The 70,701-nt window shown below is 47.5% G+C and overlaps 1 protein-coding gene across 1 annotated transcript; it reads left to right on the top strand.

The window, feature by feature from the left end:
• The first annotated feature begins 40,363 nt into the window (after positions 1-40,363).
• On the top strand, positions 40,364-68,165 carry GARS1 (glycyl-tRNA synthetase 1). The gene is made up of 17 exons (XM_074574003.1): positions 40,364-40,604; positions 44,120-44,221; positions 47,109-47,211; positions 48,040-48,181; positions 49,171-49,259; positions 50,722-50,798; positions 52,544-52,689; positions 53,761-53,910; positions 55,522-55,684; positions 56,577-56,741; positions 59,383-59,491; positions 59,955-60,099; positions 61,285-61,370; positions 63,540-63,649; positions 65,040-65,133; positions 66,023-66,213; positions 67,819-68,165. Exons 1-17 carry the CDS (start codon positions 40,425-40,427, stop codon positions 67,942-67,944), a joined length of 2,178 nt encoding a protein of 725 aa, XP_074430104.1. The 5' UTR covers positions 40,364-40,424; the 3' UTR covers positions 67,945-68,165.
• Positions 68,166-70,701: the final 2,536 nt, after the last annotated feature.

Here is a 70,701-nt window from a genome sequence, read left to right as displayed (position 1 = left end):
TGTGTCTGTGTCACAAAAATAATTCCCGCCGTAGACGCCGCGTTAAAGCGCTGCTGGACGAGGAGTGGCACGGGGCACGAGGTGATGGTTTCTCGCCCCGTGCAGCCGAGGAACGCTGCTGCGGATGCTTGGACGCCCTCCTTAATGGTTTACATGCAGACAAACCTGAAGCCTTCCCGGAGAGAGAAGATGCAGGCTAAAAGGTCTTGCTTAAGGGCATCTTTGTCGTTAACCACCACCCAGATCACTGCAGAAGTTAATTATTTAGCTCCTCCGGCTTACCCTCAGGGTAGGGGACATTGCTATTAACCTGCACAGCAGAGGTGCGTGGGGGCTGCATGTCCAAACCCCACGGAGAGCCCAGATGGGCGCAGCTACGCGCAGGTGATGGATGGCCCTGTCTCCTCCGAAGAAGCATTTTCCTACGGCTAACGCAGCCCCGGGGGAACCCGACCTTCCATTGTCTGTCCGATGGTCCGATGACTGCTGTGGATCCTTGACCGCTGTTTAGCCTTTTCTTAAGATGAAACGCTGCCTTCCCGCTTTGTTAGCCGGAGGGCTGAGGGCCGGGGCGTGCACCAGCTCCGTTACCCATTGCTTTTGCAAAGGGGGAAAAAAAAAGGCTGGGGTTTTGAGCAACGGCACTTTTAATTTTGAGCCACAGCAGTTTTAAGTTAACGCATTTAATGGCATTTGGCTGTGGTTATCGCCTTTGACACCCGGTTATCCCCAGACCCGGGGCGTTCCTCGCGCAGCTGCACCGTGCGTGCAGCCTCCCCTGGATGGTCGGGTCCCAACAGCTGATGTAGCGAGAGCACCAAAGGGCAAAGAAAGTAAATGAATTAGGCAGTTAAACCTCCACCTCGATGATTTAGTGATAATTACATACTGAAAAGCAAAGCGAGCGGCTGTTTGCATAGCGACTGCAATATAACTACACTCTAATTACAGCTCTGTCACAGACGAAGCTGGCCATTTAGGAACCTCCTGCTCTACCTCTGTGTCTTCTGCAGCGTGCGTACTCCATCCCCAGATGGTGGAGCAGGGGAAGGTGAAATGTGGCAGCAGCAAATGGATGGACAAACCCTCCCCAGGGTGTGTAGGATGCATGACGGGGCTGTCAGAAGCACCTGAGCTGTACAAAGACCCTGCGCCAGTGTGACAGGACGCTGGAAGCACCCGTGAACCCACTGCTGGAGGAGAAGACCTGCATGGTGGTGTGAGGTTTCTCTTTTTTGTTTGAGTTTCAATGTGGCTGGAAAGCCAAAGAACCAGGCCAGGAATATACATGAGGAGCTGATTGAAAGCACATCGAGATGGGCCAGGGCATGTTCCAGCTTCGTTAGGGAGTATGTACTTAAGCCTGAAAAAAGATGGTACCTGCTGGTCAGGCAAACCCTACAGAGTAGGCTGGGGTGGATTTGCAATTATTAATTGACACAGAACTTTCCATGGGTGAGTTTGGCTCCATGGCTCATTTAGAGCTGAATAATCCTGTTATAGATATTTTTTTCTCCCACAAAGGGATGCATCTTCCTCTCCTGCCAAATGATCTGATTTCAGTGTCAACCTGAAAGTGTCCCACATATTCCTAAACTTTTCCTGGGGTCTTGATACAGGATGAAGCACCAAAGCGCTTAAGCAACAGCCTCCACTTGGCCTAAAGAGGGTTAAGACACAGTGGGGACAAGCAGCTGAACAACCCCTTCTATCAGTCTTGATCACCTTGGAGAATTCATAACCAGTAGTAGGTGATAAAGCTCGGGGATTTTAGGGGTTACAACTTTAATAAAGCAAAAGTGAGAAGCCATGCAGGCTTGCAGGCATCTCGTGCCCTCTCGGACCACTTGAGGAACCAGAGATGTCCCCCCAGCGGGGACGATGCTGGGTCAGGGGAGGAGCCACATGGGAGCAGAAGCTGGAGGACTGGGGGACCCAGGACATCTCCAAGTACAGTGTATTTGGGGACAGTTGGATGAGGCCTTTAATTGCGCAGGCTCTGGAGTCCTGGTTGCAATTCATCACAAACCCGGCACAGATTTTGAAAATAGGGCAGATGAATCATGCCCTAAAAGTGCCTGTTTCTGCTGACTACAAAGGGAGCCTGGGGTGCTGGAAATGTCTGTATTGTGGATATATGAAGTCAGGTGAGAGAAATCCCACATCTCCCACTGCTTCCTCTCTGTTTCTTACCTGGAACAGTCACTTTTCAAGATAAAAGACCGTCCCAGGCTCCAGGACTACTTAATCCTGTGCTGAGCTGCTTAAATAAATGACAGCGGTCAGCTGGGTAGAAGTTCCTGCAGACTTGTTTGCAAAGTCAAAGTCAATTTCGAAGCAAGGCTGTTTTACTTTCAGTGCAGAGGACAAGAATTCAGCAGAAATTTCAGAGCTAAATTAAAGGTTTTTAGTGCAGCCATCAGGAAAACGAGTGATGCAATCGGCCCACTCTTCCTCGTCTTGCTTATTCTGAGATTAAATTCAAACTATTGTATTCCACCCTGATAGTTTGCGCTTCCCACAAGTTCTTGTGCTGACTACATGTATTTTTCTGATGAGAATTATTGTGGGGGGTAATGGGAGGAATTTCATTTCTTATCTCTCCTCCACCCCAAATAATCAAGTCCTGCCCCTTCCCAGGAGCAAGCAACGCATCTGAAGGTTTTCCATCAAACTGAACCTCGGGCAAATTGTTGATAAAAATGCGATGTTTAAATATTGCCAAATTGAACCCCAGGCAAGCTGTTCATAGAAATAATATGTTTAAATGCCATCATTAGGTTTCATTGTTATCAACCTGCTAAGAATAGCAGCATCACTCACACTAAAATTTGTAAACTGAAGGAGACATGTATGAATTGGTTTCCTACATCTTCTATGCGACTGTATGGCTCAGACCTTATACTGAAATCAGTTAAAATTATGGTGGATAGTGGGTTGTTTTGATGTTTTGGTTTTTGGTTTGTTGGTTTTTGGTATTTTTTTTCATGGATAAGGGAGGAGTTTGAAAAAGGAATGAGGCGAAACTGCAAAAAAATCAGCAGCCAAGGCCGGTTTGACCACGCAGGCTTGACGGCAGCGCGAGTTGTGATGCATACACTTGTGCAGTAGGGAATGGACTGGAGCCATGACGGAGCATCTGTCAGATGATAACTTGCAGTCATTTGCAATCTGTGCTGGAGGCAGACCAAAGGCCTGAGCCAACGCCTCCAGTTATCCAGACCTTCTCTCTGGGTCTTAACTCCATCTTCTTTACATCCCATAGAATAAGACTCTTCTGCTGCTCTACTGTAGCACAGCAGTGACATCCAGGGGCCATTTCACTTGCTGTTGAGATCAGCCTACTGATATCCAAGAGCATATGTACCTAAGCCAAAACCCCACTGAAGTCGCTTGGAAAGATCCCCATCAATGTCAACAAGCTTTTGATCCATCTGTTTTACTCCATGTTTTTTAACAGTTAGCCAAAAAAAAAGAGCTTTTTTGCCCAATTACCTTGGTTGCTACCTTTTTGGCTGAGTAATCTAAGAAAAGTCTCCCTCACTCAGCCTTCTGTTCAACACACAAAGTGACTTTGTGTGCTGTGATTCACCCAGTCCCACCACATCTCCCCAGAACGATGACCTATAGCATTCGCGGTAGGTCCATCCACATCTCTGGATCATACCGATAGCGTAGCCTCAACCTTTTCCACCAAAAGCCAGTCCTATTTACTCTTCTAAACATGGGGTCAGCAAATTACCGCGTCAGAGACATGATCTTAGCCACCTTCATGAGTAGCCGGCACCAGAAATCTGCCAACCTTTAGCCACGTTGGATGATGGGTGGTTGTCTGGGCTTGGTGGGGGAAACGTGACCTCATTGAAACTGTTTCAGATCTTTCACCTGGATTTAATGTGAATTGCTCAGACTCCATCTCATTACAACTTGTTTTGATGTAGTTTCCAGCATTTGTACCTGCACCGGTATTGGTAACCTGGAGTAAAGTCACTTCTTCATTTTTTTCCTGGATATGTTTTTTTCACTCTAAAGCAGGTTTACAATGCCTGAAATCACTCTGGCAGGATTTCTCCAAACCTCTGCTGTTTCCTTAAGATCTTTTTCTGGACATGTGAGCATCAGGGCTAGACATAACTTTTCAGAAATGGTCTCACTAATGCTGCCTACAGAGATAATATTGCTTCAGCACTCCCACTTCATATTTGCTGGCTGTGCAGCCAAGGATTACTCCAACCTTCTTGGCTAAGGCGATGCTGGGAGTTCATACACGAGCAATTGTCTACCAGGACTGCTCGACTCGGTTCTGAGTCACCACTTTCCAGGATGTATCCCCCCATCTCCTAGGTGTGACCCACATCCCTTGCTCCAAAACATCTGACTTTTCCTGTGGACACACTTAAATAGGTTATCCAGAAGTTCCCTCTTCAGCCACCGACACCTGCCTGCGCAACCAGCCTGCACCCATTGCTACTAACCACCAATCTCATTTTCATATTTTCATACCATCTGCAAATTTTACCAGCTCTCTGGGGGGTTTTTTGCCACTCGTAAATAAGGGGCTGCTGCTTTGTGGTCATTGGATCATTCATTCTCCAGCTATTTGCTCTTCGCATTTTTCTTCCTCCCACTTTCTCTCAGCTTACATGTCACCACCCGTGCTTTTACTCCTTTTCGCTAACATCAGTCAGGTCTGCTTTTATTTTCTCAAGGTGGCTCGTTTGGTTCAAATCACTGGATGTGATGGCAGATGTTTGGGTTCAAGGGGAGGTGTAATGAAAGGGGATCACACTGAGAACATGCCCTGCACGTCTCTGCTCCGCGTAGACCAGACATGCACCGCGCGGCCCAACGCGACAGTCGTCCTGCATTGCAAATGAGAATATGAAAATATTCCTCAAAGCGGCATAAAGCTACAGGAGGCGGCTCTCCAAAAATCCCTTATTCTCAGCAAAAAAAAATAAAATAGTTTTCCCATGGTCCAGTAACTGTTTTGATAACCCTTTCCCTGGTGTACCAGAATACTAATAAATAGGTAGCAAAGGAAATATTTTGCTACAGGCTTAACTACAGCAAGGGCAAGCACTTTCTCCATTTTCATTTTTCACCTTTTCTCAGCTAACAGGCCTTTTTTCGGTTTTCACTTGGGTTTGACTCAAAGGCAGGCTGGAGAGCTGGAGTGAGTGCTCATGAGAAGGAAATGAAAGAGGAAGGGGAGGGTTTGCATTTGTATCCTTAGTTCCTGGTTGGGGTGTATTAGGCAGTGAGAGAAGGAACTAGGGGAAAAAAAAATAATTCTCTGTATAAATATAGAAGGTTGAGCAGCAGGTCGAGGGAGGTGATTCTGCCCCTCTGCTCTGCTCTGGTGAGACCCCACCTGGAGTACTGGGTCCAGCTCTGGAGCCCTCAGCACAAGAAGGACATGGACCTGTTGGAACGGGTCCAGTGGAGGGCCACGAGGATGCTCAGAGGGCTGGAGCACCTCTGCTGTGAGGACAGGCTGAGAGAGTTGGGGTTGTTCAGCCTGGAGAAGAGAAGGCTCCATGGAGACCTTCTAGTGCCTTCAGTACCTGAAGGGGGCCTACGGGAAGGATGGGGAGGGACTCTTGATCAGGGAGTGGAATGATAGGACACGGGGTAACGGTTTCAAACTGAAAGAGGAGAGATTTATATTAGATATTAGGAAGAAATTCTTTACTGTGAGGATGGTGAGACACTGGCCCAGGTTGCCCAGAGAAGCTGTGGATGCCCCATCCCTGGAGGTGTTCAAGGCCAGGCTGGATGGGGCTTTGAGCAGCCTGGTCTGGTGGGAGGTGTCCCTGCCCAGGGCAGGGGGGTTGGAACTAGATGATCTTTAGTGTCCCTTCCAACCCAACCCATTCTATGGTTCTATTCTATGATTCTATGAAATAATAGGTGGGTTGTACCCAGCTTGAATGAAATCAGGCAACAAGCAGCCTCTCAGCAGAGCCTTGTTAAATGCACAAGTAGGGGTTGGGGTTTTGGTTTTCATTCGTGAAAAAGTTATTTGTATTCCTTCAGTTTCAGGCTTCTTCCCCACAGTAGCAGAGAGGAGCATCACCTTTTAACGGCTGTAAAACCGTAATGTCTGTGCATGTTGCTCTTGTTCCCATCTTGCAGCTGGGGAGCTGAGACAGGGCAGGGAAAGTCCAGCGTCCTGCAGATGAGATGATGATCAGGAGCTGGTGGGGTGACCGCTGCACCGTCCTCCCTCTTTTCCTGGCTGACCCTGCAGCAGCACGGCAGGGGACTCGGCTGTCACGATGCCACCTCTCTTCATCGGAGACCGAACCAAGCATTTCAAAGGAGCAGCTTCTGTTTAAAAACAGCACTTCTCCCTGGATCTCTTACGTGAAGGATAAAAAGCTTTTCAAAATAGCCAGCATGATTATTCATGACTACTCATTTGCAGCAGGGCTTGTTTTCCATGGCAGCGCCGATGAGCTCACCTGAATAAAGATTTACGGGGGGGGGAACTGATGGCTGAAGGCTTTGCACAAGCAAAGGTGTTGGGCCCGCATGGTGCACCCTGCTTGACCGGAGACCCCATCCCCATCCCAACGCCGGTCCTGCCCCTGCCATGCCCTCACACGGCCCATGGTGAACTCAGCCCTGCTTGGTTTATTTAGGAGCATCCACATCAGGGAGGGGGTTGGGGACAAACTGGGTTTCCTAAGGAAGCTCTTGATGGATAGGGGTGATGGCGGGGGGCGATGATTCCTACCAAAACAACCTGAAGAGATATGCTCAAGGCTGGACGAGGAGGATGTGGCAGCGCTGGGGAGGGGGCCCAGATCGCTGTGGTCCCAGCCTGACCCCGGATCGTTCCCCAGCTGGCAGCCTGTCCTCTCCCCTCCTGCCACCGTTGTCCGTGTGCTCCAACCAGCAGCCTGCAGGGACTGGAATTTCCTGAATCCCGAGACCTCAACTGTGCTGCCTTAACACCCACTGAAGTCTCCTTTTCTTCCCCCATCCCCACCTTCCCACCCTCCGCCCCCCCATCCCCAGTTTTGTTTGTCTGTGGTTTCACACAGGGAAAAAACGAAGTAACCGGAGGTTTCCGGGAGACCATACTCCACACCGCCCATCAGAGAGCAGACAATAATATTTAGCTGCTTTGATCACTTTACTGTTGCAGTATATTTAGGTGACGAGCCGCAAACTCCAGCGCAGCAGCAGCGGCAGCAGCTTTGAGCAACGTGGTGCGTGCGGCGCAGCCCGAAACACAGGCAGGATTCATCAGCGCGGGTCGGGCTGTCTGCTGCGCGACGCAAACCCTCCTTTAATTTGTTTTCCAGAAAATTCATTTCGAGACGCGCTCGGCGAAGGGTTTGGCAGCAGCCGGAGGAAACGGGCCCCGGGGAGGACGTCAGCTGTCAGCCCGCAGCCCCCGCTGCCGAGCCCCGGGACGGCGGGATGCAGGGCTCGCAGGGCTGCCTTCCCCGCCTGGGGAAGAGCCTTTGGGTTGGATCCACACCCAGTCAATCCCGGTCAGCCGGTGCTGCAAGCTCCAGCACAGCGACCGTATTTATTTGTAGGCTTCCACAGCGCCCGGCGCAGAACAGTCTGCACCTGTGGACGAGACAGTAAAATGAGTGATAAATAATAAGCCAAGAAGGAGCCAGTGCAATTTAATCTGTATAAGTGAATACAGTTAACTGGGGAAGGATGCTCCGCCTGGCTGAGGACGTCCTTCCTTTCCTCCGTGGGTCCGAGGAAGCACATCCAGGCTAAAGCCTTGCAGCGTTTAGAGGACGCGGCACAGAGAGCCTCACCTGCTCTGTTGTGCTCCACTTCACTTTTTCAATTTATCTGTAAGAGATGGGGGGACTATGGCTGAGACAGGGAAGCACAAGGTGTGCCAGCGCAAGGTGTGCCAGCTGCAGCAGGAGAGGGACAAAGTGGCGAGTGGTCTGCTTGTCCTTGACCTTCCTTCCTTCCTTCCTTCCTTCCTTCCTTCCTTCCTTCCTTCCTTCCTTCCTTCCTTCCTTCCTTCCTCCCTGTCCTTGACCTACCTTCCTTCCTTCCTCCCTCCCTCCCTCCCTTCTTTCCTCGTTCCCTTCCTTCCTCCCTTCTTTCCTTCCCTCCCACTGCACAGAAGATCCCACTGACTTGCTCTGAGGTTCAAAGCCCTGTTACACCTTCTCCTCCTTCTCTTGGAAGACAAGGAAAGATGGGTTGTTCTTTCCCATGGACTCAGAGCTGCAAGGGACCTCCAAGGCCATCATGTCCATCTGTGGCTTCAAGCAAAACCTCGCCAGGACCAACCCTAAGAGATGTTGCTATAGATGAAGCAACATCTAGCACTTGCTCTGAGAGACCTCCACAGCCTCCTGGAAATGTGTCCTGGTGACTGCTCGCCCCTGTCCAGCAGGAAGCTTTGCCTGATGCATAGCCTAAATTTCTCTTGGTCCAATGTAGCCCCATACTTAGAATCGTAACCACAGACTGGTTTGCGTTGGAAGGCACCTTAAAGACCACCCAGTTCCAGCCCCCAGCCCTGGGCAGGGACACCTCCCACCAGACCAGGTTGCTCAAAGCCCCATCCAGCCTGGCCTTGAACACCTCCAGGGATGGGGCATCCACAGCTTCTCTGGGCAACCTGTGCCAGTGTCTCACCACCCTCACGATAAAGAATTTCTTCCTGATATCCAATCTAAATCTACCCTCTTCCAGTTTGAAGCCATTACCCCTCATCCTAGCACTACTTGCCCTGCCCTTCAGGGACGTGAAGAACTGACTGTCCCTTAGTCCCTTGGCAGCCTTTCAGAAGAAGACCTTGTCCCATATGCCGTGCCCCAAACAGGATGATGAAGTCCTGCATTTCCAAGTAGTGAACGTCCTCCCTGGAAAGGAGGTCCATGCATCTTTTCCTTACTTCTGCCATCCCATAAGTCTCACCAGGGCCACCAGGGGAGATGACTACTGGGGGTAAGGTCACTGGAAATCAGCTCTCTACCTTCTTACCTGGCTGCTGACCCCAAAGCCAAAATTGCGTGCTGTGCAGCAAACGTGTGTATAAGCGATGGCCTTACTGGCTTCAAGGGGATTAACTTAACATTTGTCTAAATGTTTTGCTGGAGGAGGTCAGAGGCGCCTGTAGTGGGGTCACTGCGAGACGTGGTAAGAGAGCACCTGGTGACTTTCCTAGGGTTTGGAGCGCGACAATGGCTGAGTGCAAACTCCCCTGCCAGCTACCTGTCTGCAGGTCACCTACTCCATAACTCACTGGAGTCATTTCTTCCAGCAAAGAAAAGCAAGCTGAAGAATTTGGTTGGCCAGATGGGAATTATTTTGGTTGGGGTTTTTTTTGTCCTTTTGGAAAAATAACAGCATAGCAATTCCTCTGCCTTGTCCTCTCCCGTGCTGTACTGGTAGCTGCACTGAAGCTGATTGATTAGTTCAATAACAGGCAGTTGATATGCAGCCATAAAATTATGCGGTTTTACTCATCAGCCTGATTGAACTCCTCTGCTGACTGTACAGGAGCAGAATGGCAGAGTTATAATAATGAGGGAAACAGCCAAGGGAAAAGCAAGCGCGGCGGTGTTACTGTTGTTGTTTTAAAGCTGAGGAAGAAAATGACTCCAGGGAGGAGCTTTTCCAAAATAAACACCAAAACACAGAGGGAAAATGTTAAGATGTAATTAGCACTGGTACAAGTGCCATTAAATGTCTGCCGGGGTTGGAGGCGGCAGCAGAGCTTCTTTTACACCCACCTGGTCTGTGCTGGCGTTTCGGGAGGTTGGGGCTGGCCCCGCTGCACACCTCCAGTCCCCACGTCCTCAGAGAGGGTGACAGGGGCTGAGTCCTTTGCAGGATGAATCAACTTGATGGGAAAAAGATGGGAATTCAGCCCTTGCTTTTATTTTTTTTTTTCTCTTTTTTTTTTTTTCCCCCGATGCTGGGCAAGAAGAGAAGGATAAGAGGATGGAGCTGGCAAAAACGTGTCTGGGAAGGGTTTGTCCCCTCCGAGCCCATGAAAATGGTGCCAGTGGAGGGAAGATGGCGTGGTGGAGGTGCGGGAAGCACCAGAGCTCTTGCAGCCTGGCCTGGCAAGGACATGACTCCTCGGTGATGTCCCTGCGGCCCTCGGTTCTGCTCTCTGTGTTTCTGGGCACTGCAGGAGCTGAAGTCAGCCCCTGTGCTGCGGGGTGTCAATCACGCTCTCCAAAGCTACCAAAGGGAATTGAAGGTTCCCGTTCAGCCATGAATCAATATGCAGGAGCAGGCAGCGGGGAGGGCGGGCAGGCAAGGGCTCGCTGATGAAAAGCCACACAGCCCCCATCCATGCATGGAGAATGGCATTTAAGACTTTATTTCCCAATAAAATATTTCCCAGTGCTCCAGCATGGCTTGCTCGGTTGACAGGCTCACTGTTTGTCCCGCACACATTCATTTTATTTATAAGGCTAATTTGTCTGCGAATAGGTCAGCCTGCTTCTGCCGCCTCTGATCCCCGTCGCTCTCACTGCTGTGAAATGTTTTAATTGAACCCAGCCATGTGCCGCGTCCCCAGCACGGGCATCAGGCAGAGGACTGGCTGCCTTGCCGCCACGTCCAGTTGCCATTCAGAAGGCCCAATCCAAAACTATCAGATTTTCCCTTTGGGACACATCTCCCTGAAGGAGGGGATGGAAGCAGAGGAGGGAACAAGCGCTGCTTGGCATTTATTTTCTCCCAGACAAGTGTTTGGCAGATGGTTGCACAACTTTCCTTGCCCTTCTCCCTGATTGCACCCCATCCAGGTTGTTCCTGGAAGCAACGCTCTTCCTTATTTGCTCCAAAGGGCTTTGGGTCAGGCCATGCGTGGCTTGTACGATGCCGTTGGAGATTACACACAGCTGCACTGACATCTGCAAGGGTGCTGCTTCTCCAGCTTGCCCTCCTCTGTGTATTATGGGTGCCCTCACCTGTGGTTCTTGGGTGGGCTTTCCTCCTGGGCTCCTCCTATGCCACCTCCTGTCTCCCATCTCCCTCTGACAGGAGTAACTGGCTTGCTGATGGTGTATGTTGGCTTGTCCAGATTATCTCTCCAAGAGCCACAGGTCAGGAAACTCCTCCACAGCCTCCAACAGTCAAGTGCTGACTGGCACAGTCACCCTGTTTGGCTGAGATAATTGTACCCCGAGGCCAGAGGGTACAGGTTAGAGTCACAGTGGGATCCCTGATGTCATCTCCAACAGACCCCAATGTCTATGTATGGGTCCCTGAATCCCGCCCGGGTCTCCAGTGGCCACCATGGGAAGGCAGACCCTGAGCTCGTGCACAGCCCTTCGGACTCTGTGGAGGCAGGACTCGGTTTTTGTCCTCGTGTAGGATTGACTCAGCCTGTGTCACTCCTGATGGACATTTCTGCTCCTTATCCATAGAAACCTCTGGTGATCGAGATCCAAGATTTTTCCTGCGGTGACTCCAGTGCTTCACCACCCTCAGTCAGAGGCGGGGTTCAGCTCATAGACATCTGGTATCACTTTGGGCACCCTGTTTTCTGCGATTCCATGAGATGCCTGTGAAACCACAGCCTAAGTAACCTCCCAGCAAGAGCACAGTTAGGATTCCAAAAGCTGGAGCCATGGTGAACTTTGTGTCCCTCGAGGCAATGCCCATAATAATCCGGCTGCTCCTGCGAGCATTTCAGTGCCAGCTGCAGCACACCTGTCCTGGGCATTTCGGAGTCTGCTGAAAGTTATGGAAGTCTTTCCATGTACAGCACAGGGATGGATCAGGCATCGGGAAGAGCATCCTCACACGATCCCAGGAAGCAGGAATCCTGGGCTGCAGAGTTTGGAGCTGGAAGCCCTGAACTCTGGTTTTGCACACTATTGTTGTGTGCCTGCTTCCTGCCTGGCAGCCTGAAGTTTTAATTATACTTAGCAAAGGAAGACGTGGAGTACAGACCTGAATTCAGAACACTGTTGGTGCTACGGCAACACCGCGCTCCGCTGCTAAGGAGCAGACCTGCACGCAGCTCCTTGTCCTCCGGGCGGGCGCAGCCTGTGGTGGAAGTGGTAAGCACACCGCCGTGGCGAAGACTTTGCTTTTATTCTTCTCCATCTAAAGTAAAAACAGACCCCGCACATCACCGACAAATTGTCTTTCTGCAAGTTAAAATGTTGGTAAAAGCTGTCTGGGTTTCTTTATGCAATATGCAAAGGTGGAAAACAAAAATTTCACTGCTCCTTCAGGCTTCCCTGCCCCCTCTTTTTCTGACAAAACCCCCATTACCAGGATGGAAAGCTTCAGTATTGAAATTTGCCATAACAGTTTTAAAAGTCAACAACCACCGCAAACCTTTCCAAATACTTTGGAGAAAAAAAAAAAAGAACAGTAAAACCTACCAAAGCTTTTTTCCCTCTCCTTATTTTGATTAGTTGCAAAGAAGAGCCCTTTCCAAGGTAAAGTGTGTCACGGGGAGAAAGCATAAGAGGAGGCAAAGGAAGAGGAAGGTACCACATGAACAGAGGTTGCAACAACAAACAATATTCTGACTCAAAGGATGATGTTGCAAACACATAGTGTATATACGGAAATATTTTTAAACCATTTTTAAACCAAAGCAGAAGTTGAGGAGAAGGTCTCCCAGGGCAGGAGGAGAAAGTCACGGAGTTTGAGTTAGGGGGCTAGGGAGAGTGAATGGTCCTCAGCCCCAAGAGGGAGCTTCAGGGCAGTATGGAAGGGGACGGGAGCAGAGGCAGTGAGGCTGGGAAAGCCACCAAATTGAGCAGGCTGGTGTGGGACATGGTAAGTCATTAATAGCCTGAGACACCTCGGACATGGATCTCATGCCCATACTCTTAATGTCTAACTTACAGCCATAGTCACTCAGTAAATGACTCTGTTTTCCCCTTATTCTTGGCTTTTGATTCTCCTTTAACCATGGCTAAAAGGAGATTATGCTTTCAGCTTGAGCAGCAGTGATTCCTCTCTTCATATGCAAGAATGGATCCTGTCTTGAAGTCACCCAAGCGTGCAGAACGTGCACAGCAGCTTGCAAGGGTCAGGGGCAGAGTCTGGCTGTATAACTAGGTACAGCCTGAAACAGCAGATACAAATTGTTAATAAAATCGACACGCATACAGCAGTTCTTGCCAACTGAGAGGAGGAAACCTCCCTAACACTGAGTGCCTCGTGGTTTCTTGCAGAAGATTTGGCTAGGGGATCTCCTGAGGACCCTTCCAATCTGATTTATTCTCTGACTCTAAGAGCACAAGTCAATGTGCTCACCGGGGTCCTTGGTTGCATGGTGTTACAGATGACAAAGATGTGGCAAGTGAAGATCGGAATGAACTCAGTCCGCTGTGAATGTCTTTCTCCAGATTTCTAATACAGCCCCAAGAATCCTACAGCAGGGTCTCAGTCCCCCTTACAGTACTGGGTTTTTACAGACTTTTCCAGCAGAATTTGGCTTCATTTTGGAGATGTCCCAGACCATCTCCATGGATTCTCTTTCCCTCCTTTCCCCAGAAAGTTACAATTGCTTGAGAAATGGAGACTTTACACCCAGTCGAGAGAGAGGCAGGTGCACAAGAGATCTCAGCCCTGCTGCATCCCTCTCAAGCTCTTTGCCATTTTCTTTTCCTTCACCGCCCACCTCTCCCCAGCCCTTTCCCAGAACTGCCTCTCCCTCTCCTTGCTGTAACACAAACACTGGCTGCCATCAAACCGGAGCCGGCAACTTCCCCCTGTGCTGCAAGGTCAGCCCTCCCTGCTGCTGCCCCGGCTCTTCCGTCCACAGCACATAGCCAGGTCCATGGAGGCACAGCCCTCATAGTCCTTATTTTTCACCTGGGAGAGAGAGGAGAGGAGGGCACTGGAGAGGAGAAAAGAAGAGAGAAGGAAAGGGAGAGAAGAGAAGAGAAGAGAAGAGAAGAGAAGAGAAGAGAAGAGAAGAGAAGAGAAGAGAAGAGAAGAGAAGAGAGGAGAGGAGAGGAGAGGAGAGGAGAGGAGAGGAGAGGAGAAGAGAAGAGAAGAGAAGAGAAGAGAAGAGAAGAGAAGAGAAGAGAAGAGAAGAGAAGAGAAGAGAAGAGAAGAGAAGAGAAGAGAAGAGAAGAGAAGAGAAGAGAAGAGAGAGAAAAAAGAAAAGAAAAGAAAAGAAAAGAAAAGAAAAGAAAAGAAAAGAAAAGAAAAGAAAAGAAAAGAAAAGAAAAGAAAAGAAAAGAAAAGAAAAGAAAAGAAAAGAAAAGAAAAGAAAAGAAAAGAGAGAAGAAAAGAGGAGAAAAGAAAAGGAAAAGAAAAGAAAAGAAAAGAAAAGAAAAGAAAAGAAAAGAAAAGAAAAGAAAAGAAAAGAAAAGAAAAGAAAAGAAAAGAAAAGAAAAGAAAAGAAAAGAAAAGAAAAGAAAAGAAAAGAAAAGAAAAGAAAAGAAAAGAAAAGAAAAGAAGAGAAAAGGAGAGAAAAGGAGAGAAAAGGAGAGAAAAGGAGAGAAAAGGAGAGAAAAGGAGAGAAAAGAAAAGAAGAGAAAAGAAGAGAAAAGAAAAGAAGAGAAAAGAAAAGAAGAGAAAAGAAAAGAAGAGAAAAGAAAAGAAGAGAAGAGAAAAGAAAATAAAAGAAAAGAAAAGAAAAGAAAAGAAAAGAAAAGAAAAGAAAAGAAAAGAAAAGAAAAGAAAAGAAAAGAAAAGAAAAGAAAAGAAAAGAACAAAGAAAAGGAGAAAGGGGAAAAAAAATCTGCCAGTGATTTTAAAACATATTTTATAGAAAGTAGAAGGAATGTGGTATGAAGCAAAATGCAGGTCTTAAATGTACTGCCCGTGCTTTCCCCTCCGCAGGGGTGGCTCTGTGGCTGCTGTGCGCTGCAGGACGGTCGCTGCCTTTGTTTCCTTCTGGCTGAGCGACCTCCCGGTCACTCCAAATGTCACAGCGGAGCCGCGGCTCCCCGTGGCAGCCCCTTCCGGACGGGGGGACACTCCGTCACCGGACGAGAAACTTGTCTTCAAACACCAGAGAACAAATCGGTGTCAGAAATGACAGAGCCACCGGGAACAAGAGAGAGAAGCAATGCAAATCTGGGGGCTGGGGCTCAGTGATCATACCCAATGCTGCAACAGCAGCCTCAATGGGCCAAAATGCCCCAAATTCCCCTCAAACGGCACCTTTGGAAATCAAGGGTTTTTTCATGTTGCTTCACAGTCAGACTTTGCACCCGATATACTGATAAAACCTTGAGCTGCACCAGCAACGCGTGGCAGAGAGCGGGGTCTCTCCCAGGCAGCGCTGCTTTATTTTGTGGTTGACATTTAGCTATCACCGAGATGGGCACATTAAAACCATGATAAGACAAATATTTGCTCAGCATGAAGAGCTGTCGATAGGTACATTGCCTGGCATTACCTCCAGCATGTCTCACGCAGCGTGAGCGGGGATGCACGGGCTGGAGCCAGGAAAATCCCAACCTCTGACCAGTCACAGGCTATTAAAGATACCGGTTGCCCCTCTGGGGACCTCCTCTTCTGGCTTAAAGCTCAATTTGCCATGGGAGCAAAAATATCAGGTACAGGATTCATCTAGCTAAATCTGTTGAAATCCTGATGGAGCAGTCGATGGAGGCCGGGACACATTCACCCCATCTTCCAGCAGAAATCCAAAATGGACCCGATGAGTTACGGTGCCTCCAAGGTGCCTCTTTCTTCGTGTCCTGCCAAGCTGTACACAAGGTTGGGTGTGCAGGAACATATAATGCTGCCCTTTAAAGTGCGTCCTAATCATTTCTCACCACCTCTATTGAAAAAAATCCTGCCTCCTTTCTGAGGCAAATTCACCTGGACCTCAGCTTTCCAGCTCTCTGCCATTGTCACATTTTTCTCCTCTAGATTAGGCAGCCCCGTATCCTCTACCCTCTCCTCGCCGAGGCAACCCTCATTATTTTGGTGACTCACCATTCCCAACTTCCCAGCGTTGTTTTTAACGGAACCTCGCAGTGCCTGTTTCATTAACACCTTACTTAGCAACCTTACTTCTGCATTCCTCTCGTACTGACTCAACCCTCCACCTCCAAGACGCAACCGGTCCTTTCTGACCCTCCTCTGGGGGATGTGCTGCTAGTCCACAGGGATCACTTTATCCTTTTGCACCATCACTGCTCTCCCCATGACCAGATGGGACCGTCTTCTCTTTGAATGTCACCAGCTAGTAAACACCGGTCCCAAGGCAACCATTAGTTTTTCGTCCAGTGTTGAATTCATCCACAGCCGCCATGCTGAGGTCCTCAACTGAGTGATTTCATTTCCGATGCATGATATTGCGTGCTCAGAAATGACCGGCCGTGTTTTTAGGAACACTAATGCTATTCCGCTATTACAGCACAGGTTTCTCGGGCTGAAATCTCTATTAACCAAACTCTTTTCATTTCTGCCTGTTAAAGGCTGGAGCTCTTCTCCACTTGAATTCAATGGCTCACAACGGATCCCTGCCACTACCGACTCTCGGGTAATGTTAGCTCAGAGATGCGAAGGCATGAAAGACTCTCTGGCTCTGAGCTATCAATAAATCTTAAATGGAATGTGGGTTTTTTATTAATGGGTGTCCTCTGCTCCCTTTCCTCCCTTCTGTCTTCCTCCACAAGTAACAGCCCATTACTGCAGCACTCCACTCGCCTGAATCCCTCGTTTGTCACCCCAGACTCCCCGCCATACTATATAAACTACTGAAAAAGCTCTCCTCCTTCTCTGCCGTGTCGCTTCAACCTGCGCTTGTCACACAAAATCTGGTTTTGTTTTGCATTTGCCTGCTTTACTCCTGCCCACTTCATTATCAGTTTAACACCTTTTTTCTTGCATTCTCTAGTCTCCAGCCAAAGAAAAAAACAAAAAAAAAAATCCCCTTCCTACCCAGGAGCTTGCTTTGTTATCTTCCCATCTTTGCCTTATTCCACAAAACCAAAACCTTCAGCTGCATATTGCAGAGGAGGCAGCTCACGCTGGTATTTTTTGCTGTCTTTCTCAATGTCAGAATAATCTCCCAGCTGCTCCCCCCTCCAAATTATTTCTTCTTCAGACGCATGGGTTTTCTGAAGTCTGTGCTGACCTGCGTAACTCCATGCGATGCTCCATCTGTTGTTGACTTCTCTGTGTTTACTTACTAAGGGGAAAACTGAAAACGTGACTTCAAGCTCTGGCCAGTGTCACTGTCATTCCACAAAAACAAGGTCTGCCATGGACTGAGCTCTGATTTTGATCTGCTCAAGCCTGCTCGGGTTCAGCCCCACAGATGCTGACTGAGGGAGGACCTGTGTAATGCTTCCTGTGCCGTGCTTCATCTCCAGTGGGGCAAACTCAACCCATGGAGAACCAAGGATGCGAGCCAGGAATGGACAACTCTGATGTGTTGTGCACAGCCACCAGCAGTGAGGTTAGGGCTCTTTAGCTCAGAGGGGTCCCCAGAGTAGCTGTTCTGCACCCCCCGCTCCACCGTGGGGTGCAAAGCACACCCCAGCATGGGCATCGTGGTGGTCACCCTCCCTAGGGACATCCACAGCAAAGGCAGCTCTACCAAACAAACCACACCCCGCTGGTTTGAGCTGGGACCAGTACATGAGAACCTGTCTTAATGGGAGTCAGACCCTGATATCTCAGCATAACAAAGACTCTGCATTCAGACACACAGGCTGAAGGTGTCTCTGGGTTTATACGTACATAACTCTCTCTCTGTTTCTGTCTCCATAAAGGCATACATGATGCCAACAGCTGGACCTCTAGTTCAAGTATATTTATACATACACGTATACGTGCATGGCCGGTGAGGTGTATTAAAAACAGTTTATTTCAGAAATAGCATCATTTTTCCTGGCGAAGGAGAACAGCTTCTCTTATTTTCTGTGCCACTTGTATTTTTGGTTTTAGCAAGGCAAAATGCCAAGGAGCGGCAGCGTGTTTACCTAAGAGCAGCTAAAAGAGCTGTGTAGCAATCAAGGTATCGAGTGGGTTGGGCTGAAAATAGATCGGCTTGGAAAGACTTTGATCAAAAATGTTCAGCAGGGGACTGGATGGCCGCGAGGAACGATAACAACCTCTTCGGGAATATACCCCCACCTTGCCTGAGCTAATTAAGTGCAATGCTTTTGTGCAGTGTGTCCATGGTCTGCCTCGCTGACTCCCTCTGCCATAGTTAACCCCATCTGTGGGACTCAATTGTCCTCTCCCATCCTTTGAGGTTTAACTTTCTAGGTCAACCCTGGGGTGAAGAGACACGTGGAGCATCCCCCTGCACAAACATTGAGCAAAGTGCACGCTTCTTCCTCCTGTCACTCCTGAACCTTGTCGTGAAATGGGATTCATTATTGGGAATGTGAACTTTTTTTTCTGGGAAAACCTCTTCTGAAAAGGTGTTTATGGCCTGACTGGGACATCACGGAGTCCTCCACTTCAACCTTCTGGGGCAATTATTTTTGTTTAAGCCCTTGAAGCTCTCCTGACCTCTTACTAAGAAGGACTCCAACCTAAAAAGGTTTTTCCTCTTCCTTTCCTTACGAGCAGACATGCTCTGCCCTCTGCCAAGCCTAACCTACCCATGTGATTACCAAACTATTTGCCTGCGGCTTCACATATCTCACTTTATACAATACCTTGTGCCAGCTCTCCTTTCTGGGCATGTCTACATAGCTATTTTGGCCCAGGGTCTAGGTCTGGCATGTCTCTTGGCATCCTGACAGCCATGACAGATTACAGAAGAAAGTGTTCGGGCCCTTTCGGTGGCTCCAGGAAAGCTCTCACCCTGCGATAGGAGAACAGGAGCAGAGCCCAGGCTCTGGCTTTGAAGGTGTGGGTATACGACGGGTCTAGTCACAGGCCCCGGGCTCAGGTCCAGACAAAAGGAACAACATCGTCATGTCTCTGTAGCGCTTTGTTTGGAAGTGTTTCCGGTCCTTAATTGCCTTATTTTGTGTCAAATGACTTCGGATATTGGACTATGAGGCTTTTCTCTTCGCAGTTTTCCAGCTGCAAACATCAGGGAGAACGGGTCACTGTGTAGGGCTGGGAGAAATTTGCCCACCAGCGCTCTCCCCATACTGCCAGCTGTGGAGCTTGTTACAGACTTGGATACCTGCTGTTATCATGAAAACCACAATTACTTCAGGACTTTGCATTTCCAAGGCTGCCAGACCCCTAGTTCTGTACACCATCAGTGGGAAGAAATAAAAGCACCATCTAAGGATTGTTTGGACAAGGTCCTGCAGCTCCCCACTGGCTGCAGAGCACGCCGGGTCCATCGCTGTTCTGGATGATACCGCTCGCACCCGTCCTCCAGCCCTGCTGATGTTTAAGGCTTTATCAGACTCCATAGGAAGTGTTTTTAATGTGGTCCAAGCCATTACCCGAGGTTTTCCAGCCTTCTGTGTCACATCTGGCACAACCAAGCTGAGGGTGTCAGGATTGCTAGCTCCAGGTCTCCTCTTCCATGACATACATCCCAGGTCCTCTGGTGACCAGGGTAGTATTTTAGTACTCTATAGGAGGCTTAGAAACCGAATTACTATTTGAATACAATGATACTGGCCATGCAATTCTCCTTACAGATCTTGAAAACTGCCTTGCTATCCACATCAGTCCTTTCCTGGATCAACCAACAGCACAAACCTCATTGACTCCTGTACGCACTGCTGCATGCCTACTGCTCTGAAAAAACATAGGGAGGAAAAAACCCAGGGAGGAAAAAACCCAATCATTGTCACTTTCAGGTTTTGAAAGAGGAAATAAGAGTGAAAAATTAAAAATGATAGACCTTTGCAGTGCCACTGTTTTCATCCTGGGCTCAAGATGCTGTGCTGGTTTCCTGCTCTCTAGTAAAGCTGAACAGCTTTCCCAACGCACAAGTGGTACGAGGACCAGCAGCTTGCCAGCTGGCTTCTCCTCATCAGAGAAACCTGCGGATGGCAGCAACTCCATGACATCTCCTGAGTGAGCCCAGAGGGGCTGGGTCATCAGCCTTGGGAAGCAGCGGGCTGCAGTTTTGTGGAGAACAAATAGCAATGAATTACGTGACTTTCCAGCGTCAATCTGAAGGTCCTTCCTGCCCGATGGAGGAGGCGGTAAAGGGACTTTTCTGTCCAGCAGCAGCTGTAGACAGGGCTGTGTTTTCTTTCTTGCACCCTTGAAGTGAATGTGAAAGGAAATGTCAGGCTTGGTAAGGAGACAAAGCATAGGTTTTTAGCTTATGTCTCAATATTTTGGGGGCTGTCTTTTAAGATGCTCCTTACACCGTTGGGTCACAGCCCAGGCGCTGGGGTTTGAGAATTACTGGTTTAGGGGAGATGATTTCAGAAAGCGAGGCAGAAGGTTGGGAGGCATGACATTACTCCTGCGTGAAATTGGTTAGTTACCGTGAGCCCGCTGATACTGCTCAGTTTGTTAAGTCAGGTAATCTGACCTTAAATATAAGATCATAGATGCAACCACGGGAAGAGCACTTCCAGGAATAGGCTATTTATCCTGTAGCTGTGCACGGAATTACAGCAAGATAACGACCCTGGGACGTGGTTTATTTCCCTCTGGTTGCTGTGCCTTTTGGGATCTCAAAAGAAGACTTTTTCTTTCTTTTTCTCTTTTTCTTTTTCTTTTTCTTTTTCTTTTTCTTTTTCTTTTTCTTTTTCTTTTTCTTTTTCTTTTTCTTTTCTTTTTCTTTTTCTTTTTCCTTTTCTTTTTCTTTTTCTTTTTCTTTTTCTTTTTCTTTTTCTTTTTCTTTTTCTTTTTCCTTTTCTTTTTCTTTTTCCTTTTTTCATTTTTCCTTTTTCCTTTTTTTCATTTTTCCTTTTCCTTTTTTTCTTTTTTTATTTAGTTTTTCTTTTTCTTTGCCTTTTTCTCTTTCTTTTTTTTTTAAATTCTAACATTGGTGTTCCCCTACTTGCTGACTCCAAGAGTTTCAGCTTTAAAATGGAGAAAACTGATGAAACTGGAAATATATTAGTACTGTCTCAGTGGTAAAGGTACTTGCCAACATCCTGGCCCTGGTCTGTTCATGGCACCCAAATTTCAGCTTCTGTCTCTGCAGATGGACTGCAGTTCATCGCTATGGGCAAAAGTACTGTGTACAGCACATTGACCACAAAAAATAAATATCACTGTGGTACAGCTGACTGAGATGTTTTATTTCAGCATGTGATGGAGACACTGAAGCAGTCCATCACCAGGGGCTCAGAGGCTTGATTCTGCTCACAGCCAAGATCCCCAAAGACGCTCACTGTCTATTATTCCTATCCGTGTCGTGCCACTGAAAATCCCAGGTGCCCAATAATCCCTGTATAAGCAAGCACAGACATCAGCCCACCAGCCAGCTGCTTACTTGTTTGCATTCAGTGTGCATTTAGAAGCAGGTAAAAAATAAAATACCCTGACTGGATAACACCCTCTTGAAGGCCACTTGTATTTATGTCACCTCAGCCTAATGCCACATTCAAAACTTGCCTGCAAACCTGGGAAGATTATTTGCAGGGCTACCAAAGCTCAATGAATAGGTCCAGTCGAGGGGCCTTTAGTCCTTGGGTTTTCCAGGCAGGGCTTATATAGTTAACAAAGGGATGTTAACATAGGGGTTGGACTAGATGACCTTTAAAGGTCCCTTCCGATCCAAACTATTCAGTGATTCTAGGTTGAACCCCTGGATGGGTTCTCTTGTCCCCAGTAAATAATAAATCTCCCTCTCTGTGTCTCTTTCCCCCTCCCCTCTCTACCCAGCTGCCCATTTGGACAAACCTTGTAGGCTTCAGCTCTCCAGGACTGCAAACGTACCATCAGATGGGGTTGGAAATGATCCCAGCCCCCGCCGCCATGAGCAGGGACATCTTCAACTAGATCAGGTTGCGCAGAGCCCCATCCAACCTGACCCTGAATGTTTCCAGGGGTGGGACATCTACTACCTCTCTGGGCAACCTGGGCCAGTGTTTCACCACTCTCATGGTAAAAAGTTTCCTCCTTAAATCTAGTCTAAATCTTCCCTCTTCTAGTTTAAAACCATTACCCCTTGTTCTATTGCAACAGGCCCTGCTAAAAAGTCTGTCCCCATCTTTCTTGAAAGCTCCCTTTAAGTACTGAAAAGCCGCAATAAGGTCTCCCCGGAGCCTTCTCTTCTCCGGGCTGAACAACCCCACCTCTTGAAGCCTGTCCTCATAGGAGAGGTGCTCCAGCCCTTTGATAATCCTTGTGGCCCTTCTCTGGACCCGCTTCAACAGGTCCATGTCTTTCCTGAAGCCTTACATCCAGGGAAGACCAGGTCACTCATAGGAACACTCAGTCCTTTAAATACCAGTCATATGGCTTCCCGAGGAGCTAGGGGACCTGTTACCTACCCCAGTGTCTCCACTCACTGTGTCATCTCAGGCTTGTTTGAACCGGGGATAAGACCTGGAGAACAGCCTGGCCAGTTTAAACCGTGTCCTCACCAGCATCCTTGTCCTGGATGGACAAGATAACTGGGACGTTAGGAGCCACTGGCAGTGATTTGAAGTCTGGTGACTTCCCCTGTTGGAAAACGCATGTGTGCACGTGTGTAGGTGTCGGTGGGTGCATGAGCTGTTTCACAACCAGACCCTGTCCCTGGTAGATCAGGCTTCAAGTTGTGCATTTTGTTTTTGCATAGAACAGCTCTCCCAGGTGAGGACACGGTCAGATGCCAAGCCAGGCTGCAGGTACTGAGGGGACGGGAAGGAGCAGCCGTGGGCAAGCAGCAAGCGTTCAACCCAGACCATCTGCTGCTGTTGGATTAATCTCTAACCTGTGCTCTCAGCTGGCCAAGGGGAACTTGTTAGGCTGAATTTATTTCTCTAGCTTCAGGTTACAGCCTGGCACGTTAAAATAAACAAGCTTAAAAAGCTGGGCTGTAGATTAGAGATGGAGTAGAAATCATAGAAGGAGCTGATGTGATCACCAGTGTGAGGAGAAGAAGACAACCCTATGCAACTGACAGCTTGAGCACGTCCAGGGCACCTCCCCGAGAAAAAGGAACGGATGGAGTGCCCCAAGGCACAGGGCTGGCGGACAAGAGGCTTGGCTCCATGAGAAAAGGCATTCTCCTCCTCTGGGATGTGGGATCAAATGTGTACTCTGAAGAAGCAAATCTGAACTATTGTTTCTCTTGTTACCATTGTTTCTTGTTACCATTGTTTCTCTTGTTTTCTCTTGCAAACCATCCTCTGCCAGAGGAGCAGCAGTCCTGTATTGTGGAGGAAGGAGAAGAATTATTTTCTAAAAAAAAATATCTTTTTAAAAATGTGAAATTAAAAAGAAAAATATGTCTTCACTGCCAGTGAAAGGTGCGGACAGAAACAGGGGAGAAATGTCCGGAGAAAAGAAAAGCTTTCTCCAAGCTTTGTTGAACACTGCAGCAGGGGCACAAGGATGAAAAGCACAAATGAGAAAAAGTAAGTTTGAGGAGTGGATTTGAAAGCTGACTTATCTGATTCCTCCGCAACCTGGGCTGGCAGTCTCAGGATAGTTTCAGGTGGCATCCGTCCGAGTCTCCCAACTCACCCGCGTGTGGGCTTTGGGTGTGTTTGAGCTAAACTAAACCTGCTGGGCATCTAAATGTTGCTTTGACATACAGGGAGAAGAGCCAGGCCGGCCGGACTGTGCGTTACAAAGCTTCTTTCTAGGAAAGCAACTTTGTGCAACAGAAGGGAAAACAGGTCGTTGTCAAGGTTTAGGGCATTTGCAAAAGAAAGTTAAACAAGCGGTGTGGCATGGCTGGGTGAGCTGGGAGGGCAGCTCCGCACCGAGCAGGATCTGCCCCCTCCTTCAGACAAGGCTGTACTTGCAGAAGGGTTTGGCCCTTCCCTGGGAGGAAAGTCAGCCTCATGGCAGCCGGACCAGGAGCGTTTCCCTGCCCTGCTTCTCCGCGTGATCCCTGGCAAATCATGTAATCCCAGTGCCCCGTCTGGGTGCAGGGAGGAATCACCGTCCCATGTCACCCAAGGCTGTGGGTGCCAAGCCCTGTGGGGCACAGCTTGCACCTGGGCACGATGCACCCGGAGCAGATGGGGTTGATGGCATCACTGCAGACCTGGTGATGAGAGGTGGGGGGGGCTAACCCCAACGAGATGATCTTTAAGGTCCCTTCCAACCCAAACCATTCTATGATTCTAACAGGGATGGGAGGCTGGTGCTGGAGCAGCCACACCAGCCACGGCCACGGCAGACCCAGAGCAGCGCCTGTCCCAGAGAGACTCAGATGCGAGAAACAAAAACAAGGCAAAAAATAACAACGACCAACCAGCCGCAAAAGCACCGCAGGTCCTTAAAAACGCCCTCAGCCGTTCACCAAGCAAAATCCCAGGGGAGCTCAGCTGCCTCCCTGGATGATACTGAACCTCAGCAAGTTACCTTCCCACCGGGGAAGGGGGGGAGGCTGGGGCACGCACCCCCCCATCACCGGCTGCAAGAGGCAATGGCCGGCCCCGGCCCCCCAGCACGGGCTGCGGTTTTTTGCCCTCCCCGGGAGGGGACGGGTTGTGCTGGAGCGGGGCTGCGGTACCCGGGGGGCTGCGGCGGGGGCTCTGGAGCACATCTGCCAGCCGCCTGGCTCCCGCCGCCAGCCCGCCAGTACATCTTGTTTGTGTTTTTCTGCGGAGCACACTCCCAGCGGGTTATGTCAGAGGTGAGGAATGCAGGGCCACCCTGTGTCATGAGATCAGACTTACATTTTTAGGCTGAACGCTTACCGTATTTGCTGGGAAGCAGCACGCAGGCAGCAGGCGGGGGCCCCGGAGGGGTGGGAGATACCCCTTCGCCTCCATCCCTCTTTTCCAGCCCTTGCTCCAGCAGAGCCGGGTGGAGCGGATGGGGCCCGTCTGCTGGAACAAGCTCTCCCTCTGTTCCTCGCAAGGAGCAAGAAAGGAAACGCAGTGAATTAACGCGAATGAAAAGGCAGCAGTGAAAGGCAGCCGGGCGCCATGCCAAGCGCTCGGAAAACGCTGGCGGAGAGAGGTGGTGGCGAGCTGCTCTCTGCCGCCGCCGAAGGCATCGGCACCCTGGATTGCCCCACAGGAGAAACTCATCCAAGCACCGGTACCCACAAAATATCACCGTCCCAGGGGCTGAAAACATGAGGAGAGACACGAGCCCATCCAGGACCATCAGGGAGGCTGGGAAAGCTGGGCTGGGAGCCCTTGACGTGAAGGACATGTGCAGGGTCTGACCCAAAGCACCGCACAGATCAGTGACTTTCCCCCAGTTCCGTTGCTGGGAGCCAACCCTGATGTCCAGCCTTTCCAAAATTTCTTGACTGCTTTGCAGGAGTCCTTCTGCTCGAGGAAAGCTGGTGCAAAATACCTCCGCTGATGTCTTGCAGGGTCTCTGCGCAGTCTGTTCCCTGGTTTTCCCACTTCAGACTCAGAGGCTCCTTTGCAACTCTGCTTCCCACCTAGGGCAGAAAGAGGGGAGCTGCTTTGATCTCCGTGCCACCGCACAGAAAACCCACTGAGGTGGGGTCAGACCCTGGCACAAGAAAAAGCTCCCCTTCTCTGCTCTGGCATGGATTTTGCTTTCCCTTTTTTTTCCTCTTTTTTTTTTTTTTTTCTTTTCCTGAAATAGCTGTAGTAGTAGGCATCCTGAGGTCGAAAAGCCAAAAAGTAAAGCGAAACACTTCCACAAACCATGTCCAAACTGAACGCCACTGTTTGTTGTTTTTTTGGGTTCTTTTTTTTGCTCTGTTTTGCCTTACGGAGGGTTTTGACATGGTGGTGTTTTGTTCTGCGTCAGAAGGAAAACAAACCCTGAAATACCAAATTCTTTCACACAATGGACTTTCCTTTCTCTAAACATCCCTGTGAGATGGGCCTCTTGCAGCTCTCTCCTCTTCCCAGAACAAGGGAACAAATACTAGGAAATCTGGAGAGATGAACTGCATGGAGCTGGCTGCAGCGGAGGAGTGCGCACCAGCCCCACGTTACTCAACGTCTCCACTGCTGGCTGGTCCGCACCCAGAGCGGGCAGGTGAACTTCCAGCAAGTGTTGAAGATCCCTGTGCTACTGGCAGTTTTCTGCTGCACATCACAGATGCCTTTTTGTGTCCCTGCAGGATGTGACAGGGGACAATTTCAGGTCCTCATCTCTTATCCTGGACTCTCTGTCATCTGCTACCCCTGTTTGTCATGTCACCTCCACGTGCAGTTCCAGGCTTCTTTAGTCACTCTACCATAGCCCCAAAAGTCTCTTTGGGAAATTCCCCCTTTTGTGGCAAATGCTGGTTTGTGGGTCCTCTCTAGGCTTGTGGTACTATGGAGGCACCAGAGAGTGTCCTGTGGAGATGAGAGAGGTGACCAGCAGAGAGCAGGAGCTCCAGGGGGACCTTCGGACCCAGCACCCTTCCTTGGGCAAGATGGTGGAGGTCCCACAAAACGTGAAGGTGATGTCATAGAATCATAGAATCACAGAATGTGTTGGGTTGGAAGGGACCTCTAAAGGTCATCTAGTCCAACCCCCCTGCAGTAAGCAGGGACATCTTCAACTAGATCAGGTTGCCCAGAGCCTCATCAAGCCTGGCCTTGACAGGAAGAAGCTGGTTGCTGCCTCATAAAAATAAGGAGGGAGAGGCTATCGCATGGGATCCTTGGGAAAATGAGGCTTGTTTCATGGTTTAGGATATTATCTTTTTCTTCCCGCCTTCTTTGTCTGCCTTCCCTTTCATAAAGTTGTGCTTTGATAAGATTTTCTGTTTTATCACTTGGGATGAAGGAAGTCACACAACGGTCTGAGATTTGGTTTCATTTTTCCTGGATTTGGAGGGGAAGGAAAAGGGGGCTTGACACAGCATTTAGCAACAGCGCTGGACACTGAACCAGGGCCAGACAAGACCTAGAGAGGGGGCTGCAGGTCCACCTTAGTTGATCCAGAAGACTTCGGCACTATAAGTGACATGAAGAAAGGATCTTGCCTTCCATTAGATCTTTCAGGTGACTGGCATGCTTTGAGGAACAGAAATCATCATTAGAAAATATTATATATATTTAGGCTTGATAGAAGTTCAGTTCAACTGCAGTGAACTCATTCGCTTTTGTTCTGCTCCTTCAATTTGGGGGAAATACACTGACACTGCTTAGCAACATGTAATCATTTTGGCAGAGAACAATAATCAGGGAAGACCAAAGCTTATATCTGTTACCCTGCCCCAAATGGTTACTTGGTCACCCAAATAATAAGTTATCTGGCCTTGCCATTCGCTTCTAATCAGCATTACTTTCCGAATTGCAATTAAGCACCCTGAAATCATAGAATCATAGAATATCTCAAGTTGGAAGGTACCCATAAGGATCATTGAGTCAAACTCCTTGGTCTTTGCAGGGCTACTATAAATGTGTATTGCATTTAATGTTGGATTATTACTCGTTCTGCAGTGTGGCATGCTATCTCGGGCAGATCCAAGAATATAAGGCAGTAATATCTCCGTCTGACCCAGGCAGGCAGTCGCTGGTTTGACGCGGCGCTGCTCAGCAGTGGGATGTGCTGCCAAAGCAGATACTGTAGGTTCTTTATTTCCTAATTGTCACTTTTTCTATGACTGCTTCAAACAGAAACAAGGAGCACGGAAAGAACAGTGCTTCCCCTGTCAGGGATGGGGCGGAAAAGACAGAAAAAAAGACTAAAGGAAGAATGCGGTGAAAGGCACGACCGCATCCAGGGGCCTGACTCTGATCTCGCTCAAACCAGTGTAAACAAGCAGGTTACAAAACCGAGGAGGTCTGACTGTGTCGCTGGCACCAGAAGAACAAGGAAAACATATTTTAGGTCAATTATGCCGTAAAATATACGTGAGATTTGCAAAGCACCTAAAGCCATCATCATCAGGCAGTGCAGTGATTCGAGTTTTAGGGCCAGGTCTACACACTAGGGCCACAAGAACCAGATCTTTAACCCAATATAAAGTGACTCTGCTGTATTGTTTGGAAAGGTTTCCTACAGTATTGAAAGATTTATGACCACAAGATCTCTCTGCTGCTCTGCTAACCTCCCTGTTGGGACACCCTGCAGCTAGCCCAGACTCATCTCCCCGTGTTCTCTATGTTCCCATCAGGAACCAGGCAGAGATACCTGGCTGGCATGGATTCAGCTAGCTGTCCCTCCTAGCCACCTCTCCACTGGTCACTGGTGCTGGTTAGGAACACAAGGCTGCTGCTCCAACTCCACCCACACCCTCCAGGGTGGACCTAGAGACTTGGAGGATCATATAGTCAAGGCTCAAGAGGGCTCTTGGGCACTGTGTTAGGCTAGATGTATTGCTCCAGAGTATGGCCAGGGATTCCCTGGAACATCGCTTTATTCAGGGGCATCAGGTATCCCACAGTCCCATGAGCAAGCAGACTGTCATGCCTCATGATTCATCCTTCCTGGTTCCCATGGAGCAGTGAGAAAACCAGAGAAGCCCTTGGTGGTTTGGGTTCTCCTCAGCTGTGTTCATTCCTCCAGTCCTTCTTGCTCTTACATCCTGCAGGGCAAAACAGAAAAGATCCCAGTACAGAAGCAACAATCAATATAATGGTCTGTTTTCCTTCATGCTAACCAGGTACCCACTCCATTGATGTCCCACAGGTGGCCAGGAGGAATCAGAAGGCATCTGGGAGATGATGAAGGGTGCTAGTGTATTGTTGCTTGAGCCCTTGCAGAAAGGGGTACAGGAAGGGTTTCAGGCAGTAACAGCATCGTGATTTAATCAACTTCAGCAGGCTCTTTGCCAGGCCAATTCCATCCAGCTTGTGTTGAACTGACTGGCAATGAGGCAAGTGAGTGGCAGCCAACTCCAAATGACCAAGACTAGCCTCATTTGCTCAGTAGCTGATTCATGTTTTGGTCTTCCGCCCCACCCAGTCCAGAGTGAGTTCAACACTTCTCCCTGTGCATTGCTTTCCTGCCTTCAAGGCTCTCCCTCCTCCAGAGATCTTCCCACATTCACAGCCCAACCCTCTGCCACCAGACCTCTCTGTTCTCCTGGACTGGCGACCATGCAAGGTAGGAGCCAGCAGCTTGCTGGCTTTGATTCATCATCATCTAGGAAAAGTGCTGGCTGATCCTGCCGGCTCTGCTTCCTCTTGCACCATCTGCCGTTCATGATAGCCATCCCCAGCACAAAGACTTGGTGTTTATCTCCACCACCCTGCCTCCTGGGGAAAGGCCACTTCTAGGGTCACTGTGCCCATATGGCACTGCTGAAGATGGCATCTGGGAAGTGGAGCTGTAGAAATGGTGCCGTGACATGCTCTGGCAAGGCAACAGCATCCTGTCTTGTTGCTTTTTCTGAGGCTTTTGCTAAGGTAGTGACTCAGAACCATCAGCCTGTCCTCAAAGCAATGCCCTTCACAAACCTCTCCACCATACAAGAGCATCCATGTGTCCTGGTGTGCCAGGGAACGAGGCAGTGCTGGCTGCGATGGCTGGTGGGATGGACAGGCTGCCAGTTGTCATGAAAACTGCAGCATGTGCTCTGGATTTGGCAAAAAACCATGGTGATGGCACCAGGGGAACACATTATATCCCACCAGATTTGAACCACCACTTAATGTTCCAATTTTGTCTCAATGACTTACCTGTGTATGGTGTGAGTTAAGAATCAAAACCTGATGGCTTCCCATGGGACTTAGACTCTTGAAGGACCATTTGGGCTCCCTTTCCTTAAATGAGTACAGAGCAGAGCCAAATGGGTTTTCTCTCCAACAGATGGGCTGCTGACAGGGGCTGTTGGAGGCTGAGAGATGGAAAATCAAAGAAGATGCCCTGAAGCGGTCCGTCACTAGTCGAAGAGAAAAAATCAGGTGAGGTCTGGTTTCCTTATTCTGCCAAGCTATTCGGGTGCTCCAGCAGTACAATAACACAAATATTTATTAATTTTTCCACTCTTTTCTGGTGGGTCAGGAAAATATTATTACCTTGTCTTAAAGGCAGGAGAGTGGAATGTGTCTTAAAGATGGGAGACTGGGGTATGTCCTTTGGGACTAAAAGGATCTGCTTACGTAGCACAGGTCCCAGAAGAAGCAGGGTTGTGTCATAATGGCATTCTGTAAAACAACAGAAAACAAAAGCTTTTCTTTCTCTCTAAATAAATCAGTTCTGTGTTTCCTTTGTGGTTCACTTTTAAAGGCTTGCTGAATTCAAGGAGGATGTGGTCACACTCATTGGAAACTCCAGATGCTACAATATATAAACACAAATCTGCATTAAACTCACATTTTTGATGAATTAAATCTCATGTGATTTCACTCTATTTTTCTTGCTGGGTGATGGCAGGCTGCTACAGTTTTCATGTCCCTTGGAGAGCATTTGCCTGATACCTCTGGTATCTCCTCCTTGATTTGACAGGATCCAGTCTTTTGTTATTTACTGATGTCACTGTAGCCTAGGAGAGAAATCAACAGAGTCATGAATTATGGGCTATGCTGGTAGGACATTTCACTCTGTTTGATTTTAGTGTGAACAAAGTCCAGATAATTAAAGATGAGTTCAAGCTACAACACTTCACTTCTGTCTTCTGAATTGCCCTAAGTGGTGAGAAGTGTCTGGGTTGAGTACTTCCATGTGGGTCATTAGGAAGGCGAGATCCTTCAGCAAAGCATGGATCTGCGTGTAGGTCTGAGTCTTGAAGAAGCCTAGTAGTATCGCAATGCAGCTGTATCTCCACTCAACTTTCACCAGACTTTTAAAAAAAATCTCAGAATCACTAGGATGGAAACACTCCGTGCCGTTCTTCAGCTTTAGGCATGGCATCCTCCAACTGGTCCTTCACCCGCAGGACATTTCCATCCCACCTACCACCTTCTGCTGCTGAGCACCCGAGGGAGACAGAAAGCAGCGCCCTGGCTTGTGGGTGTGTGTTTCTGAGAAGCACGAGGGCACTGACTGCCAGGACATAACATGTACCGTCTCTGCAAAGGTTACCACTAGCATCCTCATTTTGTGCACAGAAAAGCAACTCCCAACACTACCTTAAAAAAGAAAAGAGGGGGGAGGAGGCCAGAGTCTTCCTTTCTCCTTGAACTGCAAAACTCTTGGACTCTGAGCAAAAGCGAACAGAAGTCACTGCATTTTGAAGTCACTTTGGAAGATGATGTACAGTGCTGTGGTACAACAGTGAGGGGAGGGTGTCCCCAAGCACATAGCCACCCTAGGGCATGATTAGAGAAGCAACTCAAGACTTTTTCATCTGAATGCTCCATTTATTATAAATAGCCACCATTTTTAATCATAATTTACTACCCGCTGGAAGGCCTGCAGTAATGCCGTTGTCATCTGCAAGCACTGGAGCCTGGGGAGAAGAGGGTAGGATGTGTTTAGTTATTTGATGGCCTTTTTCATGAGGGCCACATTCTGATCTACCCTTGCGCACAAAGCGCTGCAGTTTGGAAAGTCTGGGCAGTTTTTGGCAAGGCCCTCTTTGTACACCCAAACTACAGCGCCACACATACTCCTTAAGATAGTCAAGATACATGTGAATGCACTCTTGCCTACCCCTGGAGTTTATAGTTCTTCCTGTTGGTTAAAAATCTGAGAGAATTAGACAAATATGAGTACACTGGGTCTGGAGGATGCCTCAGCTTGGGGTTTGGAGATTTAGCTCATGATTTGTAATTCCTTGACACCACACGGGCAAACACTTGCTTTGCTGTCTGACGGATTCCCACAGTTTCCCATGGTTTCCAGCCAAGGCCTTGACCCAGAGAATCAAGCCCATTACTATGTGATTCACAAGGTAAAATCAACAACAACAACAACAAAAAACCCTCCTGGAAACACAGCCTGACTCCATTGCCCTGTAAAATACCACAATGGCACAATCAGATATGGAGCAGTATTTTTACCACCTGGGAGGAAAGGAGGCATGGACCCTATTTGGATGTGAAATTAGACCAGTGCTTATTTCTAGCAGATTCAGCCTAAAGAGACTTGGAGCTTATCTTCAAATTTAGAGGTTCCCTGCTGCCTTACGAGGAGCTTCTCTGATAGATTGGGTTGGGTCCATTTAGGGAACCATGGGTTTGCATCGCCTCAGGAGAGTCCCTGTGAGGAACAAGACAGTGAAGGTGGGGGCTCATCCCAGCTGTTGTCAAGAAACTGATTTTTGGGTTGACAAGATGAGGGGCTTTCTTTGTGATGGGTGGGACAAGGAGGTCACCAAGAAGCTAAAAACTGAGAAGGAATAAAATGAATATTTAAAGAAAAAAAAATTGCAGCCTCTGGCAAAATATTTTCTCTTTATATTCTTCTATGGGGTAATGGTTATTTGGCACCTGATTTGCGCTGGTGGTGTGACTCCTCTCAAGACGTACATAGGAAGCACTGCTGCAGTGCATGTGTGATGGCCTGGATGGACAACTCAGTCCCTGGGGAGGTGTCTGGTGACTGCCGGCTTTGATGAGACCTATAGAAAAGCCACTTGGAGAGAAGATTGAAGACAAGCGCTTTAGATCCCAGCTGGTTCACGTTTTACGTGTGGTCATAAAAAATCAATCATTTAGCATGCAATCAGCAGATGGAGTAAAGTTTTTTCAAACCAGAACTGCAATAGGTCATTCACTAATCTCTAGCTCTCATGGTCAAAGGCCCCCTCAGATGCATGTGGGGGACTCTCCTATCCTGCTCTGATGTCACGCAGCGGGTGACAGCCGCTTGCTGTCTTGGAGTTCCCCCAGGCTCTGGACCCATGCTCAGGGGTGAAGGCACTGATTAACGTTCAATGGCCTGTCCCACCAGAGACTGGATGGAAAGTATTGATTTCCTTTAAGAGCTTAGGAGAGGAGGCGGATTCACAGATGCAGTTGTCTCTCTGTTCACAAAACAGTGAGAGTGAGGACTGCCAGGGCTCAAGCTTTCCACATAGGCATTGACCCTGGTGGGCTGAGCAGTGGATCCAATATCACACCATCCATCTGGGGCTGTGCACTTGCTGTGGGTTTGTGTCTCCTTGGAGGCAAAGGGAATACAAAGACAAACCCCCTCCCATGCCACATTGAAGGCTCCAGTCATGGAGTAGGAGGATAACACTGAAATAAGACTCCATAACATGCAAGATCTTGTTCTTCTACACCAAACCACAATGCAGACCCCTGTCTCCTATGTCAGCCACCATGGAGCTAGCAAATATTAAATAAGCTGCTGTCTCCACCAAGCTGGGACATATTCACCCTGGGAGCCCCAGGCTGCCATCTTTTGCTGCTCCTTCTATGAAATGCCACATCCTCTCCGGGGGATGCTTTCAAGCCAAGGTGCCCTTTCAGACCTGAGCTTCAAGGCTAGGAGCAAGCCACCTGCGATCAGATGTAGAAGCAGAAAAAAACATGACTAAGGCGGCATGAGGTGTTCAACCTGGTGACAGTGATAATTGACTCAGATTTGTTCGGCTCATGTATATGCACTGGTGCTGTCGAAAGTGGCATGTGAGAGCATCACCAGCACTGAGGTGCCGCCGTTTGCTGTGTACTGCACATGGGTGCAGTTACTGGACGCTGAGGAAGGTCATTAATCTTTCCCAGGTAATTGCCTTGAGTGTGAGAGCAGTGAAACCCTTGTTCTGCAGCCCCCCGCACTCAAATCAGCAGTGCCCAGAGGGGAAGTTCAAAGAAATGGCTCCTCAGATGGAATCCTCACGCACCCACTTGAAGGACAGTGGCTCCTCTCCGGGAGTGTCACAGTCACTTTGCAATTTGGGAACCTTGAGGTCGAAAGCCCTCCGCGGCACACACCTGAAGGGGCACTTCATCTTCTCTGGCTGAAGGAATTTGTCTTAACTAAAGCGTTTCAATTAAAAGTCAAGACTGAATCACTGCAAAGTGCCGGAGACAAGAGTCATTAATACTGGAATGCAAGTTTTAAATTAGTTTTAATATGCTCTGCAAGGCATCCATAAAAGGCCCTTAATCAATATGCATTTCAATTCCCTGCATTAGGGCTTGGAGAATTTAAATTCACAGCAGTGGAAGGGTCGGGAAACCAACCTGAATTTCTATCAGAGCTCTTGCACATTCAAACCTGGGAGACCGTCTGGGTCCAAGCTGTTGGGTGGGTGTCATCAGACTTTTTTGGTGGCCTGTGCCAAAATGAACTGGTGGTCCCAGTCCCTGAAGAATGACTGTCAGGGCACATCATTGACACGGGGGCAAGGTTTTGAGTCCCTGTCAGTGACAGCAACCAGATTTTGCTTGGCCATCTCAGCCAGTATCAAATATTCACAGGCACTACTGGCAATTTAAGCATTACCTGACCATTCCCTGGTGAGAAGAGCAGAGAGGATGAGGGTGGGCTGAGCCGTAGACATTAGCTTTCAGGGCTGGAGATGCTCATGCTTGGGGACCCCAGACCTTCATGCGCAGCATTCACATGCCCTCATGGCATACGCCATAAATTTGGTAACTCTCCCTGCATAGGTACAAGGTTAGTTTTGCGGCCAGTGCGCAGCAAAGCAAGCTGATACTCCTGCCTCCCGCTGCTGCCAGCAAGAGGAGACCCATCATCTCACAGCAGGAGATGGAGAGGCATGAGCTTTCCCAAGGTGAGAAGGGACAAGGGGACCTGTCCAAGAAGGCACCTGTGGGAACGCAGGGATTAGGTGGTTTGAAGTTAAGCGCGTGCTTAAGCATTTGGATGGAACAGGGCCAAGGGTGCAGAAAAGAAATTTCCGGCAAGGAGAAACCTCTAGGAAGAACCAAACCCTAGAGGAAGCTCAGGGTGAGGTCTGTGCTTCCTATTTCAGTCTAAAAATAGCCCTGTCCCAGGAGGGGGTGAGTTTCAGTAACATCTAGTGTGTCTGATCCCCCCGGCCCAATTCTTTGTATCCAGAATAGGGGTGATGAAAGTAAAGCACGTGGAAGCCCCACGATGCAGATGCATCCTCAGAGCATCCTTCCCTGCAGTCAGCATCCTGGGGCCCAGGGGCAGAGCAGCACCACGCTTTGAAGGGTTCATAGGAGGAGGGATGCAGCTAAAGGAGCAAAGGTGGTTGTTGCAGCTAACTTTACACCTAAATATGAAAACAGGGCCTGGGGGCAGATTTATCCCATGGTTATTTGCATGCTCTGTGCCATGGGTTTGGATGGGGACACCTATTTCTCTCCCCAGGCAGCCCTTAAACGTGGCTTGGGGGAAAGCAGGAGCTGGAGTCTGTACCCTAGAAGCAGGCTGGATGCAGCTACTCTATTTTGGAGGCTAAAAAAATGCAGCCCCATAGAGGAAAGCCAGGTTAAGGCATTTATGTGCCTGCCTCAGGCCCTGCTTAGTTTACTGCCAGCCTAGAAATCCCCCGGTGCTGGGAAATCATCTTGAACCTCGTATGCACATTGCTGCGGCTCAGCTTGTGTTTGGAGGGATGCATCTGTCCGATTTTGCTACCTTGATGCTTGAAATGAGCTTGGGAAAAGCAGGCAGCCTTTTGGAGAGGAAAAAAAGAGAGAGAGAAAAACAGAGAAGAAAAACAGAAAGAAACCAAAAGCGGGGGCGGGAGGGAAGGAAAAAGGGAGGATTTTGTCTCGGCGAAAGGCAGCCTGGAGGCGTCGGAGCCTTGGAGGACCGTCCTCGCCGTCTCCCCGCATTGCGAAAGACCCTTCTGCTTGGGCTCGGGTGCCCCTCGGTTTTGCAAAGCATCCCGGCACGGAAACTCTGGCCCACGCTGCGCCTCCCAAAAACCCAGCGGGAATGCTGGAAAGCCGGGAGGCCCCGTGGCGGGGCCGGGAAAAGCGCCGGGGCTGCGGGGAGTGAAGCGGCGAGAGCCCGGCTGCCATCTAGCGGCACCGGGGCGCGGGGTGCGCGGGGTGCGCAACCCCCCGGCAGCCCAGGCAGGGGGAAAACACCCCAAAGCCAAGCCCAAACCCCTCCGACACCCTTTTGGCCCCCCATCCTTCTGCACGCAGGGGGGTCGGTTTCCGTTTTGGGGGGGTTTCGAGGGGTTTCTGCCAGCGGGGTCTTGTTCATCTGCCAGGAAAATGTGCCGAGACGAAGCGCAGTGGAGCAGAAATGTATTTGCAAACCGAGGAGCCAGGCTGAACCCAGGAGCCATGGGCTCCTGCCTATGGGTATTTTTTTTTCTCCAGCTCCTGCACAGCTCCTGTCCCTCTCCTTTCGCCTCTGCAGGGGATTTCTTCCTCCTTTCCCTCCCTTAAAAGAAATCCCCCGTGGCTGGAGCAGGGCTCTCCCCTCCTCTCCATCCCTTCCCATCTCCTCTGGCCTCCCTCCTGCCTCCCATTTTGTGGCCTCGCCGCTCCTCCCCTGTTGCCAGCCCCGATGGGGACCCAGAGCAGGGGGGACACACAGCCACCCTTCTATTCTCCCTTTGGTGACCCTGTATCTCGTTAACACCCCCCAGACCTTCCAGGGGGTGCTGATTCCCCTCTGATTCTGCACCCAAAAGTTTGAAAGCTGAAGGGGGGCGGATGCCTGAACCCCGTCTTCCTTTGCCTCTTCCTGCAAATTCCCTCATGCAATAAGTCCCCCGTTGCCGTTGTGCTGGGGGCTTGGCTGTGCTGTGCCACGGGGGTGACATGTCCCATTTTATCCCCACAGCATAGGCTCTGGGAAGGAACCCTAAAAGAGGATGGTGTAATGCGCTCCCTGCAGTCCCAGCCTGCCCCACAGGGTCCTTTTGGGGGGGCTGCAGACCAGAGACCCAACATGGGCATCCTTAAACTGCCTCCGCAAGGTGCTTATCGAATTTAAAGAGGTACAGAGCTGGGATCAGGTTTAAAAGGAGGCGAAAAGCTGGGCTCTGGACAACCGTGATATGTTAACCAGCCCTGGGGGCGCTGGTGGTTCACCCACCCACAAGGGTGCCAGAAATGAAGCCAGCGCTTGGTCCTCCTAGCAAATCAGTGTGAGGCACAGAGCCCTCTGCAGCATCAGATCAATGGAGACCCTCTGCGCTGGAGGGGGGCTGAGAAGTTTGGCAGCACCTCGGGACCCAAGGGAGATGGGGGAGATGGTACAGGCACATACGTCAATGTGCGCTCACAGCCTAGAAAGCCAACCACATCCTGGGCTGCACCAAAAGAAGTGTGGCCATCAGGGCGAGGGATGGGATTCTGCCCCTCTACTCTGGTCTAGTGAGATCCCACCTGCAGTACTGCGTCCAGCTCTGAGCCCCCAACATAAAAAAGGACATGGACCTGTTGGAGAGGGTCCAGAGGAGGGCCATGAAGATGATCAGGGGGCTGGAGCGCCTCTCCTAGGAAGACAGGCTGAGAGAGTTGGGGTTGTTCAGCCTGGAGAAGAGAAGGCTCCAGGGAGACCTTATAGTCCCTTACAGTATCTGAAGGGCGCCTACAAGAAAGCTGGAGAGGGATTTTTTACAAGGGCATGTAGTGATAGGACGAGGGGTAATGGCTTCAAACTGGAAGAGGGTAGATTTATATTAGATATTAGGAAGAAATTTTTCACTGTGTGGGTGGTGAGACACTGGCACAGGTTGCCCAGAGAAGCTGTGGATGCCCCTTCCCTGGAGGTGTTCAAGGCCAGGCTGGATGGGGCTTTGAGCAACCTGGTCTAGTGGGAGGTGTCCCTGCCCATGGCGGGGGAGTTGGAACTAGATGATCTTTAAGGTCCCTTCCAATCTAAACCTTTCTGTGATTCTATGATTCTATAGTGGGCCTGTGCCCTGGTCCACAGACCCTCTGTCAGCAGTGGATGCATGAAGTCCTTCCATGCAGCTCTACACTGATATAAAGCTTTATTTTTAGCTCCAATATTAGCTTCTTGGTAATTTCCAGAAATATGTAGCCCTTCCCAAGGAAATCAGCTTGGAACAGGGTCCAGCTGACCCCGGGTATGACCCACTTCTGGGGGTCCGGTTTGCTCACGGTCTCTCATTTGCAGCTATGGTTTGGTGCAAAACACAGCCTAATTTTGCTCCCTTCCTGCACAACCTAGCAGTAATCTAGCAGCGTCCCTGGGGTTTGTGGACCCTAAATGGTCTTCAGCAGTACCATTGCAAAAGGGATGGTCGGGGTTTCTTTGTGTGCTCCCTTCCCACCCTCTAACCTTGCTCAGGAGATGTGTCCGCCCTTCTTTTTCTTCTCTGTTTTCTTCTTTTATTGCTTCATTCCTTTTTGAATATTAAAAAACAACACAACTCTAGAAGTTCAAGTTGACTTCACAGTCCAACCCTCGTGCGAGCCCAGAGCATGGGCAATCAAACGTGTCATGAAGGATTTACTCACAAGGCCAGGTCCTGCAGCTCAGTCTTGCTCTCAGCCAGATGCTTTTCAAAGTCCTTTGGGGGAAGAGCTGCACCCCAGCTGGATGGGAATGGGCAGGGGTTGTGTTGAGGTTGCCGTCCCCAGCACTGGGAAGCAGTCCCAGGCATGTTTCATCTGCAAGGAGAGACATTGGTGGGGCTAGCAGCGTGTGTGGGGAAGGATTTTATCGAGGGAAAAAGGCTCAAGGCACCAGCCTGGCCCATCTCCATCCTCAGCTGCAGCTCCACAGTGCTGCCCTCAGGATCAAGCCCACTCTGCTACGGAGAAAGGGAGGAAATCTAGCAGGGTGAAAAAAAGACATTTTGGTCCTCCGGGTTGAGCACAGGAGAACCAAGCTGCTCCCGGCCACGGGGTTTTCCTGTTTCTCTGGATCCAGCCCACATTTCCTCCATGCTCCCAGCTGGTTTGCCCTCTCCTGATTCCTCCACACGAATCAGTTTCTTCTGGGGCTGATTCCACTATCTTCACATCTTAGATCGCTGGGACAAGATAGAAGTCGGTTGGGTGTCCTTCCACTCTTATCCACATTGGATTAATTAACAAAAATAATCAGGAATCGAGAGAAGCTCAGCATTAACCTCGCACTAGAGCGGTTTCCAAGTAGGTATGCCAGCGAAATAAAAACAGCAATTTGCAGCTAAATAAAAATAACAATTAAGCATTTGAAATACAAATATACCATTCAGAACAAGCAGATAAATATTCAGATGCGTTCATTACGAGGTTGAGGCTGTCTCTGAAATGAACAGACAGGTACAAAATAGCAGCCTGAATACTCCAATTAAGCCAACATGGCATCAGTGCCGATGCTCCCAGCTCTGAGAGGTGGGAGGGAGCAAAGGGGAGATGGTGAGGAGGATGGGGGCAAGCGTGCATGGAAAGCATTGTTGTTTTTTTTTTAAATTGGTCTTAAATTTTGTTTTATGTAACCAGCGTTTGGATTCTCCCTCACGGAGGGCTTTAATTCCCAGGAACGGGAAGTTCAGCCTGGAGAAGAGAAGGCTCCGGGGAAAACTTATTGCAGCCTTTGAGTACTTAAAGAAGGCTTATAAGAAAGATGGGGACAGACTTTTCATCAGGGCCTGTTGCAATAGCACAAGGGGTAATGGTTTTAACCTGAAACTCTGTCCAGAGATGTTGAAGATGGAGGTTCAGAAATGTTCCCTGGAGGTGTTCAAGGCCAGGCTGGATGGGGCTTTGAACAGCCTGGTCTAGTGGGAGGTGTCCCTGCCCAGGGCAGGGGGGTTGGAACTAGATGATCTTTAAGGTCCCTTCTAACCCGAACCATTCTGATTCTATGAAAGAGGGGAGATTTACACTTGATGTAAGGAAGAAACTCTTTACTGTGAGGGTGGTGAGACTGGCCCAGTTGCCCAGGGAGGTGGTAGACACTCCATCCCTGGAAACATTCAAGGTCAGGTTGGATGTGGCTCTGAGCAACCTGATCCCTGGAGGTGTTCAAGGCCAGGCTGGATGAGGCTTTGAGCAGCCTGGTCTAGTGGGAGGTGTCCCTGCCCGTGGCACTGGGGTTGGAACAAGATGATCTTTACGGTCCCTTCCAACCCGAACCATTCTATGATTCCATGTCCCTGCTCATGGCAGCGGGGTTGGACCGGGTGACTTTAAAGGTCCCTTCCAACCCCAAACCGTTCTATGATTCTCCTGTGTCTCTGGCGCTCCTTGTGGCTCCTCATTCTGACATGGGGTTGTCCTTCCCCCCAGGGCAGCCCCACCGCCCTGGTGCCTGCAGGGGAAAGCAGGACCTGGCCTCCTGCCTGCTGCCCTCAACCCGGCCCGAGGGGTCCGGCGGTGGAGGGAACGCCGGCGGCTCAGCCAAAATCAAAACACCACCGAGCCCAAAAGCTACAAAAGCTTTTTGGCGCTCAAGTGCTGCGGATGCTGGAAAAAATAACACACCCTCCCCTCAGCGCCCCAGCGCATAGCGGGGGGGAGTGGGGGTGGCTGAGGGACAAGGGGACGCGGTGAGGCGGCCACGTCTCTCTGTGGGTGAGGCGGCCATGTCTGGGTGAGGCGGCCCGCGTCTCTGAGGCGGCCATCTCTCTGTGAGTCGACCCGTGCCTCTCCGTGTGAGGCGGCCGTCCCCGCGCTCCCCCTACCGACCCGCCGCCGCCTCACCGTGCCGAATCTGCGGTGGGGCGGGCGGCTACTGCCCGTGCGGAAAGTGCGGCGGCGGGGCGGCAGGCCGGCTTTACCCCGGCCGGGATTTCATCATGCGGTGGGGAGGGCGGCGCGCCGCGCCTCTCCATGCCGCTGCCGCCCCGTAGCGCCCTGCCCGCCTTGCCGCTGCTGCTCCGCCGCCTGCTCCGCCTCGCCTGCCCGCCCGCCGCCCCGCTCCGCTCCCGGCCCGCCCCGGCCGCGACCCCCATGGACGGTCCGCAAGCCGAGGCGCTGCTGGCGCCCCTGCGGCAGGCGGTGCGGCTCCAGGTAACCCGCCGCGGCCCGGCTGAGGGGAACGGGGGGGGGGGTCCCGCTGAGGCGGGCGGCGCCTGAGGGGGGACACCCGCCGGGGAGGAGCCGCCTGAGGAGGGGTCCCGGCGGGGGGACGGGGGTCTCTCTGAGGGAGTCGGGTGTGTGACAGGCCCGCCGGTGGCCCGGGTCTGTGGGGAGGTGGACGCTGCGTCGCCCCCCTTCACCCCGAGCGCTGCCGGCTTGCGTGGGGTGCGCTCCGGGGGGGGTGTTTCCCCCCTCTGGTTCTGTGCGCCGGGGTACTGCAGTGAGCCCACGGTGGAGGGTCCCCCGTGGGTTTGCCCGGGGCTTCTGGCCAGCAGCCGGTTCCCTCGGGTGTCCCCCCGCCGGTGAGCCCGGCCCCGCACCGGGGGAGCGGGCTGGCAGGCGGTGCGGCGGCGGCCGCCCGTGGGGGTGCCCTTTCCCCTCCCCGAGGTGGCGGTGTGTGTCAGGGCTGTCTTGCAGAACTGGATCCCTGCGTCAGTTCCACCTGGCGCTCCTCTGCTGGGCTCCATGTGCCTCCTGTGCCCAACCCAGGGCTGACTTTGTCACGCTTTCCGGGCCCCGCTGCTGGCTCCTTCTTCACATTGTCTTTATGAAACAGCATGCATAGGTTTCTTCCTCCCACTGGGTCACAGAGCTGAGTTTGTGCTGGGTTTTGGAGGTAAAAGATATTCTTTAGAGTTGCATATTTGCCCGATGCAGTAAGGGATATTAATTCCTTTGCACGTTTTCCATTTCATCATTCTTATTTGTCTAGCTGTCTCCTATTAGCTGGGACTGCATCATGTTCTCTTTCCATCTCCCTCACAGATGAGGCTCTTATCTTCCTTCTCACCTGAGAAGGATTCGGTTGCCGCCTTATTTCCTAAGTGAATCTTGATCCCCTTGCAGTGTATGTTAATGGCAGTGGAGTCCTGCTTTAGCAGCAAGACCTATGGCTGTGGGTTCCCCAGGTCCTCCTCTAAGTGGCTGAATCCATGGCCTTCTGCTTAGCTGCACACATAGCTACGTGCGTGTCCCATGTATTTTTAGATTTGTGCATGTGTTTTCCCATTGAATGAGTGGGATTTATGGCCCTCTAATTATACCAGCACCAGCACTTCAATGAGTTTTTATTATGAATCATTGTAGAGCATAATGCCTTGGCAAGAGGGCTCCTTGTAAATAAAATTATGACCTCTAGAACTAGCCAATTTATTTATTTTCGAATCCTGTGCTGTCATTTGCTTTTGAAGCATCAATGCACCCCTTCTTCCTGGCTGCCTGTGTGATTCAGACAGGAGCGTGGGGTGCCAAGGAGAGGTTTGTGGGTAAATTTGTGTTGCTGGGACCACAGATACTGTGTCCTACAGCTGACAGTAGTAATTCTCTGAGATCTTTGCACAAGAGGAAAGGGAGGGAGTAACGAAGATTGGGGTAGTTGATACCTTAAGATGCAGGGGGCCCTGCCTGTCAGCTCGTGGTGAAGCGGTTTAATTAAACCTAAGGGACGCAACCTATGGAGAGGAAATTGAGCAGCGTATCTTCCTGCAGCAGTGCCTGATGCAATAAGCTGCCGTGATCCAGGGGTGGATCCCTCTCTGCTTTACTGGTCTATGGGACAAAGCCGCAGCAAAATTTGCCACATCGAGTGCTGCTGTGCACTCCTCCTCTGGGTTGGGCTCAAGATCGCAGCTTTAATTAGATTGAGTCCTGTCAGCAAACATAATTATTTGCTTCAGTTGTGTTGTTTTTTTCCTCCTTGCGTATGTCTGAGGACTCTGTTACTTATAGATCAGGACAAAGAGTTGCTATATGCTGCTTTTAGATGCTCAGCAATAAGCAGGGCGATAGCTCTGTTGAGTCAGCAGTAGCTGCTTTGCTGCTGCCTTGATGTTTTTCCACTGCCGACCCCCTAGCTCAACAAAGACAATTTAGACTTACTACTTTAAAAGAAAAAAAAAAAATCAAATCCCTCCCTCTGCCACGTTACCCAGGAATGGCAGTTGAAATCCTCAGCCCTAGAGTGAAACTTTCACGTTTTGATATAACTAGTTAACAGGAAGGAAACAGCAGATTTGTTCTGTTCTTGTAGCTGACGGGGTTAGGGAGCTTGAGAGGATTCTTATTTTTCTTTTTTTTCTTGGTGTGTTTGTTTTAATGCAGTCTTTTGAGTCTTCCTCCCTTTATTAATAAAATTAGCCTTTGAGCCCCTTAGTCTCTGGAGCACTTTTAGCTTTTCTAATCTGATTACTGAATGGCAATCTGTGTATTCTCTTCTCTTTGTTTTCTCAGTTACCTGTAATATTAATGTCAGAAAAGCTCAGAATTTATGAAAAAGCTAGTACTGTGGAAATGTTCTTATCTCTTTGTTTTGTTTTTGTTTTGTTTTTTTTTCTTTTTTTTTCTTGTTATTTAATGGAGAAGTGCAAGATGCAAGAAAAATGCTGAACTTGGAGCATCTCATTCATAGAACATCCCACTTGAGAAGGCATTGACATCTTTGTGCTTTTTCCTTTTGGGTCACCTTCTTTGTCCTTCTCAGTAATTTGAGATAGACTTGGTTTTGACTGAAGAAGAGTGGACTGAAAGGAAGACTTTGAATGAATTTATCTCCAAGAGCAAATTGGGCATGACTGCTGAGGATCACGTTCAGAAAAGCCTGCTGTTGGGTATTTAGGGGTTGAGCACTTCCCTGGGGATAAAAGGGGAAAATCGTCCTCACAGGACAAAGAGGCCTTTGTGGAACTGTGACAAGGTGACGGTGGTTTGACCTCAGTGTAAGCCCACTGCAGGGTTTTGCTGCTCTTGCATATTTTGGCATATTTTTTTTCATGATTGTTTTTTATTTTTTATTCCATTCTTTTCTGAAGTTAGCCGAAGTTTTAAAAACAATAACAGTTTTTACAGATAATGCCATGCCTTCTTTGCTTAGACATTGGGCTATAAATGTCTGTCTTCTGTGAGACATTCTTATAAAAAATTGTGTACTTACTGACCATTTTTGAACAGATATGACAGAGGAAAAGAGGTGTAAAATGGTCATAAATTTTGAAGAAAAGGGAAGGGGTAGAAGGAAGAGGAGAAGCCTTATTACCGAGATAGAAAGCACAAAGCTTGTTTGTAACCAATAGAAAGCACAAAGCCTGTTTATAACCATCTGAGAATGCACTCAGTGCATCCTCAAAGACAGAAAACTAGGATTTGTGGAAATCTGCTCTGAAGTGGTACATACAGGGGTATATTTGCACGCTGAGATTTAATAACAGATCTGGGATTTAACAGTAGTGGGGGGGGTGAATTTCTCTAATGATGTCTAGTTCTGTTGACTCTCAAATGCATAAGTGTTTCTCACTTCTAACAGTTCAAGCAGCCTCTTGAGACCCGCATGGAGACTGGGAAGGCAGGACAAACCCCTCCTTTTGGATTGCCAGGAAGCTGAAAGAAGGAGACTTCTCGTCTATGGCATTCAAAGAAAGAATTATATCTTGTGTTTTGTCTCCTTCTTCTAGGGAGAACTGGTAAGGAAGCTGAAGGAAGAGAAAGCTCCTCAGGCGGATATAGACAGAGCTGTAGCAGAGCTCAAAGCTCGGAAGAGGGTCCTAGAAGCAAAGGTGAGTCTGGAAATTAAATTGGAGTTCCACAGTTTTGTCAGAAAATCTTTGAAATCTCTACTTAACGCTTTTTTACAGTACTGGTTTGGGTTAAAGAGTCATAGCAGGATAGACTGGTTCACTTCTGAAATAGTTTGCAAGTTTCCAACTAGCGGCGATTTCATTCCTTATGTTACACATACATATGTTAGTGTTAAATCACAGCATATGAATGAATAAATATGAGGTCAGGTTGTTCATAGTCAAAGTTGAAAGTCAATGTATATGTCGTTAATCTTTGTTTATTGTATAGTTGGTTTTTTTTGTACAGTGAGAGGACATGCTGTTCACTGTAGTGAGTTTCATTCTTTATGCAGCATTTAAATTCCCAGGCTGGCATAGAACATGTTTCTTTGGAAAACATTTTATTTGCTACAGTTTAAACAAAGTTTCTGGAGATGTTTCAAATAGCCTATGGGTTTCCTCAGCCTTAAAGAGAGGGATGTATTGAAATTGTGCCCCGTTTTGAACACGATTGCACTCTGAAAAGTCTTTCTGCAAATGAAATGATGGAACTTCAAGTTTATTTTGTCTCTAGATCAATAAACAAGTAAAAATATACTTCCTTATCCTGGAAGCTTCCCTCTCCTTCTCAGACTGAAACAACAAAAAGAAACTGCTGCAGCTTAAAGGCAGTCAGGTGTGCATATTCACCCAGGAAACTGCGAGGCTCTTTATAATTTGTATTTCATATAAAAATTACTGTAGTTGTGGTTTGGTGGTACTCTTAAAAATAAATGCATAAATAAACTAGCACTTGCAACTAACTTACTGTGAGAATGTGAGCAGAGATGAACTGAAACCAGTTGAGCCTATTTGTCCTACAGAGTCACGGGGGGCAAACAGTTAACTCTCTCTGGCAGGCCTGGCATTATGGCTAGCTATTTGCATACATTTAACCCAAGTAAAAAAGATGTCATTTTTACTTAGTATTCAGCATAGAACTGTGCTTTGATACTGGTGCATGAAACCTGTACTGATAGCTAGGTTGTCCGTGAGTAAATAGTTTCTAAATGTTTTCTCAGTTCTGTTTCCCAGCCCGCGAAAGCTTGATGTAGAGAGATGTAGCAAGGCAGGTTCAGAGTCTTGGTATCCCTGTGAGCCCCACCTTTCTGTTGGAAGGGTGCCTGTAGGATGCAGGCGTGCTTGCCAGTTACACAATTTGTGTGGGCTGTATCCCTGTCAGTGCAAGAATGACCTTGCAAACACAGCGTCTGCCCTTGTGAGCGCAGCACTCCAATATAGCCTTTCTCTCTCGACGATGTTTCCAGCAATGCATCACAGTCTCTTGCAACTTTTGCAGAAGGCAGCAGTGTGAATGCTCATTAGCTTTAGCAACTGCTGGTGCAGTTTTCATTCCCTGTGATTCCTACTTAAAGATAGCAGAGCGGCTGTGAATTTGGAGCCTTGAACAGGGCAGAGTGATTGAGTGTTTAAAATTCCTTGTCTTTATGTCCTCAAATTATATTGTAAGTCAGTAAATGATTCTGCTCCTGTACAGGGTCTTTCTTCCCCTTAAAGGCTAACACAGGCACTTTTCTGCCTTCTATTTGTGAATATACTTATGTTTATGAATATATACCAGGTAGAAGAGACTGTTTCTTTGAATTCTGCATCAGTTCATTAACTATTCTCTTGGGGCTCTGCAGAATTCTGTACTAATCCAGTTACTACCGTGCTGCTGGCAATTTCTCCCTGCAAGTTCAGAATTGGGCTGTGTCACTGTTGCTCTCCTGTCCATCTCTGGGCAAAAGCCAGCCTTTCTCTTAAGAAATCCTGATCGTTGTGAAATGTGATTCTATGTTTTTAGGCAGAGCGTGCCAAATGGATTCCCTTTCCATGCTTTAAAAGTACTGTTCTGGTGCTTGCTCTCGTGTGTGTGCTCTCTGTCTTTTTGTTTCTCATGCAAAGTTACTCCTTAGCTTATGCTAATTCATGAGAGCAGCAGAGGTACAGTGCTTTTAAAATGAAACCACGTTTATTTGTCTTTATAGATGCTCAAAAAAAGAAAAGTTTGAAATTATTGGTCGTACAATACTTTTTGTTACCAAAAGGCTGTTCAAAATGATAGTGTTAGCCACTTGGCAGGATCTGAATTAATTTATTGAACTTTTTGGCTTAACTCTGCTTTAATTATCAAAATGTCTTTGTTGAAGAAAATGTTTCAAGTCTATTGACTTCACTAATGGGGTTGGCTGCAAAAATCATAGGTTTTCAGATAAAACAGTGAGTCTGCTGTAAAACATTTTCGCAGAATCTAATCAGGGCATTTAGATACTCCGTAACTAAATTTTCTGTGTGCACAGGGCCATATTTGTGAAAGCTTGTGTTTTGCAAATAGATATTCTTCATACAACTAGCTAAATACACACCTTTGGCAGAGCACAAGGATGGTGTTCACAATCTTCATGGTAAAAACTCGTTCACATGAGGAACACTTAATTGAAAGCTTCATATATTCTGAGAGTTAGATGTTTGTAGTCTGAGCTAGTCACTTTAAGCTCTTTTTATAGTTGGGAGAGGGAAATAGGTCAGGATTGCTTTAGAAATGGCCATTTCTCTCCACTGATTGTAAAGAAAGCTGGGGATAACTAGCTCAGACTTAGTTGTCTGAAAGTTAGGGCAGATGATTCAACCTCGAGTTGTAAAATGCTGCATTCAGACAATCCCGTTTATCACTGAGTGCTTGAATGTGACCATTTCTATTTGGAAAATGAGCATGTTGGCAGGATACCTTCGCTTCAAAATGGTCTTTACAGACTTTTGACACATAGTGTTGAATGAAGAAGATTTGTCCTTCTGCCAGAAACTGGAGTTATTAACTGTTTTTGGTTCGCTTGAATTACAGGAGCTGGCCTTACAGCCCAAAGATGACATTGTGGACAGAGTTAAAATGGAAGACACCCTGAAAAGGAGGTTTTTCTATGATCAAGCCTTTTCTATTTATGGAGGTACAGATTTGAAGAAATTTACATTTTGATCCCTTGAGGCTAATGTTCTGGTCTTTCTAGCTGTGTGAAATGCTGTACTCTTGCAATGTTATATTAATGCAACAAAAAATATTATTATTTTTTTAAGTTGGCTTTAAACTGTCCTGATGGGGTCTGTAAGCTTTTCAAAAGTTTCTCCCTTCCTAAAATCTCTGTGTCAGGAGGTGGTTCAAAGTTTGCCTTTTACGTTCTGAATGCAAATGAGCAGACTTTAGGATGCAAGTTCTGAGCATTACATTGTAGAAGATGGTTTCTTTGCAGAGGGGTAGGATGTTTTGGCGTTCAAAGACGATCAGCTTATTTCCTCATAACCATTCATCTCTATCTGAGCTCTCCTGGGCAAGGTAATGCTCAAAACTACAGTGAACTTTAGAACCTGTTAACTTAATTGACAATGAACTTTATTGAACAGGTGAACAAATGTGGCTGTTAGACCTCTTCAGATAGCTGATCTGAGGCAGCTTGGGGTGGGCGGGGGCAGCACAGTGCCTGTGTAGTTACTTCTCTTTCATGTAAAATACTAAAATGTGTATAGGTCAGTGTCCATCTAGGTGCTTCATGGAGTTTACTTTCAACTTTATGTCATGGGTCTTTATGTGAAAACCTCTCTACACTGAGACACGTTCCATATTCTGTTTAGCACAGAGAAGCTGATGCTTCATGCTCAGAAAATGACCTCAGGCTTAAACCAACTGATGGAAACACTGAGAAGGGAGGACGTTTCCTCCAAATAATGCAGGTTCGTACAATCTCACACCTACCATGTTTTTTTATTTTTTCTCTTTGCAGGTGTCAGTGGTCTGTATGACTTTGGGCCTGTTGGGTGTGCTTTGAAGAACAACATCATCCAGGCGTGGAGACAGCACTTTATTCAGGAAGAGCAAATCCTGGAGATTGACTGTACCATGCTCACACCAGAGCCGGTTCTGAAGTAAATATGGGTCTTTTTTTCTGCAGCATGTAATTTCTGGTCTTCTGTAAAATTACCCACAGGGATCTTGAGACTGGGTCACCCAATTTCATACCCTGTTGCAGCACAAAATAATTATAGATATCAGTGCGCAGGTCTGTGTGAGAAACTGTTGTTCCATAAATCAGGGAGAGCAGTGGGACTCGTGTCTGAGAGTCTTAATTTCTTAATGTCTCCTAGCAGTCCCATTAGGTAAGAAATTGCCATTATCCCCTTTTCTAGAAGATCAAGACGACAAGAAAAAGGATTGGGTGGCTTGCCTAAATCTGAGACACGTGGGTCGTAGTTTAGGACAGTAGACAGGTTGCTTGACCATCCTTCCTTTCTCTGTGGAGGGACGGCAATATGCAATGTGTTAATTGAGCTCTGAATGCAAATGATGCTTCTGTAACCCTGGGGATTGAAGCTCTCTTTTTATCCACAGACCAGGTAGAGGCACCATCTTCCAGGGTGAGAGCATAGTTCAGACTCTTCACCTCCATGTATCTCCGCTAAGACTACCCACAAGTTTGCTAAATATGTCAGGAGCTTTTGGAATGAGAGTCTGAGCTGAGCCAACTGCGTTACTTAGTATGGGCCACGGCATAACGGGCAGTAGCTTCCATGGATCACTGGTGTAAAATAGTGGGAAACTGTCCACCTGAACTACTGGTTACTCCTCACAACTGCATCTATATCTTGCTTCAATCACGATGCAGTTCCTAAAGGCACTAATTGTCATCTTAGTGACACATTTTTTTAGGTGTATTGATACTTTCTCACAGATGGGATTTTCTGTGGGATGGTACTGCTTAATGTGAATTTATAATCTGAAGCAAGAGCGAGCCTGCAGTTTGGGTGCATAGTTTGAAGTGCTTATCTTTGATAATGGTCTGTCTGCTGGGATCACCCAATACCCAGGGTTGTCTGGTGGCAGCTTTCATGTTCCTTTTTTGTATCATCTTTTCTAGGACTTCTGGCCATGTAGACAAGTTTGCTGACTTCATGGTGAAAGATGTGAAAAATGGGGAATGTTTTCGTGCTGATCATCTCTTAAAAGGTTTGGTTTTGTTCCAAGGCTAGGTGGGCTTGGGGATTTCTTGCAGTGGTACGAACACGGGAAAAGTATCTTTCTCAGGGAAGAGCAGTTGGTGTAGCTAGTCTTTCATACCTGTGTTTCTAGTTCATTAGTCATACGCTATTAAAGATGCTGTAAGTTGTCAGTTCCACCCAAATGCTGTGTTAGTATCTTAAATGAGGTACAGGATCTCGAGTGAAAACATAGTTGGGTCCCTTTTTATGAAATCCTGTGTCATCAGGCCATAAGAGGTTACTGTGTTGCCTAAGCTGAGGGCTCCCTATATATCAAGGTTCCTGTTTTCTGCCGTGGTCTGGTCTTAGTTTTCTTGAGTTTCAGTTGCTTTTTGTTCAGAACTGAACAAATGATTTAATAGTGATCAAAGGGGACAGCGCATGCTTTCCCTATGCAAAGGTCGGTTACATGGCAGCTGCTGACTTTCGTATACCTTAGAACTCAGCTGGCTTTTGGGAATGCTAAGCAGACTTCAGGCATTTCTTAGGTTTGCAAAGTCCTCACGCTTCTTTCTGGTTATTGATTAAAATTTGTTTAAAAAACAAACCAAAAAAATTCACATGAAGGAATCTTAGAAATAAGGAACCTGTCTGAAAGGTTTTTCATATACAGCTCCATTGGGAAAGGAAGGATTGTTCTGCTCTTGGTTTAAGTGGGTTGTGCTCTCCTAGTTTCTAGCCTTCTCCTTGGAAGTTAAATATGTAGAACAATCATAGAATCATGTGATTGGCATATTGGCATTAAAGCTGTTTTCTTAATATTCAGTTAGTATTTTTGTTTTATGAAAAAAAAACCCAAAAGAAGCCCATCTAACATCTGCCCACTTTGCACACTGAACAGCATCATAAATGAGTGTCCCTGTCTTTTCTGCAGCCCATCGCTGGTGAACAGCCACCTGCTGTTACTGCTGCTAAAAAGTCAGATTGCTTTTTTTGAATGAGTGGGAAGTCTTGGCATCACTGTCTGCCATTGTATCTCATGGAGGATGTTGTGCTTCAAAGTGGGATGCAGTCTAACCCTACTGTACCAAGTCAGTACGTGCCTCTGAGTGCATTTGGATAAAATTAGCCTTGCTGGCTTGGGATCAGTGGTTGCTTTTAATTTCCAGTCTGTATAGAAAGAAAAAAAGGAGAAAGAGACTACAAAGCCATTGCTTGGGTTTAGAGGAATGAGTATCGGAAAGAAAGTAGGCAAGGACCTGTTGTTTTCCCTGTGGCAGGCCAGTACAGCAAACTGGTGTGGCTCCTCAGCTGTAGATCAGCATTGCCCTGATGACATGAGTGGAATTAACCTGATAGACACTGGCAAGAAAACTGGTGGACATACACTTATGCTCATGCTGGAGGATCCTCCTGAGTTTTCTAGCTTTAGGCTGGGGTCAGTGATGGGGTTGCTGTATAAAGTCACTACATTCTTTTCTTGCTTACAGCTCACCTGCAAAAGCTTATGTCTGACAAGAAGTGCACGGCAGAAAAAAAGGCAGAGATGGAAAATGTTCTAACACAGGTAGGTGCCTGCATGGGGAGGTGAATGCTTCAGGGATGTGTGTGTTAACAGGAATTGTGATGCACTGAATCCAGAGGCAGTGTCCCTTCTGTGTCTAAAGATGCTCAGAAGTCTTTACCTCAGAGATACTTGTAGGCTGTATGCACTCCTAAATGCTGAAAACTTACTTGTTAACAAATACGATAAACTTGCTGGTTAACTGCATCTCCCTCCTTCTGCTATTTTGAGGAGTTATTGCTATTATATTAGCCTCTTGAATGTTGGATTGGTAGGGCTGAAGCTCTGTCCTTGGAGATGGTCTGCTCTGTTCCACTTCACACCCTGGCAAAAAGCCTTTTTCTTCTGAATCCCCCCTTTACCTTCGTAAATCCCTTGCTGCAGGATTATGATACAAAGGAGCAGAGGCAGATGAGAAGTTTTGTCAGGGTTTTACTGAATCACCTCAGCACTGAATTGGTATGTTTTAAAGTTGTCTCGGCTTTAAAATTGGTATGTCTCAGCTTTGAAGCACTTGAGACCTGTTCCTCTGTCTCTAGCAGCCCGCGCAGATCTTTCCTGTGTTTACTGTGAGAATAGTTGGTGCTCCAGGCTGACATTCCTGAGCAGCTGTGCAGACATTTGCCTTTATTTTTTATTTGTTTTTCCTGCTTTGTTTTTAGTGTTTTTTTTTCTCGTGACTTCTAGGGTAAATGCTTCCAGAGCCATGCATAGAATTAATAACTCCTTCCAGAAAGAGCAATGTTTTTTTTTCAGTGTATTGTGTGACTGAACAGCTGTCATTAGCATTTCCACACTGTAACACTGAACTTTGACCATTCTTTAGGGGAATTCCTCTATGAATAAACCCTTTTTTATCTCCTGTCTTGAGTTTTCTCTGATATACGAAGGATCGTGACAATTAATGCTAGAATCGGCTCATCTGATTTTGAAGTTGAGTGTTATATCATTGCTGTACTGTTCATTGTAAATCTTTTATCATACTTAAGTCTAGAAACTACATTTATGTGTACATATGCAAAAGGCTGGTACATAAAGGCACAAAACAATGCCAGAAATTGCGGCTTTTTTGCGGTTAGGTTGCAGTTAGATCTGTGGTTCTACTACTGCTTGATTCCCATCTTCCAGAGAAAAAGGGAAGGTAGCGGCCTGGAAGATTATCCCATTTGTGAAAATGTCCAGTCATTACCCAGTTGTTTTCAGAGAAAATGGAAAATATTTCACCAAGAATCCCTGTGCTGCAGATTTGCTCTAAAAGGGAGCACCTTCTGCATAGCTTGAATATTGTGTTTCATGTAGCAGAAAAAAGAGAAATGAATTCAGACAAAGCACTGCAGAAATTTTAGCATTCTTCTCATTGCTGTGTTTCTTTTCCTTCCCAACACGCTGCTCCCCATGTTTTAATTGAAACTGTTTAAAAGAAGCTGGTGGTGGGTGGTGATGCGGTCCCAATGACTTTTCTTCTTCTTTACACCCACTCTTAGGCTCAGTGCTTGCATTTCTATTTAGACTTCAGACTTTCTGTGGTTGAGTTGGGGACCTATATTACTAAAATGGCTTTGCAGATGTACAGTGTTTTCTTCTACCATCAGTTCGAGCTTTACCTTGCTTGAAAATTTAGGTTAAAAGTAAATATTTTGCATGGGTGATTCAGAGCTGTGGATCATGCGCAGTAAAAGATGAAGGGGACATAATTAATTCCTGTTATCTTGCCTAGTAATTCAAGTTCTCCTGTGTTTTGATATTAGTTGGACAACTACGGCCAGCAAGAACTTGCAGATCTCTTTGTGAACTACAATGTGAAATCACCTATCACTGGGAATGACCTGTCCCCTCCTGTTTCTTTCAATCTGATGTTCAAGACCTCCATTGGGCCTGGAGGAAACATGCCTGGGTAGGTACTAATCTCATCTGCTCCCACTCTCCCTTATTCATTGATGACTTGGAATAAAAATGAAGTCTCAACAGGATTGAAATATGCAATTTCTTCTTGAGTAGCCTTCCCTTGCCTTTCAGTTCCAGTCTTGTCTGGCAGGTTGGCATTCTGGCAGGTTGGTGAAAGGCAGAAGAAAAAAGGAGCAGTTGCAGAATCACAAAAATCCGTGAAGCAGCCAGACTATGTGGATCACAGCAATGCCTTTACTGGTTGGAGTTGTTTCCATAAAACCAGTTAATGTTGGGTTCCCAATTGTCAGCGACTTCATGGCTATAAAGAACCTGCTTCAGTGTACCTGTTTCAGAATGAAGTTACTTAGCAGTGTGATGCAGTGGTAGCATCATTTACTAGGTGTTTGTAGTTAGCATGTGAGAATGTACAGGCTATTGTCTTGAGTTGGCATCTCTAAAACTAAAAATGAAATCCCCGTTAAGGAGTGGAGAATAGGATTCTTGCATATCCTCTGGGATGGCATCAGAGATACGTGTAATATGTGTTCTCCGGAGTAGTATATTAAGTAGTCTGTGTAGGTGGTATCCTCTGTGGAAGTCTCAAATCACTGTAGGGGTCGTAGGGGCCTTACACTAAATCCACTTCACAGTTTGTAACAGCAGAGGTGTAGTCATGGTTTGCCTGCAAAATCCACGTTTGTAAGCAGCCTGGTACAGCTCCGGCCTACATAGGAAGGGCAAGGGGGGATACATTCCCTCTGACCTCTGTGATGTAACTGGCCACTGTATTTCATTTCAGACACCTTTTTCCATTCTGCATTTGCATCTCAAAAGCAGCCCAAATCATCCAGTTTACTTTTGTGAGTAACTATGGAGTGCTGTGTTTGGGCTCCAGCTGATGTTTGGGGTTTTTTTTCCCTCTCAGTCTATTGCTTCATTGTTTTGTGTCTGGAGTTAAAAGACTCAAGAGATAAAGTAGCACCTTTAAGTTTTGTAGTAACCATGTTTTTCTTTTCTCACTACTTTCCCCACCCTTTTATCTTCCTGATTTTTTTTCTTCTCCTCTGTCTTCTTTCAGCTATCTGAGGCCAGAAACTGCACAGGGAATATTCCTCAACTTCAAACGTCTTCTGGAGTTTAACCAAGGCAAACTGCCTTTTGCTGCTGCCCAGATTGGAAATTCCTTCAGAAATGAAATCTCACCCCGCTCCGGCCTTATCAGAGTGAGGTACTGCAAATTTCCTCTTTCAACAGAAGGGTACCTGAGAGCATGTAGCACCTCCCTTTTGTTCCAGTGTTTGCACATGACTGTTTCACATCAGTGCTTTCTCCAGAGGACTCCTGATAATGTGCCCAGTGAGTCTCAGGGTCACGGGCAAAGAACGCATTTAGTTAAGGTTTTAACTATGGGATTCTATCTAAGCCTGGCTGGTGAGAAGTAGAATCGCTGAAATAGCTGTTGTATTAGAAACACCTAGATTAAACTCAGTTTTACTAACAAAATTTGGCTTTCATCATAATCTAAACAAATCATATTAAAAGTAGCTGTGTTCTACAGGACATGGAGCTTTGCTTGTTTAATTATGTTAATGTGATGTACTTTAAATCTGTACTGAAATCTGGAATCCAAACGTGATTGACCTTGCAGCAGCATTTCCTTCTCTCAGGAAACCTGCAGATTCTGCAGTTCTGCAGATTACTACAAAGAGGAAGTTGGGAGATAACTTGACTCGGGACATGTGCTTGTGTCCCAAGATCAGTCAGGCAGGAAAGCTCAGGGTTACTGAGAATTACTTTCAAAGCTTTCTATCTCAGGATAGAAGTGACTATTGCATTTCATTAAGGATAATACCAGTATTTCAGCTGAAGTATTCTGAACAGAAGTCTCTTCCATCTAATTTGGAACAAGAGCTTCTGTGTGGTCAGTGTGGTTGTGTCGCACACACAGGCAGTATGTGTTGTAAACTTGGTAATTGATTAATGTGGTGCCATAAATGTCACCAAAAGGCAGTAGCATCATTAGCACTGAGGGAACTCTTTGGCGTTTTCTCAGTCCTCCTATTCTCTCTTGCGCATCTGGAAACAAGAACTTTTCTCATTGAAATGCATTTTCAGTCAAATATAAATTATACGCTTGTGGCACATTTATTGGAGACTGTGTTATTATGCTATCATAGCAAATTACATCCTGATGCCAGTGATTTAAAGTTAATGATTACCTAGAGCTTTTTTTAAAGGTTCTTGATAACAAGCTAATTCAATGTAAAGGGATTTCAAGGAAGAAGGCTACGAATCAATGTATGAATATAGATGTATTAGAGACAAGTTCTTAAAAGAGAATGTACACTATTAATGAATGTAACAATATCATTATCTCCAAGAAATTATCACCTCATCTGGCTATTTTGGGCACCTCTAATATGCGTTAAGGCTATTGAGTTAATCAGTGGATTAGTCTTCACTAACCCTATAGGTAATGTGTACTTCTAATACAGGCATCCCAGCAGTCTGGAAAAAGTCCAGAGAACTTCTGGAAGTATTTCTGAAGGTGGTATTCTCTGCCCTGAATCAGTGGTGATGACCATGGCCTGGAAATCTCATCTACAAATTCATTTCTAGATGAATTTGTAGAAAGTTTTATTAGGAATTTTAAGATGAAACTAAATCCAGTGTCGAGACTGGTTCATGTTCCAGTCTGTACATTGTCTTGGCTTTGGGTTTGTATATGTTTTTAAACTACTGACTTGCCTGTGAGAGGCTAAAGCATAATCATTTATTAAAGGGGCTGTGGCTAACATATAAAATATTTAATACAACTGGTTGTTTGTGTTTCCGTTAGGGAATTCACCATGGCAGAAATTGAGCACTTTGTGGATCCCAGTGAGAAAAATCACCCCAAGTTTGAGAATGTGGCAGATCTCAACATCCTGCTCTACTCTTCCAAGGCCCAGGTCAGCGGGCAGTCGGCCCATGTAATGCGGCTGGGAGATGCTGTCCAACAGGTAACGTTCTTCTTGCCAGCACATGGAGCTTGCTCTTTTGAGTATTGCTTTCAAGGCTAAATTAACGCACTGTTGTGTTGGTGCCAGCTGGAGTTTGCTCCCAGACATGAGAGTCGGTTGTCTTTAGTCAATCAGTGTGACTGAGATCCAAGCCTGGCCCTTGTTATCAGTAATGAAAGGCTGTGGGTGGTGCTGGGATAGTGGTTAGAGGTTGTTTCACACTTAGCTAATTGGAGAGAACAGTAAGGAATACTAATATCTGCCAAAAGCTCAGCAGTGACTGGGTATCTAATACTCAGCTGCTGGCCCCATCAGTGTATGGCTTTCACGTTGGGGTTTCACTACCTAATTCTCCATGCATGCAAATTGTGAATGAGTAGGTTTACTAACCCCCTCCACCTCACCCCTGCAAAACCCCGAATAAAAAACCAGCAAAACACTGCCCCCAACCCAAACAACCATCCCCCCCAAAACAGCCAAAAAAAAGAACACCACCCCCCTGTTGTATTGCAGCTGTGAACTGTAGGGTACAGCTGTCGTGGGGTCCTGGGCCATAACTGCAATTCCCATGCACTGTTGTAATACCAGTGACAGCACTGTCAGGTACTGCAGGGTATTTTCAAGTAGATGATCTTCAGAGACAGTTAGTGATGAGTCCTAGAGTAATAATAACTTACTATTTTGTTCAGATGGAGATACTGCCAGGGGCGCTAGTTGAATTTGAAAAGATGTAATAGTTTTGGGGGAGACATAGTACTTTATCACAGGCAGCTGCAAGAAGTTTGTTTGTAACGTGTCAGGTTGTCTGCAGAAGTACAACAAATCATGACTTTGCTTCCTTAGGAATTAATGTCTGTGTGGGTTTTTTTCTTCCTGCCTTTTCCCTTTCCAGGGCGTGATCAATAACTCCGTTCTCGGTTACTTCATTGGCAGAATCTACCTCTTCCTTACAAAGGTTGGTGTATCCCCAGAGAAGCTGCGCTTCCGACAGCATATGGAGAATGAGATGGCTCATTACGCCTGTGACTGCTGGGATGCAGAGTCCAAAACATCGTATGTAAGTGGCAAAGTGAAACAGCAAGTCGCACTCCCTATCAGATCTGTTGATAATGCGGGAAGGGGCTCCGTTTTATTTCTTCTTATTTATGAGTCTGATGTTTCTGTTGAGCCCCACGTTGGTATGAACACAGTTACTGCTGTTGAAATATTCTGAATCCAGGGCTAAAGGGGCAGGTCGGCTCCCTGCAGTGGGCTTGCACAAAGGTTATGAACTGTTCATGCTTGTTTGTAGGTCCATGCTTCAGACTCCTGTGGTGGAGCCTGAAGTTGCCTGTGGACATTGTGCTGGTCGAATTTCATCTGAAATTAAAGGAAAGGTCCCAGTGCTTTCCAAAGACTCTAACCCCTGTAACAGCAGTGTGAAGGATTTGTTTTGCTGGAGGCGTTATTCCTGATCAGATTTCTTCCTGCTAGAATGCTTGCTCTTCCTTTCCCACTTCCAAGCTGTGAGAAATGAGAGTTCACTCCTGCCTGTTCAGACAGCTAGTTCTGGGAGAACAATTTCCCAAGGATTTTTTTGTCTTCCTACTGAGTCAGTAAGAGCTTTTCAGTTCAGGCCTTGTAGGGCGCTTTGTTTTTCTCTTACATTGTTGGCAGGATTTTGAAAAATGTGTCATTTTTCTTTCAGGTAAACCAGCAGTAGGTAGTTGGCGACAAGGCTGTTAGACTCATTTTAGATTCTCTTGGAGAGCTTTCAGCCTCTTCAGTAGGTCTCAGCCACGTATATCAGTTGGAATGATAGTTTCAAAAGAAATGTATTAGAAGGCATAGTAACTCGACGATATTGATTATGAAGTCATTCCCCTCTTTAAGGGTACGGAATCTACTTTCTAGGTCAATTCTGAGTTTAAAAAAAAAAAAAGTTATTTCATTATTTTTCCCTCTTGTGTAGTGAAGCACATGTTCTTCTGCCTGCTTAGCCTTTCCCAGGAGTCTAGGTTATGTGCAGATTGCTGAAAATATCTAGAGAACTCTGTGTGGTCTAGTTCCAATAAAGGGTCAAAAGATGGAAGGGATTTTGCTGAGGTCTGTCGCAGTGACCCTTATATGAGCAGACCCCATCCACGGTCCTGCCCAGTTTGATAGCCAGACTGGTAATGTGCTCAGCCCAAATCGTGTCCACACAGGGAATGGGTAAGGCTTCATATGGTTCAGCCAGCCTTATTTATGGGCACGGAGAACCTCCAGCAACTTAGGGCTGAGGAGGTTGTGTGTGGTTGGTGGGTTTTGTCCATGTGGGGTTTTTTTTTTTGTTTGGGTTTTTTTTTGTTTGTTTGCGGGGTTTGTTTTGTTTTTTTCTGTTTTCTTTTAAGGAGCTGAAACAGGCTAGTAATTTTTCATTACAGCTAGTTAGAGCAATAGCAGCCAGTAAAATTCCACCAAACTTAACATGAGAAAAAATATTCTGCAGCTCAGATGAGTGATTTGTCTTCATATAGAAAAGACTTGAAAAGATTGAAGGAATGGCTTCCTCTGAATGTAGATAGCTGACTTCCATAACTTCACAGGCTCTCTTCCCAGCCAGCCCAAAGCAGGCTGGACATGTGTGGGTCACACCATGTGAATAAGATTAATAAACTTTGCAAGTCTTGTCATGCATCAGGACGACGCTCACAGAACAGTATGTCCAGCAGCTTAAAGCAGAAGTGAAGACAGCAATCCCAGGGCCATGACAAAGCCATGCCAGACTCAAGCTGTGGTTTGTCACTTGACTCTGACCAAAAATGTTTATACCAACTTGCAGCACTCAGTAGGAAGAAGTTAACGGCTCTGAATAGCTTCAAATCCATTCTGTGAAGTTATTACATAAACCTAGATTTTGTGTTTTCTGAGTAGCTGTAGTATCCTAATGGTTTAATTTGTATTAAAAATTCCCCAAGATGTTCTGGAACACCGTGATTTTTCAAGCACAGAGATTTCTTCTGTTCACATACCTTTCCTGACACCTTGCTATATCACTGCAAACTGGAAAACCAGACAGCATCTGGCTGCCTGTATATCCATGCTGATGTGACAGAGTGAATGGAAAGCAGCTGATGTGCCTTTTCTTATATAGGATTGCCTTTTAGAAGGTCCAGGTGGTGGTTGTATTTGCTGCAAGTGTTGGAAGGCTTCATCAATTCTGTGTGTGTGAGTGGCGTTTTGAGATTCCTCCTTGCCATACATGCTGCAATACTGAAAGAAGTCCTTCCGTTGCATATGATCTGTGTCTTACAAGCTCGTATGCCAGGCTTTTGGCTATTCTGATGTGACTGGTTGCCTGCTGTCTATTCCATGCTTGCAGAGCAGCAAAGCCCCGAAGGCATGATGTCTTTTTTTGTGCCTGTAGCATGTGATAGAACTGTGTGCTCTGGCCCCAGCCCCAAGCTATTGACACAGTGCTGTGTTCTGCCAAGCCATGTAGAAAACCGGCCCTGAACACAGGCACTGGTTAGATAACTGATTGTTTCCTCTGGAAACAAACGGAATCATTCAAATGACGGAGCAACTAGTGAGTGAGTGCTGCTTATTGTAACAGAGCTAATTACGTAGAAAAAACAGTCATGGAAGTAGGGAGGGCTTAAGGGCGAATAAACATATTTGATGGTTAAGTGGACAAAAAAGCGAGTTGGTGAAAGCTTCCGCTTTTGTTTTTTCAGGGTTGGATTGAGATCGTTGGCTGTGCTGATCGTTCCTGCTATGACCTCTCCTGCCATGCCCGTGCCACCAAAGTTCCTCTTATAGCTGAGAAGCCTCTCAAAGAACCTATATCCTTTCAGAATAAACCAGATTCTCTTGAAGTGGAAAGTGATTTGACAGTGAGATGTTTTGGAGAGCTGTGCAGCTTTAGTTAAAGTTACATCTGTAAATTTAACAGGGAAACCTAGAGCTACAGACCAGCAGGACTGTGGGAAGTAACCTGGGGAAAGGGGATTTACTGTTATGCTTGGTTTTTTCTAGCTCTGTTTTGACTGCGAAGCATGGTTTAAATGTGGGATTACTGTCCCAGGTTCTACTACTAGCTGTACTTGTAAAAAACAGTTGTATTCTTTCAAAATTTGTGATCTTCTGCCCTCCAGTAATTTTTACTGTTCTTTTCCTTTCTTGGAGGGAAGTTCCCTAATCCAGTAGCAGAGGAGATTTCTTTGTGTTGTGTAGCAATTAGCTTTGACATAGAAAAAGAACCAGGCCCTGCTTTTTGTCTTCTCAAACTCCTTAACTGCCTCGTACAGAACAGTCAACATTGTTCAGTTTGAGGCAAATAAGGGAGCCATTGGCAAAGCTTATAAGAAGGATGCAAAGGTGGTGATGGAGTACCTTTCTGTGTGTGATGAGTGTTACATCACTGAGATGGAGCAGCTGCTCAATGAGAAAGGGTGAGCTGGCTGTGTGTGCGTGGTACTCTTCCCTGACACCTCTGATGAGGGTTCCCAAAGTGCTGCTGGGTTAATTTGAGCCACCTGAAACCAGCTCTCTTGTGAGAGTAGGCTGAGTGGATTGCCTGAAATGTTTAGCGCTCAAAATGGGGAGAGAAAGTATTGCAGAATAAGGTGGTGTGTAGACTCATCAAAAGTAGAAGAAAGGGAAATTAGTTCATCCAGAATCCCACATCTATTGAATAGATGAGTTATAAGCAGTATCCCGGGTTTGAATTGATAGTGCACTGCAAATCATGACTGTGTTTAAACTCAGCATCCATTTGTAGCTGCATTCAAAGCAAAGCCTTTATAAATCTCAGCCCATTTGGTATCAGGTCCAAATGCAGGTGATCGGCACACACTTTTCTTGAACAGGTTGGGTTTTGTATTACACCAATCTGAATGCTCAGCAAGGAGGGTACCATTGCTGAGTACATGCTGACAGCGTCAGTATGTTAGACCTGCCTTTCGTATGACCATCTTTGTATAAATCCATGATGTGAAGCCCTCAGGTTTACAGCAGCAGTTTTCTGTTAGGACGCATAATGACAAAGACATTTGCTCCCTGGAAGTGGGATAGGTCAATACAGCCTAAGTCCTCCTGGTCGAGGAGTGTGTGCTAGTTCCAGGTTAGCGAGGAGCAAGAGAAAGTGGTTACAAGATCATAATACCGAAAGCTTTAGAAATAAGCAATAAAATAACTGTGCTGTATCTTCCCCTTTGTTTGTCACCTGTGAAAATGCACGGTGCCTTCTGACACAACTCAGTTCTCCTGAGCAGTCCGTACACTCGACAAGTTGTACAAACTGCAGCAAGTGCCTGTTTTGTGTGCTTCCCTTTTTTTCTTTTGGTGTATATACTTCATCCTGAGATTCTTCCATTTCCTAATTGAGTTTGCTTCAGGCCGTTAACAGCAATTAAGTTCACTGTGATTACGAAGATGGTTACTTTTAATGTAGATGTAGTAATTTTATTATTAATGTAAAGTTCTTTTAATGGGTATACCACTTGTTTCTTTGATCTCTGGGATTTGCCCTGGCTTCTATTGCCTCACTCTTAAAGTCAACCAACCGACACAATTAAGGAAATATAACTTGTTTATTTGTTACTGTAGCTTTTAAGTGACTTCTTTTTCCTTTGCAGGGAATTCACTGTTGAAACTGAAGGGAAAACTTTTAAATTAACAAATGACATGGTTACTGTGAAGAGATTTCAGAAGACATTACATGGTAAATTTGTATCTTTGTTGTTTGATCATCAACAAGAAGAGGCAGATTAGTTGCATTGTCCTGTTAGCATTGTACAGTGGCACAGGAAAAGTGCCAAATGTTATTTCCAATTTGACAATTTAAGAGTTGGAAAGCTTTCGCACAGCAGTGGGATTTCAGTGACCATTGATGCAGACCTGTCTGCCTGCTTCTCACCTGGTTTGTTCAGTATCCCATTTTAATAGACTTTGGGTGGCGTATTACATTCATGCTGCTTCAGTTGTATATTCTAGGTCCCACGTGGTGCTAAGAACTGGCTGTTGTGATGGAGGAGCTGGGGAAGATGCACCAGCTTTGGGAGCTTTCATCTTCCATTGCAGTGCAGCAGATGGATTGTGGCAGTCTGTTGGTAGGGCTATGGGCAGATCTCTGTCCTCAGAGCTCCTTTTGTCACTCCACTGCCTGAAGTCAAGCCTTGCAGCATCTGCCAGCTCGCCAGGCTGCTGTGCTGACCAAACTCTTAAAGCTGACAAGTCCAGTCGGTTCCTTTGGTAGTCGCTAATCATATCAGCTTTGGTCAGCAACTGCATCTCCACAGAGCTTTTGTCCTGATGTGGGAAATGGGGCTGGAAGGTAACTCTCCAAAATGCATGGATTTAGTTCCTCAAAGAAGTCTTGTCTTTCCAGCCAGCTCTTAAGTGCCTCACCTAAGGTCGTTTGGGAAGTCTTTGACAGAGCTGGAGACTGAGGTAGATTTTCCCTCAGTTCATGTTGTAACTAGTGGATCATCCTGCCCGAGGTTGGGAACATGATAAATACTCCTAGACAGAAGTAGAGCAACATGGAGCATGTGCAGAATGTATTTTTTTCTTGCAGCTGCTGAGCCTTTGAGATGTCCAGGTGTCTTTTCATTCAGCACATGCTGCTGCTGTGCCAGGCTTTGCTTTGTCACAATGTCAAAGAAGGAATCAGAGTTGTAACTGTTAGTGATTGTAGTATTGCTGGGGGTCAGCAAGTAAAACCCCAGTTAATGTTTTTCATTTAAATTTGTACATTTGGCAGTTCGGCTGCTGTCCGCAAGCAGGAGACAAAGCTTATGATTTCCCCCTCTCTTGCTTGAAAACTGGTTGGTCAATGCACAAATGAAACAAGACCGTTCTTTTGCAAGGTTAAGTCCCATGCTGGGTTAGGTGCTTAATTGAGGCACATAATGTAGGCACATAGAGTGGGAGGCAAATCTGGATGCAGTGCTGGAGAGCTGGGTTCTACCTTTGATTTTCAAAAGCAGCTGATGTCTATATTTGTTGTTTCTTCTCCAGTTGCTATCTGGGCTTTTTCTAAAAAGCTGCATTGTCTGAGCAGGGCCAGCTGTCCACTGAGCTCCTTTCATACGCAGAGGGGAGAAGGAGGAAAAAGCCTCTTTGACAGACGTGTAGCAAGGGTTGGAGAGAATGATGGGTATATAATAACATAGCACATCACGTCTTCTGAGATTGTTTGCAAACACTAACTGGTTGATCCTCTTTCTTTCCCGCTCTCATGATGTGTTGCAGGGACGTGGAGAATAGGGAGGGGTAGCAGCATTGAAGCAGGCAGCTGAGTGACTCAAGAATAGAGAGGGGGTCTTTGCTGGAATTGGAGTTGGATCTGAAGCTCCAGACTTCTCTGCTTAGACTGGTGGATGCTGAGGCTGTGTCTGTACCTTAAATCAAAGCGGGTCAGAGATTGAGCATTACCGTGCCATCATCCAGGCTGCTTAATTGTTAGCATATTCCCTGGCACAGTTTTGGCCTATGCCAAGTAGCACTCTCCCAGACAATGCCTGGAGATAGTTTGTGGCTTGGTGTGGAGCAGGGGCTGTTCCCAGTGAACAGTTTGGATGAGGCTTCGCCGTTGTGAAGTGGAAGAGGATTTATCTGCGTGGATGCAAGTTGTGCTGTGCTGTTTGCTCTCAGGGGCAGAGGAGGGGCCCTGACTTGTTATTTACAGCCTAAATACATTCTGTATGTGGACTAAGTCCAAATCTGTGCTTCAGGTATTTGTATTTAGAGCAGAAATGTTTAACCTTTTATTTCCATGTGCTCAGCTACACGTAATAAGAACTTCTGAGCAGAAAAGCAGCTTCAGTAAACATCTTTTTTTGTGTATAAATTCTTATTTAATGATGATGTGGGTTCTTTTGTATTCCAGTGGAAGAAATAGTCCCAAATGTAATTGAACCCTCATTTGGTATTGGGAGGATCATGTACACAGTGTTTGAACACACATTCCGCATCCGGGAAGGAGACGAGCAGAGAACGGTGAGCTTTCCTGTGGCTGGGCCTCAGCTTGAAACCAGCTGCAAGCATTTGCCTTTCCCTAAAATCCAGGGGAAGGACTAAAATAAGACTGCACAATACACAGTAGAGATGGAGAAAACCCAGGTGGGCTGTTGAGTTGCCGTTTTTGCCAGCATACGTGTCGTTTATACATGCGTGTGGACAGCATTATGGGGCTGTGTGTGCATGAGGCTCTCAATATATTCCTGGCAAGGGGGTGAGAAATTCCTCCTTCTGGATTCACACTTGGCAATGTCCCATCGCTCAGAAAAAGGCATCTCTTCAGTGTTTTATTTCCTCTCTCTCTTTCCTGCTTTTCCTGTAATCATAGTTCTGTGCAGCAAGAGGGACAATAGACTAACTGTTTCCTCAGTCCCCCATGAAATTCAGCCTTCTCTGATTCTGGGCATCTCTAAAATCTTGGCCTGAAACTTTGCTGTAGCAGGGGCCAGAGGGAAGTGTGTGTTACATACAGACCGCCAGCCTGTTCCAGCCAGTGCCCAGACTGTGTTGCTCTGCACCATTGCTGGTGGCCCATGGGAAGCTGGCTGTAAACTTGTTGCTGGTTCCCGTTTGTTGTTTCTGGCTTCTAGACTGTTTATAGAAAAGAAAAATAACAGTGCTCCTTAGTGTCACTGGTTGCCACAGGATGTGATACAGTTATGAGTGGGGGGAACAGGATTCAGGAGCCCAGAGTTAGGACACGCAGACTTCAGTCACAGACCGCTCATGAAGTCTAAAATATTGGTCTTATCTTCCTTCTAGTACCCATTGATTTTCTGTGTAGCCTGGTCTGCTCTGTATTGTGGTACCTCTCAGTTGCATTACTTCTGTACCCTTACAGGCCTTGCTGATTGCTGGGAAAGATTTTTATTCCCCCCGCACAGTTGCACATTTTTCTGAGAGTGTCCGTGGAGGGTTCTGAAAACCTTTGAGCTGCATATGCTCCATGTGTGTATGGAGTCCCTGGGGAAATCAAACAGGGAGTGAGATGATTGTGAGAACGCTTCCCTTTAGGCTGTCCATAAGACCAAATCTCCTGGAAAGACCCCTCTACCCTTCATTTTTCTGTAATTCAAATGAGGTTCACTTTCTTCAGGGAGGGCTCTGGTAGACCACTTTTGGTAGGAGGTATCGTTTAGCTGTCAGGAGGGAAGGGGGAGCGGAGGACAGCTGGAGAAAATCAAACTTGCTTCATCAATGTGAGGTGTTACTGCTGGAGCTCTGAATGCTAATGTCTTACAGAAGGCCAGGCACTCCCTCGGAACAGTCACCCCGCTTCCAGCCTCAGTCAGAGCTTATTCTCACCTCTGAAGAATCTGGCCTAACTGTTAAACTTGTATTTATTTGTGCTCTTTCTTTTTTTCCTTAGTTCTTCAGCTTCCCAGCTGTTGTAGCACCATTCAAGTGCTCCGTTCTTCCTCTAAGCCAGAATCAGGAATTCATGCCTTTTGTCAAGGAATTATGTAAGTATATTAAGCACTGTGGGTTTGATGGGGATGTGCACTGGGAAGAGAGGTTTCTTTTCCCAGAAAACAGCATTGGGATCACATGGTGCTCACACACGCACAGGGAGAGCCATCAAACTAAAGCAGCTGAGTTGGTTGGTGTCAGTCATCTTTGGGTATCTATCAAACCCTTCAGTCTAGCCTCAAAAAGCCCAACTCCCTGCCCTTCCCTGTGTTGGTCTGCAGTGTAAAAGATGTTTCTTTTTTTCCTCATGTCAAAAAGTCTTTCTCACTGCTTGGGAGAAGCTGACAGAAGCAATGTTTCATTTACTATTTTATTTAATTAAGTTATTGACTCTTGATGGCCAGCTAATTTATTGAATGGGTCCCAGAGCTGCTGAGCCTCCAAGTATTCTGCCAGAATGCCCACTGGTACCATCTAAAGGTGAGTACTTAAAAGATAGGAACATAGACTACACGTCAGACAGTGTCTTTTGCTGTCGGCAGCAGTTCTGCTTGGTACTTCGCCTTCCCGTGCTGGACATGCCCCTGCACACATGTAAGGCTGGTGTGTTTTTGAGTTAAAAGCGGAGTTCTGGGACCGTAATGACAGGTTGAAGAGGTCGGTGACTTTGCTCTTTGGGTGAGAGTTGAGCGACGCAATGTGGAGAGCTGTGAGTGCGGCGGCGTACCGGCGGGGTGGGTGTGAGCTTGTAGTCTTGGCAGGGACTGGAACCTTGGCTCTTCTGTCAAAATAAATGAGGGTCTGTGATGCCTCTTGAAACCGAGACACGTGGTGCCTCACGTCAGGGAGTGCCATGGGGATGTGGGAGCCACTGCTAGGATCACATTGCCTGCTGAGGATGTAATGAGTCCTGGGGATTCCCCCCTTCTCTGCTTCTTGCAGCTGAAGCACTCACCAGGAACGGCATCTCTCACAAGGTGGATGATTCCTCTGGATCCATCGGCCGGCGCTATGCCAGGACTGATGAGATTGGCGTGGCCTTTGGGATCACGATCGACTTTGACACCGTTAACCGGACACCTCACACCGCCACCCTGAGAGACCGCGACTCGATGCGCCAGATCCGAGCCGAGGTAAGGGGCAGGCAGGTGGATCTGGCTGCTGACAGAGACGAGTCTGTTTCTTATGGGCTAGGGGAGAGCATTAGCTGCTGTTTCTGATCGAGCGATGCCTCTGGTCTATGTGGGAGCTGCCTCCAGCTGTCGTGGGCAATTTAACTATTCTGAGAAATCCCCAGGGAAGAGATATTGGTCAAACAGAAGATTCTGTCCCTGCTGCTAAAGTGAGGAGAGGCTTTTATTTTTCTGGGATGCAGAGGTGTTGATCTTACTTGAAAGCCATGCCTTGTGCTGATTGTGCTGCTCTTCTGAGTGCCTTTTTCCCAGTGAAGGCTGATGAGTAAATGCATGTGCTGGCTTGTGTCAGGCTTTCAAAGGCTGGGCTCCTCTGAATCTACAGGCACCAAAAGCAGAAGATCTTTTGCTGCTACAGGCTGGCTGGCAGAGCATACCACAGCCATAACTCCTCAAAGCTTGCTTCTCAATTGTGTTGCCTGTGCAGCACCAGAGAAGCTGGAGAACCATTGCTCAAAAGCCATGTGGGCCTTCAGCTTGCTCTGCTAGTACGGCCGTAATACAGAGACTGGACTAGCAAACCCCTCCCTGTGGTGGTCTCACTGCCTGTGGGCAGAACCTGCTCAGAGCTGTGAGGGACAGTCTTGGCACCTTACAGAATCACAGAATGACAGGGGTTGGAAGGGACCTCTGGAGATCATCTAATCCAACCCCCGGCCAGAGCAGGGTCACCCAGAGCAGGTGGCACAGGAACGCGTCCAGGTGGGTTTGGAATGTCTCCAGAGATGGAGACTCCACCACCTCTCTGGGCAGCCTGTGCCAGGGCTCTGCCACCCTCAAAGTAAAGAAGTTCCCTCTGTCGTGCCCTTCTCTCCCTGGCCCCCACCAGGAACAATTTGGCTCCTATAGGAAGAGGCCTTAGTGCTGATCTACGAGGCTGAGTTGTACTAGCTCCGCTCTGTACAAAACCACTTGTACTTTGGGGCTGTACAAATACTGCTCGGGGCTACGGAGCTGGCTGTGGGTTTGGTTCAGTGTTAACAGCCAGCGCCGGCTCCTCACGGCACCCATCTGTCTCTCACCTGCGTGACCTCTCACTGCCGAGCCGCGGAGACAAGACTTTGTTATCCTTCTATTTCTGAAAATTTTCTAGTTTCTCTAGCTGATCCTTCGCACCATGACAGTGCGCTATGAGGAGCAAAGAAAAGGCAACCGGCAGCTTCTTTTATGCTGGTCTTACAGTAAATAGGGCTTGGCTAAATCCTGGCTTGCAGCATCGTTTGGATGTGTGTATTGTTTTCTTTCCTTTCCAAAACTGTAACATAACACTTCCAGGGATGAACCGTGCTGTGGTCCACGAGGGTGACAGTTGCATTTCCCCCCATGGGTCACCCTGAATAACTGAGCAGTCTTTGAGATAACACAAACTGATTTAAGATGTCCTCCTAGTTAGTGGTTTTTCTCCCCGGAAATGATCTTGCAGGAAGACACCTTGCCGCTGTTCTGTTTCCAATGTAAAAATTACCTGTGTTGCCCAAGTATCCAACAGAGCAACTTGATTGCGATGGCTTCGTGTTTCATACGTCTTTGTGACTTTGCTTGCAGATCTCGGAACTTCCTGCCGTCATTCGTGACCTGGCCAACGGTTATCTAACTTGGGCTGACGTTGAGGCAAAGTATCCACAATTTGAGGGACAAGAGACTGGTAAAAAGGACACAATAGAGGAATAAAGAAAAGGACCTGAAGTAAAATCCTGTCAAATGTCCACTTTTTACTGTTCATGTTAATATGAAATAAACTTATCATGTATTATTCAAAGCTGCATTGTTTGTGCACACAGGGACTATTTGTTTTTTGTTTTTTTCCTCAATTGCTGCCTGAATTTAACTTTAAAAAATGAAATAATTGCAGTCCAAATTAAAGGTGTTATGAATAAAAACGCCATTATATATGCCTGCTTCTCTGTGTTCATGCAGCCTTGCACTTTCTTCAGAAATGTCTTTTTTTTTTTCTCTCTTTTTTTTTTTTTTTCTCCCTTTTTTCCCCTCCTGCTGATGGCTGTGTGTGTTACAGGTTTACTACAGCCCCTCAAGAAGGCAGGGACCATACACCTTTCGTCTGGATTCAGATCACCTCGGACTCTGGTGCAAGACATTGCTAGTTGCTTGGTGTCGTGTTTGTGAAGGGGTGATCAAGGTTCTCCTTTCACCACTGCGCAGTGCTTCGAGCAGATGCTTGGAGAGGTGCTTTAGTGCCTTCTTTTGGCTGCAGGTGTTTAATACCTGTTTCTGGAGAAACTGGGAGCATTCGCATGCAGGACAAACAGAGAGGAGGTGGAAAATCCTGTTCCAGTTCTTGTTCTTGCTCGTCATGGTTGGTTTGCTTGGCTGAGGGAGCGAGCAGGTAGGAGTGTGGAGAGTAGGAGTGCCGGCAGGGTCTCTCTTTCATTAAATGTCTTCTGGCAGCGAGGAGTGGAACTGGAGACTGCCCAAAGCAGGTGGGAAAAGAGCCAGGTACCCTCTGACTTCCCCGGGCACTGGGGAAATTCAAACCCGTGTGCTGTCAGAGCGCCTTGGTGCAGCCGGAGGTGGGAACGGGACCTTGGTCTTTGGGGAGCACCAAACCCCACCCCACCAGTTTGAGCAGCGTCTGGAAAGTCAGGCCAGCTCCTCGTCTTCCATCTCCCCATCCGTCTCTGTCCATGCTTGAAGAAGGTAATTAAACACCCCCACACTGCCAGCAAATGTAATAACAGATAAAGGTTCACAGCCATCCGTAGGAAACCATCACCAGGGAACTAATTAGCCAGCAAATTGTGTCTTGACTTCACCATTTGGCCTTCAAAGGGGAGCGTTAGCCCAGGTGAGCCCAGCAGTAGTAGTTAAAAACCTTGTTAATTACAATCCAAACAAGCCCTGGGACCAGCTTCCCTGTGTTAACTCCGTTCAAGTGGAGACCTGACCAACGAGCACCAGCGAGGAGCTCCTGCTGTTGCAGAGGGCAGGGGAGGAGGCCGATTTTGGAGGAGGCGGAATCTGGACCCCAGGCAGAGGGATGCTGATGGTGGCTGCCCCAGCGTCCCCGGGCAGCTGAGCTGCTCATCCCCTTCTTCGCTCACAGCCCGTGTCGCTGTGAGATGTAGCCGTCGGAACACGTGTGTTCTTGTCCTCTTCTCCCAAGTAACAGGCGATAGGACGAGTAAAAGATTTCAAGTTGCGCCAGGGGAGGTTTAGGTTGGATATTAGGAAAAATTTCTTCACCAAAAGGGTTGTCAGGCATTGGGACAGGCTGCCCAGGGAAGTGGTGGAGTCACCACCCCTGGAGGTATTTAAAAGATGGGTAGAGGTGGTGCTGAGGGACCTGGTTCAAGGGTGGCTTTGGCAGTGTTATGTTGATGGTTGGATTCGATGATCTGAAAGGTCCCTATGATTCTAATATGCACACGGTTTGGTAAAAGGTGCTCGCTCACCTGCGTTTCAAGCAAACAAATAAAAAGGCTGGGACGTGTCTGAGGACATAATGAAAAATTTTGGGGCAGTCCTCACCAGGACAGCACGGATTTTACCCGCTGCTCCGGCAACGCGAAGCAGCGATTTGCCAGGTTTTCACGGTGTCTGCGCCGATTCCTGGCTGCTGGGAGCTGCGCCCACCAGCTGCTGGGTACCGAATAACTGGGTGCTGGGACTTTGACTCCATCACGCTGCCATCTTCACACTCCTTCAAAAGGAAGCGGAAAAAAATAGCTCAGAAGAGACCGTCTCATGCCACTCTGCTTAAATTCGCCCTGGAGGGCTCTGTCTTTTCCTTGGTGGTGCTCAGGATGGGATGGGAGCGGAGCAGGGTGCACCCTTCAGCGAGCAGCACCCGCTTCCCAGAAGAGGGTGCTGTCAGGCAGAAAATAGCGAGCACAAGGAAGGTATTTAGACACCGAAAGCCGCGTATTTTATTTTCTTTTTAACTCTTCAGGGTGTTCGGGCTGCGCTGCAGCCCTGGACCTCCAGCGCTGCGTTGCTCCAATGCTCGCTCTTTGTTAATCGAATGGCTGCAAATTTTAACATCAGTGAGATGACAGTCCTAAAAAAGTCTTAAAAATGTAATTGATAGTAGTTCATCTTCAGGGGAATGCATAATTGGGGTGCAAGAGTGACGTTTGGATCCCGCTGCCACAAGCTTATGGAGTTGGGGGGGATCCATCTGATTAAATTGGGTTGGACTCGATGATCCTAAAGGTCCCTCCCGACCTAGACGATTCTGTGATTCTATGATTTTAAATGCACTTATTTGCGGCGCGGATGGTTGCAGCCTCTGGGGCAGCTTCTGCGCTCAGCTGAGCCTAGGGCTGGATTTGTCTCGGTCTGAAGTGGGCGTTGCAAACAGGCATCCCGAAACCACTGGTTTTGTCCTCGATGGAGGGGGACGCCGGGGAGGGGAGCGCAGCCAGCGCCCGGGGGTAGCAGCGTGCCCCTTGCCTAGCCTGCGCCTGGCAA

Source organism: Larus michahellis, chromosome 2 (assembly GCF_964199755.1).
Source record: "Larus michahellis chromosome 2, bLarMic1.1, whole genome shotgun sequence".
NCBI classification, from domain to species: domain Eukaryota; kingdom Metazoa; phylum Chordata; class Aves; order Charadriiformes; family Laridae; genus Larus; species Larus michahellis.
This window is presented reverse-complemented; position numbering and strand designations above follow the sequence as displayed.

Bases quoted from the DNA above. Each gene is read 5' to 3' on its own strand.
- GARS1 (XM_074574003.1), top strand. From the start codon at position 40,425: ATGCCGCTGCCGCCCCGTAGCGCCCTGCCCGCCTTGCCGCTGCTGCTC. The intron at 48,182-49,170 runs GTAAATATGGGT...CATCTTTTCTAG, and splicing joins ACACCAGAGCCGGTTCTGAA to GACTTCTGGCCATGTAGACA. The intron at 63,650-65,039 runs GTGAGCTTTCCT...TTTTTTCCTTAG, and splicing joins AAGGAGACGAGCAGAGAACG to TTCTTCAGCTTCCCAGCTGT.